At 36.5% G+C, this 63,094-nt stretch overlaps 2 protein-coding genes and 1 long non-coding RNA gene across 4 annotated transcripts; all 3 read right to left on the bottom strand.

The window, feature by feature from the left end:
- Positions 1 to 3,423: 3,423 nt before the first annotated feature.
- Positions 3,424 to 34,903, bottom strand: snx27b (sorting nexin 27b). 2 transcript variants are annotated; one of them, XM_087285386.1, is made up of 13 exons: positions 34,476 to 34,903; positions 24,831 to 25,062; positions 24,550 to 24,742; positions 24,396 to 24,460; positions 16,545 to 16,649; positions 16,375 to 16,453; positions 15,345 to 15,508; positions 14,647 to 14,736; positions 11,363 to 11,512; positions 10,794 to 10,922; positions 7,314 to 7,373; positions 7,181 to 7,243; positions 3,424 to 7,088 (listed from the first exon to the last, which is right to left on the bottom strand). In XM_087285386.1, exons 1-13 carry the CDS (start codon positions 34,799 to 34,801, stop codon positions 7,044 to 7,046), a joined length of 1,701 nt encoding a protein of 566 aa, XP_087141512.1. In that variant the 5' UTR covers positions 34,802 to 34,903; the 3' UTR covers positions 3,424 to 7,043.
- A 928-nt stretch (positions 34,904 to 35,831) lies between these two features.
- Positions 35,832 to 38,582, bottom strand: LOC147840273 (uncharacterized). The gene is made up of 4 exons (XR_015511366.1): positions 38,528 to 38,582; positions 37,188 to 37,289; positions 36,953 to 37,060; positions 35,832 to 36,779 (listed from the first exon to the last, which is right to left on the bottom strand). It is a non-coding gene; the product is annotated as an uncharacterized LOC147840273 (long non-coding RNA).
- A 3,387-nt stretch (positions 38,583 to 41,969) lies between these two features.
- Positions 41,970 to 46,004, bottom strand: icn2 (ictacalcin 2). Its single transcript, NM_001082957.2, has 3 exons — positions 45,922 to 46,004; positions 42,392 to 42,522; positions 41,970 to 42,194 (listed from the first exon to the last, which is right to left on the bottom strand). The coding sequence occupies exons 1-3, from the start codon at positions 45,938 to 45,940 to the stop codon at positions 42,051 to 42,053; spliced, it is 294 nt and encodes a 97-aa protein (NP_001076426.1). The 5' UTR covers positions 45,941 to 46,004; the 3' UTR covers positions 41,970 to 42,050.
- Positions 46,005 to 63,094: the final 17,090 nt, after the last annotated feature.

Genomic DNA, 63,094 nt, shown 5'->3' with positions numbered 1-63,094 from the left:
ATTCACTAATCATAACTTTAAATACAACATGAGTCGCATGAGTTCATATTTGAATAATGGCTACTTTAGTTGTTTGTACATGTTGTTAATGAATTTATTATTTAACATTTAAGTTTAAGCTAAATTTAACCAATATGATCTCATGAGCTGTTAATGTATAATTGTGTCATGACTTTACTTGAATGGGTACATTATCATTAACTCATCCTTAATTACTCATGAACTCCTGTATTTAAACTGTTCGTGTTGATGTTGACAGAATGCTTTTCTATTGTTATTCAGGGTAAACACACTAGACAGATAAGCATAGGGAGTTTATGAGTAGTTAAGAATGGGTTAATGATGATGTGCCCCTTCAAGTAAAGTCATGATATAATTATACATCAATATCATGAGTTCATGACGGCTAAATTAAGCTTACATGAAAGTGTAATTAATATGTTAATTAAACAATCGTAAACTAACAAGTAATTAAGGTAGCCGTTATTTACACATGAATTCTTGTGACTCATGTAGTTAAAGTTAGCTCATGATAAGTGCACGCATTAACTCATCATTAGTTCATAATAAAGTAATGTTTAGCTAACATATTAACACAGCATTATTCATGACTACTGTAAAGTGTTATCCAAATAATAATGCTAATAAAGCTGAAAAGGTGTGTTTTTATAAAGTAAACAAACCTTTGTTTGGACAAACACATCTTGACTGAATAAAATTATAATTTTGAACACATTTTTACAATAAATAAATAATTTATTAGACCTAAATAGATTTTTTTAAGTGTAAAAGTGTAATATATAGCATTATTTTCAATAAATAAATAAAAAATTAAGATAATCTGTACAATGAAGAATGCAAATTACATGTTAACAATTATGTCTTAAATGCATAGAAATTTACACTCAAACCTACAATTTTCAGTTACTAACAAGCATTTGCTCAACCAGTTGTCATAATTTCAAAACTCTAAACACAATTAGCACAGTATTGCTCTTTTGTGGCCAAACAATTCACACATTTCATGTAATTTTCACCCAATCTGCAGTGAGTGAACACATTTCCACAATGCTTACATTTTCTTAACAGACAAGCAATATTTTCCAACAAAATGATGGATTGTTTTTGTAGTATTGACGAATGTTAACATACAACATCCCACAATAGCAAAAACAATATTCCAAACCTTATAAAAACAATATCAATATCAAAAATGTATTTCAGCTGATAAGCAAACAATTGAATAATAGACACACAGCTGATTTTGATCTGATCTTTGTTTAGATCTTCTCTTATTATTCTGACCTTTGACTGAATATTTTCATTTTGAGTCAGATTTCCCGTGTTTTAGTAAAGTTAGTGTGTGCAGAGAAAGTTGTGTTCTGTTTTGAAATAAACAGTTAGTATATATTTAACTGAATGTATTCACGATAAGAAAGTTATTCATTTGGCCAATTTCGTTTTGTAGGTGTGTTAAGAGTTTAGAAAAAAAGAATCTTGAAAGCGTTTGAAAAAGTAATTGACAGCAATCGAAAAAAACTCAAATAAACATGATTCTAATATGTGTGGTCTATTTATTTTTCTATTTAAATAAAAAAAAACATATTTGACTAATTATTAGACCACACTTTAGTGTTTAAAAAAAACTATCTTTTACAAATGACACTGTAGGCTACACATATTCATAATATAGATCTTTTCAGACGAAAAAGGTCTTTATGCAAAACCTAATACCTGCATTTAATGTTTTAGAATGAGTAACAGCTATAGGCCTACACTGTAAAAGCTTCGGCAACTTAGCTTTACTCAATATTTTAAGTCAATTTAATTGACGCAAGTTGAGATAATTAGAAAAGTTCATTGATTCATCTAAAAAATTGAAGGCAGCAATAACTTTTTTACAGGTTTACTTGTGTCCAGACAGCACACGGCTGCCTTGTTTTGTCTGATTTTGTCAGGTGAGGTGTACATGACAGACTGTATGACTGCTCGACAGACTCGTATCAGTGGCCTGAACTTCCTGAATTAAGCCGGCAGAGCCAATTGTCCGCTGAAGTGACTCTCGTCGCCTCGGGTTTCAGGCCCCATTTGTTCTTTAATTGTTAAGTGGCTGATAAAATCTCTGGGGTGAAGGTCAGTGACTCGACCCACAGACAGCAACACTACTGTTACTGATCCCATTCACTATTCAGACGACTGATCAATTATTTCTGCGTTGGCACCTCGTGCCCACATCTTTTTCATGTACTTGAATTATTCCCCTGCACCTCTGATGTATCGTGACACTGGTGCAGAAAAGCTCAATCAAGAGCTGGATATTAACACTCCACACAAAGTTAAAAAACAAAATAACGTTGGATAGTTTAGGAAACAATCTTATAAATGCTAACAATGGTAAAGAATTAGCACGATTATCAAGTTGCAGAAACCGCCTTCTAGTTGAATGTAATTAAAATATCTTCCTTCAGTATTAGTTTTATTAGTTTGTAACAAACTTACTGTTTGTTACAAGTTTAATAATACTAATAGGTTACTGCTTCTGCTGCCAATAATGATAATACTTCAATGGCAATAATTAATTAAAATTTAGGCAGTTCTGTAGTGTACCAGTGACATTTTTCTCTATAGAGCTTAATTTTAAGAGCATAAACACTTAATATAATAACAATAAGAATTTTAGTAAATAGTATAACAAAACTATGGAGCCAGATCAGTCTCAAAAATATAATGTTTACAAAATAATATTCATACATGCACAGCACAATTCACATTTACAAAATCCAATTTGTCAATTCAAAACACAATTCATAAATTCAACAAGTTGTGAATTAAAAAGTAAAAAGAATATTTTCAGCAAATGAATTAGATTTGTGTATTTATGAATTGTGTTTTGAATTTATTAACTGGATTTGTGTATTTATGAATCGTGTTTTGAATTTATTAACTGGATTTGTGTATTTATGAATCATGTTTTGAATTTATGAATTGGATTTGTGTATTCAGGAATCGCATTTTCAATTTACGAATTAGATTTGTGTGTTTATGAATCGCGTTTTGAATTTTTTAACTGGATTAGTGTATTTACGAATCCTGTTTTGAATTTTTCAATTGGACTTGTGTATTTATGAATTGCGTTAAAATTTACGAATTGGATTTTTTAAATGTGAATTGTGTTGTCGATGTATGAATTATATTTTGTAAATGTATAACTTTGAGACTGATCTGGCTCCATACAAAACCTACTAATACATTTGTATTATTAGTAGCTCACCTTTATACAAATAAAGGAAAATGTTTTAAATGAATAATATTACACAAACTTTAAAGCTTGTGTTAAAGACTAGTAAAATGCCAGGTCTGGTAAAACGGTCAGAATCTCAGCGGCAGAGCACAAACGTTAAAAAGTTCACACAAACACAACCCTTGAGTCAATAAATCAATTTATTTAAAAGAATATGATACATTTTTATTATAATGCTATGACCAAACATTACCAAACATTTTGCTTTTACATTTTATCAAGTCAGCTTGAGATTTCCATTGCAAAATCCCCTCCAGATAGTTTTTTTTTTTGTCTTGTTTTATTTGAAGTACATGTACTTTCATCAGTTTATACTACACTTTAGTCACTTTGTGCCTTATTTTTTGAAAAGATACCCCAAAAATGCACACCGCTGCTGAAAATACTGTACACAGATATTTATGTTGAATTCCATATTCAAATAAATTAAAGTTTCAGTCAATAGAGAAAGAGGACCAGAGCAAGAGAATGAGAGAGGGAAGCTGAAAGTCTCATCTTAAAGTCTCAGAGAAGCCGTTTGAGAAGAAAAAGAGAAAGATTTGAAGCATATGCTTATGAGAGGCTTTGCAGGAATCTGTGAAAGCTCCTGATAACCAGCAGAACTCTTATATAAGACAGCTGTGCTAATCCAACACAACACAAATCCACTGATCATAATCACTCACGCACTGTATGTTAGAGGAATATTCCAGGTTCAACACTACTTAAAGCATTCTTATGCTATATGCTATATATATAGAGAGAGAGAAAGAGAGAATAATGGATAATAAGAGATAATAATTAAAACTAATTATTTAAACGTAAAGCTGCTTTTCTTACAGAAAGCTTTAGGATGTTGTCATTGCGATACACTTGTAAAACTTAAAGTTGAACTATTTGAAAAAATCCCATTAATTGTCATCTTGTTTCTGATTTTCATTTACTTCAACGTGCTTTACTTAATTATCACAGAACAATAAAAAGTAAAATTGTACACAAACTAAAACTTCAATACAAATAATAATAATAGTTTGATTCATTTTATTTCAAATAGTTGCAGACGACATATTAAGACATAATTCTTATTTTGATTTAGTTTACCCCGATTTAAATGACTAAACAAAAAAAAAACAAAAAACAAAATCAGCTGATAAGAACTAGACATAATAAAAAAAAAAAATCAAGACAAAATGTTTACAAAATCTAAAGTAAAAAAATCAATACATTTAAACTTGAACTACACTGTAACAAATTCTAGATGCCACACAATTCATTAATGTTGACCCAACACAAATCAATTAAGTCAACTATTTTAACAAATATATGTGGATTGAACATAAAAAAATTAAGTTGTCCCAATGAAATCTCAAGAGTTTTGTTGTTTCAGCTCATTTAAAATAGTAGTTTGAACAACCAAAAAGATTTTTTTTTTTGTAGTGTACATTGGTATCTCAAAAACAGTAAAAGACTGAATACATTTCAGTATTTTAAGGTTTACAGACTCGACCAGTTCTTTTTTTTTTCTTTTTTCTTTTTGGGACAGTTATAAACATTATGGACTGTAGAAATGCTGCATTCCACACAATTCCCATACAAGTCCATTAAGTGTAATCACTTTTCCTATTTTTGTATATTAAACATAAACCAATTAATGTGTCCCAAAAACACTTAAGAACTGTGTTGTATCAGTGAATCTTAAATAAGTATTTCTAACAAGCAACACAATTCATTTTTTGAGAGTCCCACTCTGAATGTTTGGGCAACTTGTATTGAACCTGGAATATTTCTCTGAAGTATGAAGTAGTGAATGACACAAATGTTATGGAAAGATACAGGACAGAAAACGACTTGCTGTCAGACACACACACACACACACCATTTTAAAAGTGCAAAACATGTCCAGACAGCTCTGGGAGTGACAACTTTGTATGCGCCTGCGCTACAATAAGAAAGACGGTAAAGAAAATAAACTGATGTGCGTTCAGAGCCCCCTGCTGCTGAATGAAGGCATGACATCCTTAAAGTCAAAAACATGAATAAAAAAAAACTAACACTGGTGGCTTTCCAAATCAGTGCTTCACATTTATAACACTGTTAATACAACTCAATCAGAGATGATTTGATAAAACTCTCTAACACACACACACAGACACACACAAAGCCAGACCCACACACAATAACTGAACACAAAGCATTTTGTTCCGACTTTAAAGTTCTCTCTTTTGGGTCGATGACATGCAAGAATCTCCATGAGGGAAGAATTTTTTCATATTAACTCCAGATAGCTTTGGTAAAAGTTGTAGCAGTGCATAAGCCACTGTGGGACCACAGGATGACTTAAATCTTTCAATTATGATTACAGTAAAATAAAAAAACAACAACAAAAGATTTGTATTTATCCTTCACAATTACCGTTTTATTAAGGTGGTTCTAGAAAATTCTGAAATGACAAAATTGTGGTTATTCCCCCAGTTTCTCTATAATATACATACATACATACATATTAATATGTATATAGGTCATGAGTAGCCTCTGAAATGATATTTGTCAACTGGGGAATTCTGGGAGAGAATTCTGAAACCCAACATTCACCATAAAGTTTACAGTTCAGAGAACGACTGCTGAACCAACAGTTTTCTTTACTATATTCAACAATGACAAGACGACTACATCCTGTCAAAACGTAGCGCCCTTAAAGCATATTTGCGGTTTAATAAACATTGAAGTGATCGCATACATAATCAAAATTCCACAATGATCAGCACATTGACTGTCCAATGAGGTTGGTGTTTATATAGTCGTCAATCAACGCTGCACAAATTCCGACAGCAAAGATCTTGAATATGACAAGCATCGTAATCAAGACTTCATACTATAAAAGGATGTTATGATTTTTAATAGCACATAAAGGCAGAATAATATGGTCGAACTTGATGTTTCATCATCATAAAGGGCTGTATTAAATGTGAGTCCATATGAACTGCATTTTTAACATATTTAAAATAAATAATAATAATAAAAAAAGGAGTGTCATGTTATTGACCCACACATTTCACAGGGACAAATGTCCATTTAGTTCTACACAGAAACTGCATCTGGGCCTGGCGGTTGCTAATATAATCAAATACTGCTTTGGAGAATAAGAGAAGGATGAGATCATCCCCAAAAAACAAAACCAAAATTAAATTAAAAACCTCAGTTCAGCTAAAGGGCTGAAAAATCTGTACAAACCTACCACCAACACAGTGGCAATAGTGAGGTAAGAGACAAACTAGTGCGAAGAAAAAAGCATGGAAAGAATTGATCTCGTTTCTACTGGCTCTTCTTCTCTTTCCCTCTCTCACTCTGATTGTCCGCGTGGAAAATGTAGCAATGCTTTATGCTTTTTTTTTCTTCTTCGCATGTTCATTTTTTTTTTCCTTTTTTTGTAAATGGATACATTCTGAGAGAGCATATGGACCCTCACAGGCGCACATGTCTGGGCAGCTTCTCAGTTTTCTGCATCTGAAGACCGGTCACATGACAGGTGATGTTCACGTCAGGCGCCTTTCCTGTCCAGTCCAATGAAATCAAACAATGGCGCAAGTCTATAAAAGTCTCATGTAGTTTCTTATGTTCGTGGTTGTCATTTCCTGCTTCATATTTCAGTATGTGTGTGTATAAGTGTATGGGACTGAAATGTTTTCCTGAAATGTCTCTGCGTGTTGCGTTTAGTGTTCGTGTGCATGTACTTGAGAAAATCAGGAGGAGATGATCTCTTCGTTCATGTGCCTCCATCCCTTCTGTGTCTCAACAGCTGGAAGATATTCTGTCAAAAAGAGACGGCTTTTTTTTAAAGAGCACACATTATGGTCTGGCATTAATGTTTGTGATTGGAGATGGAGGCAGGCAGAGCCTTACCTTACCGCACATACCATCTTTACTGCAGTTCTTGTTGTCCTTGTCTGTGGCCTCCTCTTCAACCTGGAAAATAAAGCAATCATGTAATAATGCAGAAGAGCAAGCAGAGCCTTAATAGAACTGAAGTGCTCACCTCTTTTCTCCATTTAAGCTCGCAGAAAACTCTCTCGAAGCACTCGTGCATGTAGTTGAACTAGGAATGAAAAGACATCCTCAGTGCACACGAATCAGAGTGTGTTTACAGGACAATAATGAAATCAAAATTAGGGCTGTGAAATTTGGTTAAAAATGCATTGTAATACATTTGCTTCTATGTTTTTAGATTAGGGCTGGGCTGATAAAACGGTATTGGTATATATTGAGTGAACACCATCGTCAATAACGAAAAAAAAAGTTCAGTATGAAGCGCTATGGTTTTAAAAAAAAGTGTTGAGCGTTCGCCTTAGAAGGAATGCCAATAAGATTAGGGTTATTTCTAATCGAGGCGCATGACTTGCGTGCCAAATAAGGAGTATCACATCACAGCCATATCACCCTGCAGCCCAAGAATGGATACTCATTTAGGGTAACCAGGGCAGAGCCTGGTCAGTACCTGGATGGGAGACCACATGGGAAAATTAGGTTGCTGTTGGAAGTGCTGTTAGTGAGGCCAGCAGGAGGCGCTCAACCTGCGGTCTGTGTGAGCCCTAATGCCCCAGTATAGTGAAGGGGACACTATACTGTCAGTAGGCATCATCCAGGTGGATGCTGCACACTGGTGGTGGTGTGGAGAGACCCCCCTCATGATTGTGAAGAGCTTTGGGTGTATGGCCATACACAATAAATGCGATTTATAAATACACACATTACATTTAAATTACATTACATTACATGATGTGCTTGTGGCCCATGTGGCATACTCACATTTTCCAGGCACATCCAGTTGAATGCCACGGACGCACTGCAATTCGTGCAAGTAGAACTAAACGATCTGCTTCACAATTTTTATGGAATATACACATTTCAGGAATAACGGTGAACTAATTACCTCAACATTGTACTGCGCTCAAATTACCACCCAAACACTGCAGTGCCTTTTGATTTTCTCCATAAAAAAAGCTTGTATTGAAACTGCAGCAATGGTTTGTCCGTTTGTGATCTTCTGAAAAAATGGCTGATGGACGCCTAGTTATACAGACGCTAGGGGAGCGCGAGAGCAAAGTGCTTTGAAAATAGTGAAGGAGTCGCTATGCACTTTTCACATGCTTTTAGATGGGACATGTGAACGGATTCTGGTTGGGTTGCGTCATCACCACCTCAGGTAATAACAACAACACAGTGCCGTGACAAGCAGCAGAGGAGATTGTAAATAAAAAAAAGGATGTAAGGATGTCACCAGAATGGCTTTTTAGTTTCTTTTCTTGTGCATCCCAGCAACTAACAGCCCATCTTAATTTTTTTTTTAGGATAAGGGGTATTGTCATTCAGCTTAACAATTTGTAATGTTGATGTATTTGAATAATGTTGGCTGGTTCCTTTACTTGAAAGCTCAGATTTGATTATAATAATTTGTTTTGTTTAGAGTTTGAGTTTTTCACTGGATAATTATTTATTTACATCTTACAGATGTTGACTTACCTTAAAGTTTGCTTTGATTGTTCAGCATTTACACTTTACCATTGCACACACTTTGTAACATTTTATTTATCAAGGTTAAGTCTCTTATGTCTCTTATTATATCTTAACATGTTTATTTTATTATAAAACATTTTTTTTCTTTTGTAAATTTTTTGTTTTTGACAAAACTATTTGCCTTGGTAATGTTGGTAAATTTAAAATAAAGTGGTTAAAAAATAAATCGTAATATTCCTAAATGGGTTGTAATTAATATTCAATAATTATCAATAATGAATGATGTAAAACATTATATCTTGATAATTAAAAAAAAAATTAGATTATAAAAAACAAATCAGCATTTTCTTGTTTTTACATCACAGTTGACAAATAATTTGCACTTTTTGTTCAATGACATTAAAAACTACAGCTGTGGCGAAAATCTTTGAGAAATCAATTCCTCATCAATCATGAGAAAAAATTCCAAATTTCATCGTTTTTCTCTCTTAAATAGCTTCTGAGCTCAGTTTTTAACAGCAGACAGCACTCTAGGCTAGTTTTTTTAACAGCAGATGACCATATAGGCTAGTTTTTAACTTTACATTTAAATGCTGCTGAGAAAGAGCGCTTGTGTGTTTGGCTGAATCATGCCAATTTATATCTCAAATATATATCATTTATTCTTTTTTTATCAGCATCAAATGTTTGGATAATTTGTCTACAATTTGTAAAGTATATTTCCTCATTTCCTTTAGTTGATGTATTTTTTGATAAGAGTCCTACCACAGCTTTGTTTGTCAAACAATCAGAATGGATTTTTTTGCCAAGTGTGCTTCACACACACAAGGAATTTGTTTTGGCTACAGAAGTTTCCAGTGTAAATAAAGTGACAACCCAAAATAAATATGAGAAAATACGACAAATGTTAAACAAAGATGCAATTAGACAAAAGCTCTGGATGTTCAATTGTATGCGCAGATTTGTTATTAATATACAAGTTATAAGGTGATGTGTACAAATGTGTATGAGAAAGTGTTGCATTATATATTGTTATAAGGTACTGTGTACAACTGCATATGAGGAAAGTATAACACGTTTATTGCATTGTAGGGGAATATTTAACTGTTCATGAGGTAGATGGCCTAAGGAAAGAAACTCATGTTCATTTTCTAACGTTTATGTTTATGTTCCAAGTTGTTCAAAATGATTGATTTCACATTTTTAAACCTTAAATACAATTTGTTTGTTAATATTTCAGCTCCTACCCACTGAAAATAATTCAGCAGAAATCAGTTTTTTGTTTTACAAAAGTCTTAAAAAAATAACATTAAAGTCTAACAAACTAACAAAGGATGACTGTATTTTCATTAACTACTTTAAAAAGGAATAAATACTGTAATAAATTTACTGGTCATTGTTTGGTCATCCTGGTAAATAAGGTGACTAACAGTAATGTATTGTATTGTAACTCAAGTCCTAATTATAATAATACTAAATGCACTAAGTATTTAAAAATAAAGTTTATATTAAAATAAAGTGTAACTGCAGATATTGCTAAATACAAGCACAGTGCAAGTACGATGTATGTACATGCATAGTTTCAAATAATTCAATGTTAGTACACAGTTGTTTTTTTTGAATGCCACATGTGAATTCATGCTGAATGTGAGAGATGAGTGTATCCGTCTAATTTTTCGTGTGCCACTACTATATTGAAAATAAATTCATTCAGACGTGATGTTTACAACAAATCAATACTGTCAATACAGTTTCTGTTATATACTTTTATTTATAAGACACGAGAACTTGAAAAAAAAAAAGATTTCCTGTAAAGTGTGAGGACTTTATATAAAATGTAAGTTACACTTACACAGAAACGCTACTTTGACCTGATAAAACCTACCTTACCTGGCTTATTAAATGTAAGAAAAGGCAAGAGAAAATATGGTAGCAATAATAACAACCTGACAAAAATAAAAGCAGGATGCAAAATTACACTGACTGGACATACGGCACTTACATATGGAGTAAAGATTTTGACCCAGCGTGGCTTCTTCTCTCCTCTCGCATACTCAAAACAAAAAGCCATTCCTTCTTCATCCGTGTCCCATCTCTGCATCTCAGACCAATCGAATGCAATCACCTGATTCTGAACAACAAATGATTAAGAAACATATTAGGCTAAACTTGGCCATTAATAACAAAATATCTTAAGGCTAAAAGTAGCTCCTAACTTGCCAATTTAAAAAAAAATAAATAAATAAAAAATCGTAAAAAAATAATAGGCGTATCAGTTATCAATTTAAGACTCTTCTGCTTTGATGTCGTGTTCACACCAAACACAAAGAGTTCAGCCAATCAACTGTGTGCATAGTTAATAAGCATTATGACATTTCCACAGCAACAAGGTCCACCCCAGCTTAAGACTTTGCCCTATACGCAAGTAAAAGTTTGTCTTGGCAGCTTTGTGACTAGCTTTTAAGAAAAAACTCTTAGCTCAAAACCTTTACTGCCATTTAGGAGTGCCAAGATCAATTGTATTGTAAATACAACAGTTTTTACTTTCACTCCTTCCAAGCACATGCTTACCTCCAGAGTGCCGTCTTCTGTGCAGGCATGGAGTTTAAAGTGGCGGATGCTTATCGCTGTGATCACATGACCTTTTCTGCGAGAGTCACAGGAGCAGTGTGGGAAAGTGATCTCATTGTAGCCTTCACAGGTCCTCAGAATACTTAAATACTGCAGAGGAAGAAAGCACAGAAAGAACTTGCATTGTGATTATGTCATTTTTTTAGTTTGGGATGCATTAAAGAGCCCCTATTATGGGGTTTTGAAAATGACCTTTCATGCAGTGTGCAACATAGCACAAATTAAAACATTGAGTTGAGGTTTAAATCTGAAAGTGCGCCCTGTTGAAAATATGGATTTTTTTAAAATAAAAGATTCTGCTCAGAGGCCCACATGTGACTGACTCAGGTAATGACAGTGTGAACAGTCCAAACCGCATGGAATCTGATTTTTTCAGTTCAGATGTGCCACTTTCATATGTAGTATTAAATCAGACACAGATCTGATGTTTTGCAATGCAATCGCAGTGTGAACGGTTATGTCGGATTTCATGTGACTGTTACAAAATCTTTGAGTGACATGCGTCATCATTCTGTGCTGCAAACATCAACTCCTCCTCAGCAGCATAGTAGAATGGCACACAGAGCAAATACTTTACCACAGAAAGTGGGTTGTTCATGTTGAAAAAGATTTTGAAGGCAAAACTGGTGCTTGTTAACCAATCTGGTTGAAGATTGAGGCATGGGTTGATTGCGAAGCTGAAGAGCGTCGTGGGTGTTACAGATAGGGGAACCATGTGCATAGGAGGGGGAACTTTCTCTCCGAGAGAAAAAAGGGCAGGTACTCAAGCACCAAAACCCTCCTTCTGCACGTGCCTGTTGTTTATAACGAAGTAAAATTAAATAACTCTGCAAACTGAGATAAACTAACTTCGCCTTCACAGTTCAGTCTGCGGCTGCTCATTAACCCTTGATTAGTTCACTACACCGGTGGTCAGAGCGTCATGCACTGCGCTTGTCATAAATCACAAATGATCAGTGCTTTCAATCATAAGTGACATATTTTAGGTCTCAAATGGTGAAATACACATTAGTAGTAGCAGAACAACCCTTTACAGTTGATGAAATGCACCACGGTTGTCTGTGAAAAGGGTAATAATCATATAAGCATGATCTGACAATCTGTTTAAATTGTAACATATGAGCCACAGCTGAACAAAGGGAGTCCCTTTTCTTCAGCCCATATTTTATTCTGGCTTAAAAGTTTGCCCATTGGCTCTAGAAAGTCTGGAGCAAAGGTCGCTGTGCATGACACCCTGAGATGCTTATTACACTATTGAAAAGAACTATTAGAATTCAAAAACCAACTCTAAATTATATGTAATGCGTGTTTGTAATCTATATGCTCTGCCCTATAGCAAAAGTAGTTAAACTAGTATATGCATGCACTAATGAAGTCCTTCTTAAGTCTTATATAGTCTAGAAATGGTTAAATGCTAGCTAATGTGTTTAGAGTGTCGTGTTAAGTATCGTTACGTTTCTCCTGCTATTTTACAACACATGATGCTGAGTGCATGATAATAACTTGTACAGTTTGCATTATTTAATGCTCATAGTTAAGGTCAATCTGTGTGTTGAGGGAGGTCCCTCATTATGCATACGAGCGGTCCAGAGACTAAGAAAATCTCCCGCTCAAACTTTGCCATAACCCATAGGTCAGTCAGTAGAAGATGTGTGTGACTTGACCCACAGTTAAAACCGATCTATGCCCAAAGCTCTGGGCAGAAAGATCTCTGAAAGGTCTCTAGAGGTGCCCCCTTGAGGGGGCAGACCGCATTTCTGTATCCGGGTGACACGTCTGAGTCCACATTTTCTTATTTTTCCAGCAAAGTAAACTCAGTTTAAAGTTTGCCTCTCGCGTATCCTCCGATCTGCATCGCAAGCTCCACGCATCAAGGAAGGACATCTTAAAGAACTACATCCTCCATGCATCAGAGAAACTCGCACAAAGAGAGCCTGAGAAAGAACAACTAAATCCAGGTATTTAGTTTAGCATTAATATCAATGTCGACACAAAACACCAAATACAAACTTCTCATTTCAGCCAGAATCGTGTAGCTCTATAATAAGTGTTTTTTGACCTTGCATGCATATCAGCTTTTGTTGGAGACCCCAAAAAGCAAAATATGATGCACAATAATACATAATGCACAATAGAGGCTCTTCAAGATTACAATTCTGCTCATATATAATACAACATGACATGTTATAAGGGTAAGTAACCAATGCATTTGATTACACAAATGTTTAAAAGTTAGGTAAAATGTTTTTGAAAGTTTCTCATGCTCAAAGTATAAAAAAATGTAATTATGCGACATATTAATGGATATTATAATATTGTTTTTCTATCAAACTGTATTATAAAACAATTTATTGTTCTGAAAGCAAAGCTGAATTGTCAGCATCATTACGCCTGTCTCGATCTATAAAGTTTTTTTCTAATATTTTAATTTTCTGCACAAATTTGAATAATTTATCATCGGTATCAATTTGGTTCAATAATCAAATATTAAAAATGTATTATTGAAATAAAATGCTAATAAACATGTTTAATTTAATGAGTTCATGCTGCATAAATATTGTCTAATCAAATGTAAACATGCATATGAGCAATTCCAGTGTTATGAATGTGACAATTGCAATAAAAATTTGACACAAATTCACAGATAATGTATATTTACAGTATATTGAAACATGGGCTCATATTTTTTTAAAATGTCTAACCACAAAGTTGAGAAATCAGAAAAAATATCAATCTGTAAACGCATTATATATCTTAAATGAAAGAAATAAACATGGTTTACGGATGTGACCAAAAAAGTATGCGAGTTCACAGTATACAACATACTTCGCACAATCCAAAAGAAATAATACTAAGCGAAAGAAAAAAAGTTGGCGTTCAACAGAAGAAAGTTGTTCATTTTATTTTATATCCATGAGGAAAAAGCTTTATGGATGAGACATCTCTCAGTTATGAATGTAATGTCAAACTGGCACTGATTTTGGTAAATCAAATCAAATAGTTTGATAACGAACCATTTTTGAATTGTTATAAGGTACTGTAAAATACAAGCCTACACAATCAACATACAAACAAATTTTGGTAAAAACTTTATAGCAAGAGTGGCATTCGCATGGAATTGCTCATAATATACAGCAAGTGTTAAATCAATAGAAATGTAATATAACGGAAATGACTATAAACTACTTCCACTAACTGTAAATCTGTATTGTCTGAAGACTCACCATGGTCATTTTCCTCTGTTCAGTGAGCTTTTGGAGCTGATATGACTTCTCTCCCACTTTGATGAATCCCTTTTTTACATCATCCAGAGCCTTACAGGGAAGACATGTGTAAACATACTAAGGCTGCACGATATTGCAAAAAATGAATATTGCGATTTTCAAAGAAGTTGTATGGTATTCAGACACAAAACATAATTAATAAAATGCAAAATATCACTGTATGGCCTTTAGCGAATATATCATAAAAATAATAATAATAATAATGATAATAATACAAATAATTAAATATAAATAATCTTTGTGATCCAAAGCTGCAAATATTAGAATTTTTGTGCTTTAAAGCTCTCTTGAAATGCTTAATAATCATCACAGGTCTAAAAACAAGCAAATGATCAACTTTCCATACATTATGGACAAACTTTGCAATGACAAATTATTGTGCCTGCTATGATTTGTGATATCGATGCTGAAACTATGTATTGTGCAGCCATAAAACATACATCAAAACTAAACTAAAAATGCAAACCCACAACTCTACATTAGCTTAAACACACACACACACACACACACACACACACACACACACACACACACACACACACACACACACACACACACACACAAACACACACAAACACACAAACACACACACACACACACACACACACACACACAAACACAAACACACAAAGACAGACCTGATGAAAGCAGTAGTTGATGGCCAGCTCATTGTCGTTGAGCAGAATCTCTTCTTCTGTGGTGAAGAGCCACTTGCGGAGTGTTAGACAGGTGCCTGGGACAGCAGACGTGTAGTTCTGCACATACAGCTTATGGGGAAACTCATTTGGAGCCAGTTTGCGTGCTGAAAGATCAAGAGTCAGAGTATTTCAAGAATTATATAAGGAAGTTTAATATATTCTTACATTGTAACGCATAGATCTACCCCTTATGTCACTTCAATTCAAAAGTAAATATGTTTTATAGATGAATAAAAGCTTCAACTAAATTTGCTTCTAATTTAAGAGTGACTAAGTATTTTCAGAAGACTGATATTACACCACTTGATTCTATTAGATCTCTTTATCGCAATTTTAGGCTGGCTAGTGATAGAAAACCCTCAGAATTTATTAGAAACATCTTTACTAGTGTTTTAAATCTGAATAAATTTTTGGAATTTGGAATGGCATGCAGGGTGAGTAAATGAAGACAGTCTTTTGTTGCGTGGCAATCTAACCTTATTCCTAACCTTTTAACACACACCTTTAAACACCAACACAATGGATTTAAAATTAAACAAGCAAGATATGCTTTAACTGCAGACTGTCAGCTTTAATTTGAGGGTGTTTACATCCAAATCAGGTGAACGCTGTAGTAATTAAATGGTTTGCATATGTGCCTCCCACTTGTTAATGGACCAAAAAAAATAATCAAATCAAACATGGTTGCAAATTCTTCGCAGTCAGTTACAGGATTTGATGGGTTTGTTTTGTTTGATTTTTTTTCGTTTTTTGTTTTGTTTTTTCAGACCCCCCCCCCCCCATTTATTTTTTTCCCCAATTTCTGTTTAACGGGGAGAAGATTTTAAAGATTTAGATTAAATACTGATATCCTACTCAGCATTGAAACAAAACAGGGTAAGTAATAATTACTACAAAAATACTACTACAAAATAGTCCAAATACTTCTGTTAAAACTGTCAAACAGGACAAAACAAAGATAAACTCTTACCAAAAGTGTGATTAATGACTTCAAACAGAGCAAAATAACTTGCAGTAATGCTGTCCATCCCAATCTTTGTTACTACGGCCTGAAAAAAGAAACAGTGAGGAAGAATAAAATGTGTGGATTTGGAAACTGAAGCATTTGCTGTAAAGTGTCACATGTTGTAAACCTGGTACCTGGTAGACCTGGTCTGTTGTGCAATTCTTCCGTACTCGGACTGTAACTGTAGTTTTGTCTGGCATGGCTATCCTTAGCTCCACATCAGAAACGCCATTATAGTTCTAGGAAAATTGAGAGAGGCAGAGACCTAAAAATACAGTCAGAGCAGCACTGTAGGCCACTTGTACACTGTGTGCCGACAAGGTACAGAATCACACTCACAACCACGAGACCAAACATGCAAATGTGTGCACAAATAACAATATGACCACAAATGCTGCCTTTCATCAAATAAATATAACTTCAGCACATATTTCAGGGCTCAGTGTTCTTGTAATTTCCATATTTCACATTTGCAATGACCTGCTTTTGATCTGATAATTTTTTTTTACATTTTTATTTATTAGGTAGTTGCTTTTATGCAATCCAATTAGGGCTAAACAATATATCATTAGAACATCGAGATCGCTATGTGTGTATCTGTAAAAGTACCATCACAGGTTTTGAATATTTATTAAAGAATAAAGAATATTATTGAAGTTGATTGTTTTTTTAAAAATATTTATACAATGATGACCAAGCTATTTGATGTTTGATTGTTTATTTTCGGCACTTGAATTCTGTTGAAAACCTTAAAAACATAAAGAACTATTTATTTCATTTACAATATTACTTTTTGCTTGTAATTTATTATAAATTATGCAATGTACTGCGTAGAAAAAGACTTGATCGTCTCAGTCGATCTGAATGAATGAAATCTTTCCAAATAGAGCAATTCAAATAATCTGAGCTATTGAATCGTTAAATTAATTAAATTACTATTATTATTACCTGATTATATTTATAATCGCAGCAAAACAAAATATCACAATTGTAGATTTTTCCAATATCTTGCAGCCCTAAATCCAATACAATGCATTTAGGCTTCAAAATTTGTGACACAAATTGATTTCAATAGTGTAGTACATTATCATGTTAAACAAATTGTAGAAGACTATAAACTGATGATGCAGGCTGATGTCTTATATTTAAAAAAAACGTTAAAAATAAATTAAATATTTCTATTAGGTTTTTATCATTGAAAGTGGGGTGATGCTTATTTCTGGGCTAGCATACAAAAAAAAAAAAAAAAACATCACCACTGTAGAGATCCACGTGCTAGTCAGTTACAGAATAAACGGAATGGAATAAAACGGGGACACAAAACATTTTTACCATCCTAAGATGCTTAAAATCAGTCCTGGTGTCCCAGCCCCAGAGGACAAACCCTGCATGTTCAGACAGAGTGGTCATGTGATTAATGAGGATGAACGGCTGTAGTCACTAAGGACTTTGAGCAAGCAGCTGCTGATGGAACAGCAACGGCATTCTGCTATTGAACATGCGAGATGTTTCATGATGCTGTACTGTTACCGTTTATTGCAGGCGAACAGCTCAATGACTAACACTGATTTATGATATGAGGTTTTTGGTTACAGTAAACCACCATTAAATGGCAAGAGTTTCTAGGCACAAGTAGACTATCTGCCACAACTCTGTGAGTTGCACAATTATTTAACTTGTGTTCATAACACAAACATGAAAAAAGAGTTTTAAAATGTTTCCAAGCTTTCAAAACATTTTACCTTGTTTGTGTTATTTTACTACCTTCACAATTATTTAAAATATAAAACATTGCTATTTACAACATGAAGGGTGGTTTTTAATCCCTTACTTCCCCACCAAGAAAAAAAAAATGCTTGGATTGCATTTCTTAACACCTAATGTCGCTAGTTAACACACTCAATGCAGTTGTTTTTCAACACATCCCATAATTTCTAAAATATCAGCCTCTACCAAATGGTTGATATGTCGGTTTATGGTAAAAGTACCAGACAAAAACCTGAAAATATGAAGTGTAAGAACAATTTATTTAAAACATAATCAAAATAAATAAATAAATAAATAAATAAATATATAAATATATATATATATATATATATATATATATATATATATATATATATATATATATATATATATATATATATATATATATATATATATAAGTACGATATTTTAGATTCTCATTTAACAAGTTTTCTTGTTTTGTGTTTTTTTTAAATAAAACCCTAAACCAAATGTAGAAGTGCAACAGGATTATGTTTGTTTGATTTTTTTGTTAACCAATACTGTTGTGTGTGTAAACCATTATTTAAAACAGTCATTCTTTAAATGACTTCAACAGTCATTATTTAAAACAGTAAAAACATGGCCAACGGTTTGGTAGAGGGGCAGTCAAAGGGTTAATCATGTTTTAGGAGGGACAACTCTCAGATACTATACTAGTGTTTTCGGAACCACACTACAGCAATCTTTATTATATTTGATATATTATAGTATTTACAAAGGATGCTACATCATAATGTAGCCAGTATTAAATATTGTGAACTGATAAACTGTAACAAATACAGTAGTAACTTAGAGATGCAGACATTGAATAAAAGAGTCAACACTACGAATCCCTTTGATCACAACACCAAATAGCCCAAAACTCCAGGAGGCAGAAGCCCCAGGGCCATGAAGTCACCACAGAATCTACAAATATGACATATCACCTTTATTGCTGTTCAGTGTATCAGTTCACACGTGATAATGGTATCAGTAAAAAATATCAGTGATTAAATATTTGGAGGACTACAGCAGGCAACTATTTCAGTAATCTTTGTGATTTAATCAACACATTTTCCTTAAAGTCTCCACTGCCCAAGGGTGTAGTTTCATCCCATTTTTCTTTTTTTTTTTTAACTCACCAAACGAGCGACACCAAATCCATACACTGTAATGTAAAGTAGGGACAAACTCAAGGCAGTAGCGATTTTGGAATACTGCACTATTGAAAAGTCAACCACCAAGGAATGAAAGCAACTTGACCTGTAATAGTAATTGTTTCTAATGCAATGCATTTCTTTTTCACACTTAATAATTGTGCACTGAATGTTAAATATTAATGCATGCAAAAGTGTTTTGAATGTGATTTTTCCCCCATCCAACTGTTTGTATTCGGTGTTTGAGGCAATGACAGACTCTTGTCCCAAAACCAAAAGTTACATCACCAGTTTGGCAAAATTTCAACTTTCAACTGAGCGAAAAGCCAATATAGATGAGCCAATATACAAAATAAAAGGTCCCTGTGACACACAGCAATACATCAGATCTGAGGTCTGCATGCAGCCATTGAAGCGCAGCTGCCCAACTAACAAGCAAATCATAGAGCAACCTCAAAAAGGACAACTGAGGCCGGTACTAGCCAACAGTCAGGAGTAGGTAAAGTCTGAAGCCTTAGCAAAATCTGTCAAACACAGCTGTGATAGTGATAAAAAAAGCCTTTTGGCCTCTGTTATGCTGTCTATCTAGTGAAGGAAATCTGGCAAAAGAACAATCCGCACCTATCAATTTTATGTACACTACAAGCAGTGTAGCCAAAGTCATTTCAATTTAAAATTATATTAAAATTACAAAAATTAATATACTATCAATTGTATTTATCATTTAATAGACAAAAAATATTTTAAAAAGTAGGCTAGACAGTTATTTTTCATTTATTTAGAGAGAAAAAAAAAAGACTATAAAAAGATATTTTTATATTCTGGGAAAGGCATAAGACTAAAAAAAATTTCATCCAATTAAAAACTACCTCTGTATTCCTGCAACTGCAATATTTACACAAATACTTCTTATTCAAATCTTCAGCAACGCTATTTAACTCGTAAATTTTTTTTACATTTATTTACACCTTAACCGATTTTTGTATGTTTTACTTGGCCATTAAAAATACAATGTTCCTTAACCAGATGGTTTTTCAAGTTACTTTTAAAGAGAATGTTACTTCAGTCATGTTGTTGTAATGTTTTGAGAAGACTAGTAACACAATTTTAAAAAAATCGAAATCGGTCAAACTTAATAAAAAAACCTAGATTTTTTTTTTGCCAAATCGCCCAGCCCTAAGTTGAATCCTTACTCGTTCACCGTCATAACTCTCATCAAACTTCTTGTGTGTATGTGCGTTTGTATGTTATATGTAGATTAGTTTGTTGTGTTTTAGAGTACCAATAAACTTGCGTTTCGTTTTTAAGACCCGTGTTGATGTGTTGTGTGCTTTATAAGTTAATGCCTCAGCTTCAGATATAGCTACCTTACTCAAATAATAAAATACTGTGTTTATATTGTTATTGTTAGCCACGTGATAATATAAAACAGGATTGCTTTACACTTACCGTTTTATTTGCATGACAAATATGTAGGTTAAGCATAAGCTTTGAATAATTCTATGTGAATCACATTCGAATCTTTGGATTTGAATCCCCAAAGTTTATATTTATTTAGTGGGGGAAAAAGAAACACATGTTCATTAGACGCTGGATTCGAACCGAGTTAATGATCGACTGCCTCAAAACATGGCGATGGAGAGAAGCACTTGACTAGCTTGTTCCAACAAGGTGCACTATTTGCACTTCGCCTAAAAAGACACTCCGAAATTGGCATTCTAAACAGTTAAACTATATAGTATAAGATAATACACACTGATGCCTAAAGAATGCCGTTTTCACACAGTTTACAGGTAGCTTACGTGCTCAATTTACTGTATCATTTCAGTATGCTCACCATGTTACATAACTGCCCCCTGCTGGCAATTTATTTCTTGTGTTAGACCATGTTGTGCTTTGACGCACTTTACTGCGGAAATGTGCGATTGCTTTTTAAATCAACTGTGCTTTTTCAGTAGCCATATCTTTACCAAAGAGCTGATTCTCACAATCTAATGCACATTTAATGGCTAGGCTATTCAATTATTTATCTGTTTATTATTTATATAAACACATATATGCATATACTAGGCCTATTACTTTATTATAATAATAATAATAATAATAATAATAATAATAATAATAATAAATTGAAACAAACTGAAAATGAAAATCTAAAATTTATGTAGGCTATTCAAATAATTCACTTTCTTGTCGGCTTAGTCCCTTTATTAATCCGGGGTCGCCACAGCGGAATGAACCGCCAACTTATCCAGCAAGTTTTTTATGCAGCGGATGCCCTTCAAGCCGCAACTCATCTTTGGGAAACATCCACACACACATTCACACACTACGGACAATTTAGCCTACCCAATTCACCTGTACCTTTATATGAGGGGATATTTGGTGGTAATACTGTATAAATCACGCTATTGAATCATCCAAATATATCACAACAGAAATGTTGTCACCAAGACAACCCTATACTTACTATATTGAATGTATAGGATTGAAATTACTTCGCAAACATTTAACGAAAAATAAAAAAATAACTCTCTGAATAAAATCAGCACATATTACATGCCCTGTTGTCACTGTCTTACTGCATCAGCTGCTTCACTGCCTTTCATAAGTCCTCTCCTGTGGCCTGATGGGCTAGTGTGTGGTCGTGAGAACATCACTGAAAGTTGCAGGTCATCTGGGAACTTTCGGTCACTTGTTTCACGAATACTATGAATTCTGATATCATTCTCAGCTCACGTACTGTTTTTCACTTAATTCATGAATGCAAGTAGGAATATTCAGACGCAGGAAGGTCGTTTAGACACCTCCGTCTGTAAACATTCCATTTAGCAGCAAGCTCTTTTTGTACACTTTCATAATGCGGACACAAAATTGCTTGTGTGCTCACAATATTTGTTTTTTTAAATGGGTTTCAGCCTCCAAACAAACAGCATCTGCATATCGATGAAGTTAGTGCTACAGACGGTTATCAGGGTAGTTTTTGCAGAGGGTGCAGATTAGGTCCAGGACACACTTAGCCGATGGTTGGCCATTGGGCTTCACCTGTCCAGCTAGTTTATTTGGTGTGTTCCACACTTTGCCTCTTATCAGGTCAACAGTGGAGCTCATTGGCCGGATTCGATGTGTAGAATTGGCATCAGGCCGAAGAGAGCACTCTGACTGGTTGTTCAGCAACAAATCAGAGCATAAGCAAGTAAACAATTCAAGCCAAGTAGGGTCACAAAGAGGCCAGCAGTAATTTAGCAACTTTTCTTAAAAAGCACCAATGATGAAAATCAACTGTTGGAAGCTGTTTTACAGAACTGTCTGTAGGTATGGTATGTCCACTTTCATTTTGGAGTCATATAAACCTAACATGTCTCTTTTTAAAAAATTCCTGATGTTAAAATAGGACACAAATCCAAGTAATTTTGAGGCCCACCGCAACATGGTTTCCACACCCACCGAATTGATTCTATAGTCAAATTGAATGTTTCTATAATAACATGTATACACATCTACAGAACATGACTTTTGCAAATAAACTGGAATTAATATGTTACAACTCTCTGTGATTTTTATAAGTTTTATAAGTTTAAAACGCTTTTAAAACAGAGCATGTTAGTAACAAAGACAGTAAAATCGATATGTAATTCTTAACCGCTATAATCACCACAGCTGCATGTTGTAAATAAACGCTAATATGTGTATGTGTGTGTGTGTGTGCACTGCAAACAGCATTTGTGTGTGACTCATTTCAGAAAGGCTTGAATAAACTCCATCACAAATACATCAAATAAATTTAATTGGTATTTTTGACTAATGAGCTGTAATTTAGCTTCAGCCAAGTCTGTCTGTCACTGTGCTGTTTATCTGACGTAACACACAAGCAGACACGCATATGGGGGTGGGGAGAAGCAGCTCGTTTGGATTTAAAACCACAGGCTACAAAAACAGCTACAGAGTATTCAGACACCAAAATGGGCAGAATCTTAGGCTATAATAAATGATCTGATGCGTACTTTGAGCTGAAACTTTACAGACACATTCCGGTAGACACCAATTGCTTATCTTACATCTTGTAAAAAGGGTAAAACAGGTGCCCTTTAAATATTTGCAAACGATGTGGATAATTAAATTATGAGACATTTTTGGACGAGCTAATCCCTTTTTGGTGAGGGACAATTACTGTGACAATAATACTAAAAGCTACTTTGTATACGCTTTGTCTGTGTGTCTGAATTTCGATTTCCCTTTGCAGAATGAGAAAACAGACTACTGCCCTCCGCGGAGCAGAAAGACAGTTTTTTAGAGCCGCTCTCGTTTCAGTCAGCTTTTATCCATTTGGTGTGTTCATGCACAGCTTTTTGGTCTATACGTGAGCTAGTCAACAACACAGTTGGGTATCATTAGTGCTAGTTGTTTGGAGTCAGCTTGGTATGACCCAGCCCTTAAAGGTAAAAGTGTTGTAAACAATGTTAATTTTCCTGAAAAGACTGACTGATGTTTTACTTCATAAGATGGCAATGTACTTTATAATAAAAAGCCTGGGTATAATTTTTGTTCAATTGAATTTTATTAATCACCAAGAATAGTTTTAACTAAACTTTTTTTTAATCCTGTACCAAAGAAACAAATAAACAAATAAATAAATAAAAATTATTAAAAAGTCAGCAATACCCTAGATCAGGGGTGTCAAACTTCCTGGAGGGCCGCATCCTTGTACAGTTTAGTTCCAACCCTGCTTCAATATACTTACCTGGAGGTTTAAAACAACAAGCCTGAAGAACTCTTAGTTTGATCAGGTGTGTTTAATTAGGGTTAAAGCTAAACTGTGCAGAGCTGTGGCCCTCCCGGAGTTTGACGCCTCTGCCTTAGATGGCCTGAGGATTTTTGACTGATCTCTTTAAAAATTGAATTAAACTCATCTTTATTTCTATAGAGCTTTTTACTAAGTAGATTATTTTAAAGCAGCTTAACATTAATGAAGTTGTGGTCAATTAAAACCACTTTGTTTAAGTTATCACAGTTCAGTGTAGTTTTCAGTTCAGTTTACTTTTACTGCACAAAATGGCTTACCTCATCAGACTCCGACAGAAACTCCTGCATGATGTCGCTCTCCCCGATTACCCGAACAGAGCATACTGGTGAAATGAAGATGTTGGAAACATTCGTTAACAATTATATTCCACACTTTCATCTTAAAACCCCTTTCTGTGCCATCTTCTCCTACCTTTCTCCAAGTACTCCTCCAGGCCTCGCCTGCGAGCGTCTAGCTGTTGCTCAGACAAGGAGAAAGGCCATTTCCCTGGCAGCTTGGGAAATGCAAAGTTGGCAAATTCTCTCTTTAGATTCTGATGCAAGATGGCAAACTCCCGATAGCGCTTTGAGCATAACTGCCTGCCTGCCATGTACACGTTGTAGACCTGACACACACAATGAAGGAAAATAATTCTGAAATTATCAGGGATAACATCAGACTTAATTGTGGCATAAAAAAGGCACAGCACTCACAACAAACTTCTCCCCACTCTGCTCCACGTGTTTGTAAGTGGGCACAGAGATGGGCACGGCCTGCTTGTCACTGTAGTCATAGCAGGACTGTGAGGAGCCGTCGTCTCCAGGATCAAGACTGTCTGTTTCTGGCTGCGGAACCGACAGGACGGCCAGGACCAACTCCTTCTCTCCTGCTCGAATTAGATCCACAACCTGCTTATGAGTGGCCCCTTCCACATTCACCCCGTTTCTGTGGACCAAAAGAAGGATCTGGTTACAGAATTAAGCTTATGCTCTTAGCCAACACCTTCTATGAATGTGATATCAAATGGTTAATGCTAGAAATCCTGGCTTTCTGGGAGCTTTTAGAGAGTTAAGTTCAGATCAGATGTCTCCTAAATCTTAACTACTACTAGGGTGAGGTTCCTAGGTCTCCTTTTTCCTGGTCTAATCTTTTCAGGGCTCAATAATAAATATGGCAAGCTGGGCTTCTGCCAGCATGAGAGTTTCAGGAGAGTTGAAATAACTGCTACCCACTCTTTTAGTCCTGTGCTGTGATTCCACAGAAATTTTTGTTTTATAACATTTTTTTAAAGAAAACTTAGAAATGTAACCTTGAAAGCAGGACTAAGAGTTATAAATTACTAGACAAATTTGTATCAAACGCCCTTTTCATAAAAAAATTAAAAATTAATTAATAAGGAGTTAGCTATAATAATATATGGATAATTAGCTATAATTTCCAACTTGTTTTCTTTTTTTCTAAAAAATGACAGATTATAACTAATATAAACAAATGAAAAAAAGAACGCATTTAGAAAAAAAACGCTGATGCACTTGCATTGTTTACAAAATTAAAATTTACAGAAAAAATTAAGCAGCACATCCATTGTCCAACATTGATGAAAAAGTTTAATTCTTGAGTGCCAAAACTATGTTACATTATTTGTAATAATGAAAAGTAAAGGGTGCTAAAAATTCAGCTTTGCCATCACATGATCATGAAAAAAAATTAATAAATAAAATTAATAAATAATAATATTAATAATAATAATCGTCATCTTAAATATTATATCATGTTTTAATTTTAAATTAAAGTGCTTGTTTTAAAAAAAATAACTGATTTTATTCCACACAAACTAAAATAATTCATACTTTCTCCTGAAGAAAACTTTTTTTAGGAAATATTATATGAACACTAAAATTTATTTTCTTTTGTCTGTCTAAAACATTTATAGTAGGTCAAAATTATTATTAGCCATCTTGTGAAATTTCTATTCTTTTTCAAATATTTCCCAAGTAATGTTCCTTATTTGACAGACCAGTATTCCTTTAAATCCTTTTTTTCCAGGTTATCAGGGCAGATGACTTTGATTAAGACCTTCTCAGTCATCTCATGAGAACATCTTAATTAATTAATTTAAATATATTCATTTATTTATTCATTTTCTTTTCTGCTTAGTCCCTTTATTAATCTGGGGTCACACCACAGCGGAAAGAACCGCAAACTAATCCAGTATATGTTTTATGCAGCAGATGCCCATCACTGGGATACATCCACACACACATACATATGGGCAATTTAGTTTACCTAATTCACCTATATCGTATGTCTTTGGACTAGAGGGGAAAATCAGAGCACCTGGAGGAAACCCATGCAAACATAGGGAGAACATACAAACTCCACAAGGATATGCCAACTGACCCAGCCGAGGCTCGAACCAGCAACCTCCTTGCTTTGAGGCGATCGTGCTACCCACTGCAACTTAATATTTTTAAAGAGACCAGTCAGAAATCTGATTCTCATCCCAGCCTTGTTCTCTTTAAAAATTAAATTTGACTCATCTTTATTTCTATAGAGCTTTTTACAATGTAGATTGTGTCAAAGCAGCTTAACAGAAAAACTGAATGAATGAATGAATATATATTACACATATTCATCTTCTTTTTTATTATTTACTTCTGCTTAAAATCAGGTTTCATTACTGCCAAAGTTCTCTGAGAAGGACTTAATCAAAAGTCTTCTACCCTGATGACCTAAGAAGTACCTCAAAAGCAAACATGCTGTCCAAAAAAAGTTTCCAGCAAATACAATGTAAGATCAATGGTACAAACAAAGTGTTCAAGAATTACTCAACCGCAATCATCAGTGCATTAACATGCAATCTTCTGTTTCTCACAGACACTCAAAGATTTTTTCGATCAGCCACTCTCAGAAAGGCTGAACCAACCGCATCCTCACTCTTTCCCTTTACTGTGAATAAAAGAGCAAGTGAACCATTTTATTTGTTGCCCATGGAGGCATTTCAACTATGTCTCTAACCCAGCCTACGTTCTTCTTCTCTTTGACAGTTCATGAAATACAGGAGAGCAGGATAAACTGCTCCCAAACTGCCTCAGTCCAAAAGCACTTCCACATCTGAAAGCTGAACAATATATCATTTCAGCATCAATATGGCAATGTGCAAATCTGCAAGTCACATGGCAAGTGAATTTGAATCATTTGGACACAAAAAATTTTAAAATTGGCACTATTCAAGGTGATTTAATTATTTACACGAAGAACACAACACCATGTTATTTTATCTTTAATTTAATGAAATCCTGTATCATAATACTGTTAGACTCCACCAAAAACCATAATGCCCTGATTATTTCATTTTTATCTTTGTTCTAATCCTTTTTATCTTATTGTTTCTTTTATGCTTGGTTATGTAAAACACTATATATATATATATATATATATATATATATATATATATATATATATATATATATATATATATATGTAAATGTAAATGTATATATATATATATATATATATTATATATATATATATATATTATATATATATATATATATATATATATATATATATATATATATATATATATATATATATATATATATATTTATTATATATATATATATATATATAATATATATATATATATATATATATATATATATATATATATATATATATTTTTTTTTTTTTTTTTTTTTTTTACATTTTATGCAGGTGCACTTCCCTACAAAATCATCCCAAACAATGTAAAATTCTAAATTATTTCCACAGAGTCATCTTGTGCAATTATATTCATATTGCAATATATAATCGCAGAAAACCAAAATATTGCAATGTCAGATTTATCCAATATTGTGTAGCCCTATTTGACATAACATTCAAGTTTAAACGTGCATGTTTATAACATAAACACAGTAATATTCCAGCATCAATATCAGTGCACATTTGCTTTAGTCACATCACAGGATGTCCAATGTTGAGTGCTATTAAGGTTTAGCAGGAACCACAGTTCAGAACACATTAGATTTGTGGAGTATTGCAGAGATCAACCATAATAGAGTAAAAGCTTATTGTCTGCGTGTCTTTTCATAGCCTGTGGCCGTGTGAGCATTTAAAGAAAGTATTAAAAGTATTTATCTAATAAAGGCTATTATAAAGTGCTATTTTACATTGAATTATTCAATTTCTGTACCTGAATACTGTTTAACTTCCCAGAAAACCATAAAGCACTGTTTATTTCACCGCACTACTCCATTTACCCGTGCTTGCAATTTCTTTATTAAATTTTGTGTATGGTTCACTCCCTTACAGAAGCACCCCGATCAACCTAACTGAATGAGTTCTTTCCAAATAGAGCTATTTCAGTCATCTGGCGAAAATGTGCTTTGTTATTCACAGATGATGCTGTTCTGTTGGCCTCATCGGACATGAACTTTCAACATGCACTAGGGCGGGTTGTTGCCGAGTGTTAGAATGAGGCTGAGATGAGAATCAGCATCTCCAAGTTCTAGACTATGGTGCTTCACCGGAAAAAGGTGGCTTGCTATCTCCAGGTTGAAGGAAAGTCCTTGCCCCAGTTGGATCTTGTGGTTTTGTTCAGAAGTGAGGGAAGGATAGAATTTGAGTAATGTGTGGATACGGGCCGTTGTGGTAAAGAAGGAGCTGAGCCGAATGGCAAATCTCTCAATTTACTGATCTATCTAGGTTCCTACTCTCACCTATGGTCATGAGCTTTGGGTCATGGCTGAAAGCACAAGATCTTCGATACAAGCCACCAAAATGTGCATTAGTGAAACAGTGACAGTTAGTGTGGGAAAACATAGCTGCTCAAGTTAATGTGTAATTTTACATATAAAGTATTTAAATGTTTAAGTATAATAAAATAAGTAATGTAATGTGTGACGTTTATAAAATTTTTACAAGAAAAAGTGGGGAATTGGCAGTAATTTTTAAGCTTTTTCAGATGTAATTGTATTAAATAACATAAAATACGCTACCAAATATCAACAGTAAAAACAGAATTTGCTGCGGTAAAGAAAGCTGCATGAATCTTTTCTTTATTTAATAAACGTACAATGCTGACACACAATGAACACGTGATGGCATTAAACGTACAATGCTGACACACATTGAACACGTGATGGCATTTAAAGACGCAGAGAACAGATGCTCTTGACACGCTCCAGACGCTCTGGAGGTCATTAATAATATAATAACATTAATCCTAAAATGGTAAAGGCGTTTTAGAATGACCAAAACAACATTTCAGATGTTTTACGGTGCGCTCAGCCAGCTGGTTTGTCCATTCACACACATTTTCATCATCATATGATCACTTATAACAAACCTTTTTTAATGTGCATATGGAATTTGCTCAGTAAGAGTTTGCATTGCAGTTTATACGCATCTTATCGTATCGCATAAAAGTTTATCCTACTTAGTTATGTGCATGTTTTTTATGCCTATTTTTAAAAGTTATGTCCATCATGACGTTTTTATAATTTTTTTTATGCGCATATCCAAAATGAGCATTTTAAATTGGTGGGTGGAAATGTAAGGCTAAGACGAGAAATACCGTTTCGTCTTTAAAAAAAATCGGAGGAGACCAATAGAAACTCAGAGAATAAAACCTGCTCCTGAACAGGTTAGGTTCACAGAGTAAGTTACCACGGTAACTGACTTAGAGTTAAAGTTAACTATTTCAGAAACAAGCTTGACTTACCCTGCCTTCTCGGGTTTGACAACCCTGCTATTTTGAAACTGAAAACCCAGAGTTTCTCTCATTTCAGGGTTAAAATACTCTGAGGGTGCTTTCACACTTGCACTTTTGGTCCGCACCCGGATTCGTTTGACGTCATAGTACGATATGTTTATCTAGTGTGAACGTGTCTTCTGAACTCGGGTGCGCACCCGTGAACCTTACCGAGTCCGCCTGAAAGAGTTGGTCTGGGGTACTGTTCATGCGAACTCTGGTACGGTTCAACTGTACAATATACAATATTGCCAACTGTACAATAAACTATCATTTACATAACATTCGTTCGTGTTTGTGTGTGTGTGTGTCACGTATCGTACCTTGGTGACACGCGCGGGACTGAGCCAGGGCAAACACAGTGATACACAGTGATGTCTGCTTGTCTCCCCCAAAAACAGCTTCTGCAGACATTGTGTGATGTTCTGAATGTTTATAATATGTATGCGGCAGATGGATGGGAGTCGCTTTCTGTATGTCCGAAACCAAAAGCTTCAATTAAAGCAGAATGACCGCGATGTGCAGAAGTCTTTCCATTTCGGCGCTTCCTTTTAAGACGCCACCAAGCAACGGCCGTAAACAAAACAGCAGCTCGATGACGCAATCGTACCGGGGTTCAGAAGGAAAAAAAGACAGCGTGAACTCAAACCAACCCAGGAGGTGGCAAGGGGAGACAATCGAACTTGGGTACGGTCCAGGCAAATGAACTAAGTGTGAAAGCACCCTGAGTTTTCAACTAACCTCCTTTCTGAAACAGGCCCCAGATGTAAGCTTTTATTTTGTGTTTACCTTATGATTAAAGTTGTTGCACGTTTGCTGGTTCCCACCTCTGAATGAGCGAGTTTTAGCTACTGGTAGAACATTCAGAAAAACATAATACCCACGAAGAAACTATACACAGAAACATAAAAACCTAGTTACAGCTTGCGTTTCGGAAGTGTTATTGCACAGCAATAAACACAGCAAGCAAAAGTATAAATGCACAGCACCCACAAGGCAGGCGCCGTGGATCATGCTGATCACTCAATGCAGAAGTAGAAATCAGTCCTTAGATTCATTCAGTTACTGTATATACAGCGCTAAAGGGATGACATCCAAACCCAGAAACAAAGCCACAGTCACACTTTTTTTGTTCCATTGACTTCCATTCATACAAATGTAAATGCATCAGAGCAGAAATGCAAGCCTGTGCAAAGAAATTTAAAAATTTAACTAGGGCTGGGTGATTATTTGAAAAGTAATGTAGTTTGATATTCAGAATCTATAATCGATAAAATTTTTTAGGTAATTTTTTTCAATTACTTTTGCTAGTAGTGTTGGGCCGATAGACATTGCCATCGTCCATCGTTGATGTCCGACAGACACCACGATGCTGAGCCGGCATCGCGATCCTCTGCTCCACCCCCGTTGCAGATCCACTCGCGAAAAATACACACTCAGGCCCTGTTTACACTAATAGGTCTTAGTTTTTAAACGGCATTAGAACAAAAACGATCCACATCCACCCTGGCATTTAGCATTTCTGAGTAGCCCTCCTTCCACACTACCGCTCAAAATGCACATCAAGCAACCACACACACAAGCACAGACAAAGACACAGACGCACACACACTGTCATGCGCTCGAGACAGCGGGTCCAGGCAGTCAGCGGGTCAGTAGACTGCTTCAATCTTTCACTTTTACACTTGTACTTAGTAATTTTAGCGAACACCTCAGATACTGTTGGTTGGTTCCTGTTGGTTGTGCACCTTTTTTACCAACTAAGTTTGTTGACGCCATTATAACGACTCAGATCACACTGCCTATTCACGAGTCCCGCGGAAAAAGTGATTGACGGGTGGTAATTATGTGTGCAACTTATCTTTATTCATTTACTGTATGATTTGTTTATGGGTCAAACAAAGACTATGCAGGTCAGGTAGTTAAAACAGTAGGCTATAAGTAATAAATTTGTTATGAATTAATTAATTATTCATAATTATTTACCGCCGCCTATGACGACAATGCCATTGTCCATCACGATGTTTCATATTAGACACCGTACAATGCCAAATTGGTCGTCATCGTCTAATCCCATTTCCTAGTTCTTTTTTGACTGTTTTTTAGGCAATGTGTGTTTTAATTACAGTTGTTCAATGTTGATGTTCAATAAATAATTACAGATAGTAGATAGTGTGTGTTCCCTCAAATTATTTTAAAATCAAGTAATCTACTTTATATTTAAAAATCTCTCACTTGTAATTCATTCATTCATTCATATTCTTTTCGGCTTAGTATCTTTATTAATCTGGGGTCACCACAGCAGAATGAACAGCTAACTTATCCAACACGTTTTACGCAGCAGATGCCCTTCCAGCCGCAACCCATCTATGGGAAACAACCATACACACTCATTCACACACATACACTATGGACAATTTAGCCTATCCAATTCACCTGTATCGCATGTCTTTGGACTTTAGGGGAAAACCACTGTGGGGCTCGAACCAGCGACCTTCTTGCTGTGAGGCGACAGCACTACTGTGCCACTGCGTCGCCCTCTCACTTGTAATATGTTAGCATATTTACTGTACGAAACTTGTCAGTGAACTGTGAAGACAAAAACATAAAATAAATAAATAAAATAATCGTTCATTAATCATAATTGAGTTAAAATGTCCAGTTGATCGAGATTTAGATTTTAGGCCAAATCGGCCAGCCCTAATTTCAACATTGGTGAACTCTGACCTGCGAATTTACATCATGTGATCAATAAGTGAGACCAATAGAAGATCAAAATGTAACCTCCTCTCTAAAAAAATTTAAAACATGGAGGCATTACTCATCACATGCTTGTGTTTCATATAAATAAAGTCTGAGGTAAACATAACATGATGTGATGCTTTAACATTTTGCTCTACAATGCAAAGTGCACTCACACCTTAACTTTTCTTACAGAGTGACTTAGAAGAACAACAAAAAATAACTACTAAAGAGGATTAAAATAACAAAAAAAAAAAAAAGTTGAATCAAAGTTTAAACTTAAGAAGTTGACAAAGTATATTATTATTAGTCATAATAATTAAAATGTTCATGAAAATACTATTTGGCCCTGCCTTTGATTAATTATGTGTATTTTAACCATTAAAAAGTAAGTCTAGAAAGTGTGAAAAACTTTAAATGAAAGAAATACACACTGTTCTGCTGATATTAAATGTAAAAAGTTCTTGTTTCTGTGGGTGCTTTGCAAAACCTTTTCAGAATGTTTTGTTTCAAATGTGCATGGAGACTTTTTTTGTTTAGGTATGATATTAAAACATTCATAAACAGAAGACAGAAAGAGTTAATGAGCAGTGCTTTGCCCCCGTCTCTGTCCTGAGTTTACACTGACTGATGCTGATGCTGAGCTCTGTCGCCTTTAACGCCACAGAAACCACTTGTCACCATGGCAACCAATGCCAGCATCAATGAGGTGCCTTGTGAATATTAACATGCATCCGGAACCATTCCAGTGCAGAATGGAGACGCAACAGCATCCACAAACAATAAATCACAACCAAACAGAACAACTCAGACGCTCCACCTAATAGACATGGTCTAATGTAGTCCGCAGACAACAAGACTGCAGTTACATAATCGTGCTGCAAATGTTTGAGTTCACCACGGTCATAAGCATGTGCCAGTCACTGAAAATGAGTGTGTGAATAAAAGCCTCCTCTTGTCTAATTGTCCAGTGTGGTTTATTTCTTGCGGATTTTGACCCAGTATCGCTCCAAACGCTACACAGTCAGCTACAGCGAGATGAGAAGGAATGAGAGAGCTTGTCTGTTCACGGTGCTGTATGTGACCTGAATCTACAATGAAGACAAACGCGTCCAAACACAAACCTCCTTTATCTGGTGGAAATGAAGCAGCCATTCACGCAGAGACATACACACGATGCATATGACAGGCAGAGACACAGTGCGCAAAGGGAGAGTTCAGGCTCAAACCAAAAGTGTGTCATCATTTACTCGCCCTCATGTTGTTTCAAACCCACATGATTTACTTTCCTTCGAGAAACATGATAATAAAAGACGTGAGAGACAACATTTACTTTCAGTGCATCTTTTCCATTCAATTAAAAGGAAATAAGTCTTGTACGTGATGTAAACGTTGGAGGACTGCATTGAAAACAAACAAAGCCAATTCTGTCTGGAAGCAGGTGACTATGACAATATTTGGCTAAATGTAAAGCATACAGCATGGTACATTTGAAAGGTGTAGAGCCTGGACGTTTTCATGGAGGGTCAAACACATTTGTATGCCTCATAAAAACACTGTATTTTGTACACACTGCATGTTTAAAGACCGAGGAGATGAAATATAGTGCTGCAGTGACATGGCTGGCTAACTTTCAGCCGCTCACTCCAATTTACATCAACCCACTTATTAGCCACGTTAGCAGTTGTACTGGATTACAGCGATATTTCTCTTTCCCGAAGCGTTGCAGTGTCTCAGAAACAATGTTGGCTTTCACTTAAGGTGTTCGGGAACACATTTGGCCCCTGTCTGTCTAACACGGGATGGTGGTGGATGTGGACAGCGCGTCTCCACAGATTATTTACGTTACATATAAACTTACACTTCAAGAATACGATCGCCCTTTGAGATCCCGGCTCGGTCTGCTGCGCCGCCAGGTAACACGGCGCTAACGTGCTGCAACGGGGCGTAAAGTTCGCCGTTGATGCTCCTCAGTTGCCCTCCTTCACTGACTTGCCCGCGGACGTTGAATCCGTAGCCCGAGTCCGACTTAACGATGCGGACCAGCCGCGGCCCGGAGGTGACCGTCGTCGCGACGAGGCCCCCGGCGCAAGTCCCCGCGCTCATGCCAGATCCGTTGCGAGCCGCTGAATGAATAGCGGAAGGGGCAGCGGAGCGAGTGCCGTCTCCTTCGACAACATCTGCCATTTTTATTTGAAGAAATCCTGCCTCCACAACGGGCACGGGTGCCGAAGTGCTACATGAGCTTATTGGCTGGCGGAGTGCGTCAGACTCCAGACGGGAAAGACTGACGCCAAGCCGCCCCCATCACGAGACGCTGCTGCATTTGCGTGCCTTGAAAGTTACTTCTATCACGTAACAACAAACCAGTGCACCATGGGACATGTAGTGCGGAAGGCTATCTAAAACAGAACATAAAGCGAATCCAAAACGAAATAAGACGACAATAACTTTAGGTAGAAATCACTGTAACGTGTAAATCGTTGTTGTAGTTTACTTTAATGCAGATGTAGAGGAGTAAGTTGAATATTTTTCAAAATGACGTAAATAAATACAAAGGTGCTAACATTGTCTAAACACGCTCTGTTTAAAAGTTTAGGCTTTTATCACCATCCTAGTTGATTATAGTGAAGATTTTTTATTATCATTATTATATTTATATATAACTTAGCTTCAAGTGGAATATTTTTATATATATTTTTTAGTCTGCCTTTATATTGTTACAACAAAAAGAAAACCTCTGCAACTTTCTCAAACAAAAAATCTACAGAAGGCTTTCACAGCCCAGATAGCAAAATACACTCGGGCCAGTTCCGGCTAGATTGTCGCCTGCCGGAGACTTACCCCTCGGCCCAACTTCGGCTGCCGGACTCGGGCCGGATGCCTGTGGACTCACTGCCCGATTCCGGCCCGAATCAAGCGGGCCAGATGCGGCGGCCGTAAGCGAGCCGACGCTGCGCATCCGCGCCGGAATCGGCGCGAGGGTAATGAGCGCTGCGGCCCGGAGCTGGCGCGACTCCGTATTTATACACCTTATAAAACCTTTGGTATTACGTTGGTACTTGATATATGGTATTACAACCATTTGAATTTATATAACAGCAAACACAGGCTATAATGTAAACACAAAGTGTAAGCACTGCGTTTAACCTTTGAATAAAGTGCAAACTGCATACATATTCTGTAACGAAAATAATCAGACAAATGACAAAATAAATAAATGTTAAACGTTTATTGATAGCAAGAAAACAAATAGTACTAAAATTTTATAAATAATTTTGTAGTGCACAAGAATATCAATATAAAAACAACAATAAAACAACACAAAGACACACAGAAAGATTTAAACAAAAAATCTAAAAATTACACACAAACACAGATGTTTTTAAAACAACCCTGTTTTCCCAATAGACTTGAATTAAAAATTTGTAAAAAACAGCTAAATTTTATATAAACCTAAATATAGAAACCAATTTAAGATATAGCAAGAAACAACTTAAAAATACCAATGACAATCCGTAAAATATCCAAGTCAAACTTGTAAAAAGTACTGCAGAATTCTGAAGAAACATCGTGAAACATTTTTTTAATAAAACATTAAAATAATAATAAACAAACAAGTCAAACTTATTTTTAAATAAACTTGGACAAAATCAATTGCACAAACAGCAAGACATGAGTGAGATGATTATACATTTCATATATATACACGTCTTGTGCAATTTTATATTTATAATTTTATTTGTATTACGTTTATTAAAAATGTATCAAGATGTTTCTTCAGAATTTGGCGCACACACATACATACATACATACATACATACATACCATACATATATACACACACACACACATATATATATATATATACACATATACATATATATATATATATATATATATATATATATATATATATATATATATATATATATATATATATAATGCAAATGAAAGAAACAAATTGTTCAAGTATCAGGGAACATCTTAATACACTTAAAATGTTGTTTAAAAAATAAAACAAAATAGTGATGTAGACATTTGACACATTAGCTTTCTCTTCTTTCTTCCTCCATCCCTGTCAGGGGCAAGTTGTAGCTACCTTGTAATGCATTTTTCCACTTCCTTATCAGTGGCGTGGTATGGACATTTGTCCTCACTCCATCTGTGATTAAAAGATAAACAGATAATTAGTAGTGAGCAAGTACTAATGTAAAAAAAAGAAAAAAATAGGAAAAAAGTAGGCTACCTACGAAGCAAAAAAAAAAAAAAAAAAAAAACAATAAAAAAAACAAATAAACTTAAAACACTTTGAAATTAGCAAGAGCTTGAACTTACCAGTTTCTTCATTTGTTCAGGCTGCTCCTTTAGTTGATTTTCAAGCTTTTCCAACTCAAATTGGCCAAAGGAAGGTCAAATGTGTTTACATCTGGAATTTCATCACGTCTGTTTAATCAGATACATTTACAAAACAAAACATCACTTTAGTATAGTGCCAGGGCAAAACTCACAGGTTGTAATAGATCAATGACATAATGTTGACAGTATGTGTTTAAAATAATTGCAAACAAACCTGTTCTGTCTTTAGATGTATGACAGTCATCGTCCTCATCTGTCTACCAGTCAGAAATCACAGTTGCGTGTGGATGTTTGAGTCGAGCTTCCTCATATGCATCTATAATAAAACATCACATTGTTGTTAACCTCCCGTAAAGAAAAGTTCAAATCCTGAAATACTATCAAAGTTAATTAATGCATATAATACCTATAGTGTAAGTAATCAGTACACAGAAGGTTGCACAAGATTTATTCGGAGATTCATGCAGAGTGACAGCCTTATGAATCTGAGACATAGATTTGTAAGATGGTCAAGCACATGCATTATTCTGTACCCATGAAGATTAACCTACCATTGTGAAAAATGTTTGATGATGATAGCCAATAACAATAAACCATTTCAGCTGTTTGTGAAGCAATTAGTAATGTAATGTCTGAAAAGCTCAATCTATGTTGAAAATATATCAGCAGTTTACAGCTTATAATGGACTTTTAGCACACAACTATAACATGCCTATTCACATGTTCATAAGAGTGTGCCATTGACTTCTTTGGTCGTGATGTGCTGCAAAATGATCTCACTAACCTTTGTTAAACAAGAACAACAAGACTTAACCAACAAATATTGTTACTCATTCATTTAAATCAGAATTTATCACTGTCAATAACATAAAAAACATCAAAATCTGCTTTAAGACGTTCAGTTTTACATTAACTGACCATTACAGCTTGAACAAAAGATATAATTGATTCACATAGGCTAACACATATGAATTAAAGTGCATAGTAATATATTTCTCTTGGATAATTTAAAGAGAATAGTAAACAGTCGAGTTTTGATCATTTTCGTGACTAACTGCATAAACAAGATAAACAATAATATTTTATTAATCCAAAACGATTAGTTTTTATTTACACAATCACAGAATTAATACTGTTGGATAAGTATACGCCTGTAAAATGATTTTTTTCAACATCCACGGTACTTAATAATGTTAAATCAGGAAAAAAAACACGTTTTGCCAAGTTAGTTAATGGATTCGTCTACAGAAACTTTCTTTAACGCAAAGTTAGCATACACACAAATTCGTTTCATGTTTCTTTAAAATAATTAAAATAGTTTTGAGTTACTACACACGTTACAATCTAACATTGTGTAAAAGGAAAAGGAACTTTCAGACGTGTTTGTAACTGTTAGCGTTAGCATACATTAGCTCCAGTCGTGTTTCTTAAAGCAAGTTACATTTCGTATCAAACTGTTTTAAATTACTAAACACTGTTACAACCAAACACCGTGGAAATGTTTTAAGCTCTAAATTCGCTAATTATACAGAACACAAGCAGTAAAAAGCTTACCTTTCTGACCGGAATCCAAATGAAATTTTTGAAAAACCAAACTTTTTCTTCTTGTGATCTTCGTGCCATGGTGGTTGACAACCAGCTTTTTGGAGCATTACCGCCACCGTCTGGATTGGAGTTTGGATCAGGAATTTAGTAACGCATGTGTTTATTATGAAACCAACTTCTGCTTAAAAAAAAACAGTCAGCACAGGAGCGTGCTATCTCAAAAATACGCGAATTTTACAGTTTTTCTCTAGATGACATGTATAATCTATTTATAAATAATATTGTTTTGTTTGCGTCTAAACATTGCGACCATCCACACTAAATATTCTTTTTTTTTTTTTTGCTATCGTACCATGAATATTTTCTCAAATTATCATTAAACGTGGAGCTAACAGATTACTAGATAAAATAAGAACTTAATCGGTTGCCATCAGCCGAGTCCTTGCAAGAAGCGGCCAGGATATGGTTGACCGGAATCGGGCCAGTGCTTTACAGCCGCATCACAACCGCATGTGCGCGAGCGAGCTGCGGGCCGCACTCGGCCCGGATAACACTCGCCGATGCCGAGTCGGAGCCGGAGGCGCCGGGGGGCAGCCGAGCTCGGGCCGATTACTGCCTGCTATCTGGGAGAATTTTCTTATTTAGATCCAACAAATGTAAACCAAACCAACAGTAATAAACAAATAAGAAGTGGGGAAAAAATGAATTGGCAACCTGAACACAAATCGGCATGCAAAAGTGATGGAAACTACTCTAAGATTTTGAATGATGCCTATGTAATCAACAAAATAATAATAATTTTTTAATGGATCAATATGTTTTTGTGAATCAGAGTTTATTTTTAAAAAAAGACTGTTGTCTTTTCAAGAACTGCTACTCTTTCAGATTCTCTTAAAGTTACAAAAAACGGCAATGTGAGGATGTTGTTTGAAAACATTCCCAGATTGTTCTTATTTTGGTTATTTAAAAAAATAAAAATAATCAAATGGTGGATTCTATCTGAAACGTACAACATGTCTCTGAAATAAAAAGATAAATACAGTAAATAAAAAGTATTTCATTCTAACAATTTCTAAAATGTACTGATGGTTGATTTCTGTGAGTTGCTCTGTAAAGGAAAATGTCATTCATTTGGTTCTCAGATTTTTTTTCTTCTTCATTAAAAACACATTACAAATGTACAAACCCTGTTATTGTTTTTGTCCTCAGCCCAATTGAGCCTACAGCTTAAATGGTTTTGTTTTAATAACAGTTTTTGTATCATTCACATCAATTTATTAGAAACATAAAATGAACTATAAAATCTACAAATATATATATATATATATATATATATATATATATATATATATATATATATATATATATATATATATATATACTACAAATACTTTTACAATTGTCCCCATGTTTCTGTCAGTCCTGTCATATTTGTATTAAATTTAACATAAAATGCGTGCAATACACCTTTAAGACTATGACTCGGAAATGACATCATTTGATTGTGGAGAAGCTGACAGTGATCAAGTATGCATTCTATCATTGAATTGTATGATTTCATGTTTGTTTTTTATGATTTCTCGAGGAAGACAAGCTTAAAGGTCAGGCCCTGTCACATTTTAATAAGTGAAAATGTAAGTTTCTGGCAGAATGTCCCAAATGAAAACCAAATGGCCATATTAAGATTGTTTGGGAAACATTATATGCTTGAATGCAACATTGCAGTTATACTCTCAGTAAGTCAAGAAATTACTAAAAGGAACTAATATTAATCTATGTGGGAATGGTTTGCATGCAGGTATTTGTTGTATATGTTAATTTGTATATTTTTATATTTGTATAAACTTATTTGTATATGTTTTTAGATTCTTTTAATCAGAAGCAATTTCTTCGACATGTTGAGTAATTAGTACTATGTTGCCGTCACTGTGTAATATTTTATTAGATTTTTTTTGTCTCATAAATAATGTACTGATTTTACTCTATTAGCAAAAACTAGTTTGGGGGGCTGCTATTTAATATACTAACCTTTTTATAGTTTATTTATCAGTATTAATAAAATTCTTTAAATTGATATAGGAATTTGATCATATCTTAATACCCATATAAAAATCCAAATGGTCCAATGGTCAAATCAGTTGAGAACCAGTAGATTAAATGGTGTATAATGTAAATGAGGACCAAAATGTACACCTAATTATTGTGTCTTTGGGAGGTGATCTTCACTGACTGGTGGCTTCTCCTCTGCCTTATAGAATTTGAATTCTTGTTTTCATTTTCACCCAATGAACAGCTGACCTGTCATTAGTTGTTTGTTTATAGGTGTTTGTAAGGCTTATGAAATATATTAAGTGTTTAAAGCTGTTTTAAAAATGTATTGCAAAATCTTCTATAATGACTGAGAGAAACATGGAAAATGTTACCCTCCTTACAAAGTTTAACTAGTTTTTAGGCAACTGTGCAAACTAAGAATGTTTTTTAAAACTGAGTTGGGATTCTGTTTAGTTTAAACAAGTGCACAAATACATTGAGTGACATGTATATCAAATGGATAAAACATATGAATGTTCTAAATTGATTAAATTCATTCACTGTTACATATTTCAATGAGATAAAGTTTAGTCTTTATGACTAAAGTATCAGTTTAACAATAAAGGCGACCACAAGATGGAGACATTTACTTGGATTGTCAGAATACCTAAGATTGCGAGCATGTCTGGGACTGTGTCTCCGTGTGCATATGCAAGTCTGCGTCCAGATACTATTGTTTTATCATGTTGATTAAAAATACATTTTTTGTCCGATATTCAGACAAAAATTTATGAATATTTCTTATATAAACACAAAAGTGTTTCTATAGCATTTTTATCATGACAATAACATAAGACAAGCTTCTTCAAGAGTTGATTGTGTAAAGAATTAACAGTTGGAATAATGCACTTATTAACATTAGGCAGAATAAATAGCAAAAATCAGTCCAAGGCACTTGAAAGATGTGGAAAAAATATATTAAAAAGGCATTAGGCATGAGTCTTAGCTTAACACTTAAGCTGCATTTGAAATGCTGGTTAAAATACATCAAATACAGGTGTGTGTGTGTGTGTGTGTGAGAGAGAGAGAGAGCATTGAGTGGGGGTTTCTAATTTAAATTTCTAATGTCATTTTTTTCTATCTTGATATTGTGTCAATGTTATAGTGTGTTACAGTATGTGATCTGTATTGTATTCTGCTGCACATGGGCTGAGCTTTAGGAAAGCTGAATGTTTCATATGTCTGACTTCTCATAACGGCTCATATAACGAATATTTATTTCTCTTGCTAACAGCTGTGAGGCTGCTTAAGGCTTGGTGTGATATATATATATATATATATATATATATATATATATATATATATATATATATATATATATATATATATATATATATATATATTAATCAGTGCACATTAAATTTTAATTCACAATTTATTATGTGTACCTTTATTCTTTTTTCAGTACAATAATATTACAGACACAACCATAAGAACACACTTATTTTCCTTTTTGGAAAAACTCATTGCAAAGCATTGTGATACAGGCGATCAATGTGATGTACTCCTGAAAGTCCACCGAGCCATCAGCATTTGCATCCAGATCCTTGAATATGTTGTCCAAAGATGCCTTGTCTGTAGTTTTCTTTATCAAACACAACACAAAAAAAGTGTAGTTAGTACAATGATGTGCTAAAATATTAGTTTTAGTTCACAGTTTATTTATTATCAGATTTAGTTAATAAAAGAACATTAAATTAAGAATTTTAAATAAAATGTCAATGGCATAAAAAATTTTTTTCAGCTGGTCAGTCTATGACAAAAAATTGTGCAGTCTCTCACCCCAAAGACATCGCTCATCTCTGCAGTGAGCAGCTCCTTAAGCTCACCCTTAGAAAGGGTCAACTTGTCACCCTCCTTTCCTGAGTATTTGTGGAAGGTTGCAATGAGCATAGCCATTGCTTTCTGGGTATCTGCAAAATGAGTGTGAAACTAATTGAGTATGTTATAATGAATAATAATCAAACAATTTGGTCACATTTTAAAGAGGACCTATATGCAAAAATCTTAATGACAGTTGTGTGGCAACAGTGTGTGAATAGCCAGCCTTTAATAATATATATATATATATTTGACCTATGTCCTGCTATGTCATCATAAATAGTTAAAATATCCCATCGAAAAAGGTTGTAAGACCAAGCAGAACCCTCTGTTGGCTGTGGCTTCAGTGTGACTTCGGCTAATCAGTTGTGACCAATGCTAATATCCAGCTGTGTAAGAAAACATACAATCTATAGAGAAAAACAGTTTACTTCTATTCTAAATCTTGGACTTTACTCTTTACTCTTAAAAAATAAAAATGATCAATAAAAAGGGGTGAAGCACCAAAAGTGGCCTATTTTAAAATTAATTTGAACACTAATTTGGCTATTGTTGTTACCCATTATTTATGTATGTAATATGTATGTATTATGTAGGGCTTGACATTAACTTTTTTGATCACCAGCCACTGTTGCTAGTAGATTTCCAACATTACTAGCCACTCACCATTTTCACTAGCCACACTTTTCTTGTTGGGAAAATATATTTTATATGCATAAATTTTACTTTGACATGCTAAAATGACTTTGATTTGTTGTGTTATGTGTTATGTGTCCACATGCCGCCTCTTTCATTTAACTTCTTGAGAATATTGTATGTATTAGCTTGCTCAGTGTGCATGAGCAAATAGGTTGTCGCAATGCAATCAGTTTATATTTCACAACTTTTCAAGGCTCTAAATTAAGAATTTACCAAACTTATCTCTGACCACACCAAATAAGTATTTCTTAGCCACTATTTTTAATGTGTCAAAACAAAAAAAATATAGCTTTGTAGGTGCACTTTTTAATTCAACTAAACTTTTCTTTAAAAAACATATATATCTATTAAAAAATATATCTATTGTCCTATTTCTAAAATACGCACAGTAGTCTGTCCTGGCTATAAGTCCCAGATCACCAGTGAACTACACATAAACAGGGAGTAATCTCCAATTAAAGCAATGTAATTGTAAAATATACATATATATTTTTCAAGACACTTCTATACAGCTTAAACTGACATTTAAAGGGTTAACTAAGTTAATAAGGTGAACTAGGCAGGTTAGGGTAATTAGGCAAGTTATTGTATAACGATGGTTTGTTCTGTAGATTATCAGAAAAAAAAAATTAGCTTAAGGTGGCTAATAATTTTGTCCCAAAAATATATTTTTTTAAATTAATAACTGCTTTTATTCTAGCTGAAATAAATCAAATAAGACTTTCTCCAGAAGAAAAAATATTATCAGACATACTGTGAAAATTTCCTTGCTCTGTATTTGTTTTTATCTTATCTTGTTTTATTTATGTGTTTTTAGCTGAGACTTCACATGTGTATTGTAGGGACAGCGAACACTTAATTTACATCTTGTGTTGGGGCATAACAGGTGCCTGAGGACTTTTAGCTCATTAAACTACAGTGCTCAGCATAACTGAGTACAACCCAATTTGAAAATTATTATTTTTATCCATTTCTCAGTGAATATAGGCAACGTATTTTGGTGCATTTAAACGAAACATATTTATTAAACAGATATATTTATCAAAATAATATTTTAGTCACCAAACATATCTAGAAATTGAAAGAAAATACAATTAATTTTAAGCAAAATATTGCAACAACCTACAAATTTTCTCTTGATTTTTCCTCTTTTTAAAATTTGTATTTACAATTTTTCTATAACATAAATTTGGGTGTATTAGTTTTTGGACTGTTATCATAAGTTATTTTGTTAGATGAGCTCCAGATTTGGCTTCAGTACTGACTAATCTAATGTATATGCACAAATATAATATTGTATAGCTTCCTATTAAAAATATAATTTTAAAAGATAGATCTGTTAGCGGTGTCCTTATATAGGCTGAGCACTGTGCTAATTTGCTGATTATTAATAGTTTGTATGGTAGCAGTTTTAGGTATTGGGCATGATGTAAAATAACATCATACTTAAGTAAGTGCTAATAAACTGTTAATATTTTAATAATAGGCAGGTAATAAGCCAGTGGTATGAATTGTTACAAAAACTAAAGTGATACCGTCGATTCTTATTGTTTACAATATACTAAATTAAAAATAGTGGAAATGTCAAAGGTGCACATATATGGAATATCACACCGAGCAACTGCATAAAACATGGACAAAGTTACAGCAAGAGGCGAAATAAAGGAGAGAAGATGTGGACCTTAACTGACGGAAGAGTGGAAGTTTTCAGAAAAGGAGGGATGGCCAACACAACAAACAATTAGGACAGAAAGAGAGAGACCTACTCAGTTTTATCATCAGTCATTTACAGTATTTAAGTAAATGCATAAACATCTACATTAAATATATTTTTGGTTACTTTATTCTTTGACTGAGTATGAAACATATAAGCAGTGTTTACTTTCTATTTAACTACATTCTGATTGAGATTTGGCACAGCATGGCACTTTATTTCTGCTTTAGAAACATAAATGTCACCTAAAGTGCCACAAATTTACTATATTTCTGTCTTTCTACATTCTACTCTGATACATAAACCAAACCAGGCAACTGGGCTTTGTGAGTATATTATTAGAGATGGCAGGGCTGCAGACTATAACAAGGCTTAAACCAGCACATTCAGTGCAAGCGGTTACATTTTTCTGTATATCCATCATAGTCCATTAAAAATAACCTTTTGGACCTTTCTGGTGTTGAGGACTAGTGTATTTTTTAGCCTATTTTATACTAGTTAAAGGGATTGTTCACTTAAAATTGAAAATTCTGTCATCTTTTACTCACATTTCATGTTCTAAACCTGTTTGATTTTCTTCTATTGAGCACAGAAAAATATATTGTAAAAAACAAAAAAATAAACAACTGGTAAACAATGATTCCACAGTATTTGTTTTTTTGTATTATGGAATGATCAATGCTTACTGGATTTCAGCTCTCTTCATAATGTTGTCTTTTGTGTTCCAGAATAATGAAAGTAATAGAAGTTTGAAACCACTTCAGGGGAGTAAATAAATAGTGAGTGCATTGTCACTTTTGCGTGAAGTGTTTCTTTAAATGCCTACTGTTAAAATCAAACACTCCAAGATACTCCAGTACTCCAAGATTTTATTGAAGTGACATTCAAATTGGCAAAGTCATTTTCACAAATGACAAATTGGCCATAAAATCAGATTTGAAAAGTGAAAGCTGCAAGTGTGTAAGAAATTTAAACTCCTAAAATGCACTAGTAGTGCTGCAGCAGCATGATGTGTTCACTCATTTTAAACAAACAGGAAAACAGACCAATGATTAATATATATATATATATATCTTACCTGACATTTTGCCACTCATGTTTCTGGCTGTAAAAAAAAGACCAAGTAAGTAAAGAGTAAGAGAACAGGTTGAGTGAACAGATTGAGAGAGGTTGAGGGTTTTATTAAGTAAAACAGCCGCACCCACAAATTCCTCCACCCCAAACATTCTCAACTTTTAACAAACAAACAAACACACCTACATTTATTTCAACCATACAAACTCTTGGTTACGTCATTATTTCTTTTGCACAAAAAGAACTGGTGGTTGGCATCTCTTTCCTTATTAAAATAAAAAGTATTATTTTAAGTTGCATTTTTACTAGTTTTATTCATTCCATCATAATGTAGGTTTACTGTAATTTTTTTTCATTTCTATATAGGAAGCTGATATATGGCATGATATATGGCATATGCAAATTACAATTGGATTCCACATACTGTATATAATAATATATATCATAATAGTCAATAATGCGTGTGTGTGTGTGTGTGTGTGTGTGTGTGTGTGTGTGTGTGTGTGTGTGTGTGTGTGCGCTTGCGTGCGTGCGTGCTTGTGTGTGTGTGTGTCCGTGCGTGTGAATGAGAGAGTGTGCTTTTCCAGTGCTGGGTTGCATCTGCTGCATAATATCAGCCAACGCATAATTAGTGACAAGTCAAGAACTTAAATGCCCTTTTAAGTATATTTCTAAGATGTACTGTACTTGTAGTACATTTTAGAGTAGTATTAGACTGAAAATATACTTTCTTATTGTTTACTAATAGTACTGTGGAATAAGTGTATTTTTCATGAGAATTGTCCTTGTAAAGTCTCTTACTCAGCTGGTTAAACCAGCTCTAACCGCACACAAACAGACAAAAATTTAGACCTTAGCCTTTGGCCAAATCCATTGTGAACGCCTACACCAACCGTCAATGTGAGCTGGGTGTTTTTGAGAACTATTTTAGATAAATACCAATTTAAAGTTTACATGACACTGATTTGAACTAAAAACGGAATATTATGAGTTTTGGCAGTTCGTTTACATGACAACTAACAATGGAAACATTTTAAACATGAGTTTCAAAGGCTACAAAAAGCATGGGCATTTTTTTAAGCAGGATGTCTGCAGGTTGCAATCTCTTCAAGTGCATGGCTGGAGACCCCATGGTTTATAGGGATGAGTGAATAAAATAACTAATTCAAAAGATTGTGGAACAGTATATACAGTATGTGCACAGTCAGGTACAGTTTCTTTGCATTTACATCACCAACTACAATTTTAGTACGTTGTACATTCCATTATGCTGCAAAACAGATCTCTTAACTTGTCGATTAATATCTAGTTAGGCAGACTATTCCTTAAGACCAGATATTAACATATCTTATATGCAAATGTTTTATGATTTTTCACTTTGCTACAGCAGTTTTAACCTACCCTGCTTGTCCATATTAAAAGACAATAATACCAAAAGACCTGTGTCATGCATACCTGACATCTTTTGTATTTTTGAAATGGTTCTGTGAACAGATAACAATGTTGTAAAATTTGTCTCTGTTCACATCGATCCACAAAAACATTTAAAGCAGTGTGGTTTGCATGCCAGGCAAGTATGGGAATTGTCATTTTGAAGCACTACATGCCTGCACAAACATGCATTCATTTAGTTGTTTTGGTTGTGAAGTGTTTTCATATTACTGATTGAACACATAATACATAATGCAATGCAAAAGAATTTCACCACTTTTCATGCCTCAAAACAGTTTTTATGTAAATTAATGCCAAATGATTTTGCCAAACCTCAAACAAGTTTTTTTAATGGTTTCATATATGTTCTTATTAAGATACAGATGAAGCAGTAAATGTAGAAGAAAAAAAACAGGGCGAGAAAGTATGCCAAACCAACTGGGTGAGAGGAGAACTAGTATTTTAAGTGTAGTAGTGACAGAGTTAAAGACAGAGCTGGAAAATTACAGAGCTCCGGTAGGATGAAAGAGAAAAAAGAGGCAGAGAAGATGGCTAGCCTCATTTAACCTCTCACTTTATGCAATACATTCCAATAAGCTTTGCTGATGCACCTGTGACTTTTAAAATACACAATTCAACAATTAAAGGGCTATGAAACCCCCCTCTTTCAGTTCAAGTCTACCTCAAAATAAAAACAAATGCTTCATGGTGGGTGTGGCGCGCTACGAGCAGATGGAAGAGTGGGCATGGCCGGCAGAGCAAGGGAAAAAGAGGGGAGAAAACAACTGTTGTCAGTTGGCTCACAAAATAAGACACAAATCATGAGGAGACCCATGATTAAATAAGATTCATTTAAATTCACATAACCTCAATTTGTTATAATATCAGAATGTCATCCAGGTAGACATAAATGAACTAATCTATCATATCTCTCAACACGTCATTGACGAGTGCTTGAAACACTGCTGGGGCATTGGAAAGCCCAAAGGGGAAAACACAATATTCAAAATGTCCCCTGAGGGTTTTAGAAGCAGTTTTCCATTTTTCCCCCTGTCTTATACAAATGATAAGCTTTGCGGGGATCTAATTTTGTGAAGAAGGTAGCCCCTTGCAGACTCTCAAAGGTCAAAGTCATCAACGTCAAGAGGTATATATTCCTTACCGTAAAGGCTGATTTATACTTCTACATCAAGTGCACACGTGGATGCATAGCCCTCACCGTGGCTATTGCCGTCGCTGCACGCACCTCTCAAAAACTGTAGCTACACGTCACAACGACGCATAACGCAAGCTCTGTGATTGGTTGGCTTGGTAGCGCTGACGACTGTGGGTGACGATTGTTTACAAGTGTGGAATCCCGTGAAGGAGCTCCGGATGGAAAGTTTTGTTTTGTCATTACCTCATAACTGAAGTTGTTGCACGTCCGCTGGTTCCTGCCTCAAAATGAAATAGTTTGAACCACTTGTACATTAAGGAAGCATTCAGAAAAAACACAGCATTGCATGCGCTGTGGTTCACGCTGATCACTCGACACAGAAGTATAAACCAGGCTTAAAGGGCCGTGACACCCCCCACTTTTGGTTAAAGTCTACTTCTGAATTTTTCAAGAGATGCATGATTAATGGGCGTGGAGCTCTGCGAGCATCGGGCAGGAGTGGGCGTGGCCTGCAGGGGAGAAGGGGAGCGAATAACTGTTGTTGACAGTTAGCTCACAAACTGAGACACAAACCGTGAGGAGATGCATGAGTTTATAGTTCACAAAGTTAAAATGCAAAGAAATAAACAGTAATTTAATGCCCTGCAACATTTGTTATTCGTAATTTCATATACACATAACCACAATTTATATCATTATAAAGATAAGTGTGTTTATGTAAACACTATAACTAAATGAGGATTCTCCCTCGATCCCCGTGTCTAAATTATAGATCTTGAATGCAGACTCAGTGCAGCAGGTCTCCGGACGTGCCAATTTTAACCATTAGCCCTGCTGGTAACATACAGGATTTAGGCAAACACAGCAGCACGGCGATGTGTCTGAATGTGAACGAACTCCTGATAAAAGTCAACGTCCGCCATTCTTCAATTCTCGCACTGCTCTCCCGACAAAAAATGCTTGCAGCACACACACAGCTTTGCTGTATGATCGGCCCTGACAGGATCGCGGGGAAAAAACATGCAACAAACCCCGTGGATCATGGAAACAAACACATATGAGCCTTCATGAACGGCTACATGAATATTTAAGCAGCCGGCTCTTCTCATAGGATAAGAAAACTCCGCTATGAATAATAATGAGAAACCGACGCGTCATCATTGCACTTGTAGTTCTGCGCTACGTCGCCGATTTTGATCCCGCCCCAAAAATCATTTTAAACCTGGAAGCTGAAATTAGATGACAAAAGCTCAAAATTATCCAGTTTTCCCCACAATTAAAGCTGACAGGTGCTAACATTGTCTTAACCGATGCTCAACACACACACATCTGTTAATATAAAAAAAAAGTTCTCCAGGGTGTCCTGAACCTTTAATGCTATTCAGCCCTCAATAGTCAATACATGGTTGAAGAAAACCATATCTCCTTCACAAAAAAGAACCCGGCTATGGAAAACAAATGAATGCCAAAAATAATCGGAGATGCTTGCGCATGAGGAGAAATGAACAGCAAGAAGATTACAGGCCTACACGAGAGATAACTACAACTCAAGCGCGCATAGGGGATCTTAACGCGCATGCTTAACTGATCCACTGTGAGGAAATGGGTGCTTGTGAACTCTTCGTAAACCCTTGTGCGCACATATTAGGGTGAGCAGTATATCGGGTTCTGGGGATATATCGATATGATTCCCCAACGTGATGCGGTATTATCCAATATCGTTCATATCGATATGAGCCACACGTGCGCCTTCTGCGCGAAACAAATTACTCAAGGTAGCACGCAAGCTCCACAAATGTGTGCATGCGCAAATGAATGATTCACTCCACGAGTCATACAAAAGATTTGTTCAAAATGAATGAATCGTTCAAGAACAACCCATCACTGACGCAACATGGATGGAACCCCTATGTTAGAATTATATTTTGCTCACAATATATAAATATATTGTATACCGTCATTCCTCCTAAAAATACCAGAATATGATATTTTGCTCATACACCCAGCACTAGCGAATATCATCATCTGTGCGCATGATGTACGCTCTTACGAACGAGGTCATGCCTACAGCGCAATCGCTCGCGATCAGTTTTCTCCACTCATTCGCTGGCTCTTCTCTCTGCTCGCACAAAACTTTTTGGATTTTTGTCAGTCTTGGGGAGGTACTTGGTTTACTTGTTATCTCTAACGCTATTGGTTACTCCCAATAATGCACGTGATAAACGCACGTGATTAATTTGACAAGTGATTAATTTTAAATATTTAACGCTTAAAAAAACACGCGAATAACGCATTTGTTTTGTTTTTTTTCTGTTGTGGCCAATGTGTGTTCAGGGACAACGCGTGCATAGAGGTAACGTAGGTGGCCGCCTTGGGCAGCAGAATAGTGAGTGAATCCCCTGGTCCTCAGTTTCATCCGCTACATCCACCCCTTCCCTCACGGTCCTTAATTTCATCTGTTAACCGATCACTTTCGGGGTTGAGGGCGGCATGATTGTCGTTTGCCTAGAGCACCGGCTCAGCTTGCTCTGGCCCCGCATGTGTTGAACGTGCAAAGAAATTCGGATAAGACCAAGAATGTGCTTTTAGAAGTAAAGTTTCAGTATAAAACATTTAATGTAGCATCACCAGGCTATCCTGCGTTTCCTCCAGAGTTTCATGCAATTTTGGGTGTTTAATTTTTAATCTTTAGACTTTACTGCAATTCAGCAGTTCACTCTCTTTCAGCATATTTTCATTTAGGATGTTTTAATGGAATTTGATACCGCATGGCGAACGGAAAGAAAAACCTCTGCATTTCGGGACTTGCGTGATCCTTTAAGGTAATAAAAAAATCGCTGCTTACATGGTAAACTCTTAATCAGTATTATCTTAATCATAGAAGCGGAGTATTGGTGTTTATGTAAATGTACTCAGCAAAAGTGGCAGATGAAGTCGCAAGCTGTCAAAGACAGCCCTATTCTCTGCCTTCAAGCTGCTTCCATGAGCCCTCACATTTCATAATTTTGACGTGTTTCCCCCTACACACAACTTTTGTAAAGTGTCTGCTTCATGCTGCTGTGTCAGAATTCTTGCTTGTAAAATACAGCCATACTTTAGAATGATTAGTTTTAGCAAACTTGATGAATGCGATCATGCGTTGATGAATCTGAAGGGATCCCTCGGTCATCGTGTGAATGAAAGATAGAGGAAACGAGCAATAAGGGCCGCGATAGGACACAAAGACAGGAAAGGGAAAGAGAAAACTAGCTCTCACGACTACAAAAACCAGCATATGAACTGTGACAATCCACATGTTGCATCATCAAAATTAATGAAAGAGAATGTTATTATGACAGATCAGCAGCTTCAGCTCATAGCATTAAATACACACTGTCAACAAAAATAACATTCTACAATGTAACAAATAGTTTTTCCATCAGTAAATACAACAAATGATTAAAATTAAACTTAAATATTTATTTGTGTGTGTTAATTATGACCAGTGCCAAGTTCAATATGGAACAGGAACATGCCTCCTTAGTTCAAGGTAAAGGTGGTAAAGACCGCTCAAACAATAGTGCAACGTTTGGCTGCTTGGACTATACCACCTTGACATTAACCCAAAGAGGGAGAAGAGGTGAAACCACTGTTGCTTTGCAGACTCTTTTTACATTCTTTTTAAGCAGGAGGAAAATATTGTGAAATCAATATGCCTGAAATAATCCTGTTACACATGCATGTATAGCCTATTTTGTGTACTGCTGTCCATCCAATTTATTCTGGCTTATGTTATTCTGGCTTATGAAGCAGTTAGAAGAGCCAGCAAGCAAACGAAGAAAACTGATCGCGAGCGCACTGTAGGCATGATTAAGCACACAGATGATGATGTGTTCGAGCAAGGGTTTACGACGAGCTCACAAGTGCCCATTTCTTCGCGGTGGATCAGTTCAGCGTGCTTGTGAAGATCCTTGCGCGTAAACATCACTGTCATACTGCGCCCCTGCCGGTGAAGAAGAGGGACGAATGATCTTGGGCACTAGAGAATCAGAAATATATTTCTCCATGGCCTCCCTCCCTCCCTTTGCCTTCAGGTGGAGACATACCTAGCAATAAGACAATTGCATAGGGACAATGAGGAGGCAGAGAAGCAGCTTGAGACTTACTGAACACTTTCTTTAGGTCAAGGTACTCACTGGGCACGTTTGACAGGTTCACATGCTCCTTTGGAAACACAGAACAAGACACAGAAGTACGAGCAGACGAAAGACAAGATAAATGACACTCGCCCCAAATAATATAGAGTCTGTGAAGAACCAACCACATATGTCCACGAAAAACAGGCATACTAGAAGTGTCTGTTAGAAAAAAGATATTAGTTCGGAATGATTGCCGGATGTAATCAGTCTGATGGGAACTGTGGAGTGAGTAATAGAGGGGAGGGAAAGCCCACAAAAGGCGTGCACGGCAAAGGGTAAGAGTCAGAGGAATCACTGAAAGCTTTAACTTAAAAGCAAAACTAGTGTCAATAAAATTTCCCTCTGCCCCAGAATCTACCAGTATCTGACAATTCATTGTCTCATCTGTCCAACCCAAAATAACAGCAATTAAAGTGACAGCCACAGAGGATTCTTTGAGATTAATCCCACCCGTCAGTAACCTCATACCTACTGACGAGCAAGTCCTTTTAAAGGACATGATGCCACAATGTGTACCGCTCCTCCGCAATGAAAACAAAAACCTTGTGATGTTATCCGCCTATGACATCGGTTCCTCCTAGTTAGTCGGTTGTCAATCCGAACGGCCAAATCGATGAGACCATCCAAAGTCTTGGGAAGGTCTAACGCAAATACATCATCCTGATGTGCTCTGAGAGGCCATGTAAAACACATGTCACTGAGCCTCAGCGTTCCATCCACACTCAGCAGCCAAGGTACGGAACTCAAGGGCATAGTCTGCCACTGACGTAACTCGGCCAAAAGTCATGCCGCCTCTCTCCCCATGCTGCCTTTTTGCCCTGTCAAAGGCTTTCTTAAGCTTTTCCGTAACTACATTGAAGTGTGTACTACACACATTGCATTACATCGCTGTAATGCAATGTAGAAAGTAGGCTTGGTGATAAAAGGTCAGCATATCAGAGGTTTCCTGGGGTATTAGGTAGGTGAAGGAAAATAAAGCTCAGATGAAGGATGTGCCGGTGCCAGAAATCCAAGTTGGAGCAGGCGTGTCTCTTGATGCGAGGAACTTTCCTATGAGCTGATCGACTTGAGAGTTAAGAGCAGTTTCTTGTGTAACAAGAGCCTGAACAGCTTGATTAGTTGCAGTCATTATTTTCTCCTGATGCTCAGTCCGGGCATTACTGTGTGAATGAAATTCTGTGACTTGCGTGACATTTGCTGGGTCCATGTCATGGTCAGTTCATTCTGTCACGTTAAGATAATGAATGAAAGTCAAAAGGATCCAAATGTAAGTGAGAGTTTATTATAATGATAAAGAGTCCAACGAAAAAGCCAACAGTGTGCGATAGCAGCGTGGACAAAAGTCTTAGGCACTGAAATCAACAGGAACATCTAGGAGGCCAGCCCAAACCGATCCTGACAAAACACAGACACTTATATATAGGTGAGCTAAGTGCCATCAGCTGAAACCACTGATAGTCCCGCTGATCATGTCATGTAAACAAAACACATATGACAACAACAATCATGAATAGGCAGAGCGCATGCACCTGAGAACCATGGCAATCCCTGCTGGTAATTGAGAGGATTTTAAACATAGACAAACACTGCAGCACGGATATAGGCAATGTGTCTGAATGGTAACGAACTCAACTGATAAAAAAACAAAGTTTGCAATTCTCCAACTCTTTTTCAACTCTTCCAACAAGAATGCTTCTTGCAAACCAAAAGCTTTGCTGTATCGGCCCTTACAGCATTGCGAGGAAAAAACATGCAACAAACCCTATGGATCAGGGAAAAAAACACATAAGACCCCTTGTGAACAATTAAATACTGCATTCCGTTCGCGACCGTGGTCTCACAGTTTGTCAAGTCTGTCATTGGAAAGCACGTGCTCTTATGAATAATTAAGAAGCAGGGTCTTCTCATATAATGAGAAAGCTCAGCTAAGAATAATAATGAGAAACTGACACGTCATCACTGCCCAGGCAGATCTGCGCTACGTCACCGATTTTGATCCCACCCCAAAAATTATTTTAAACTCGGAACATGAAATTAACTGACAAAAGCTTAAAATTACCCAGTTTTCCCCACAAATAAAGCTAACATGGGCTAACGTTGTCTTAATTAATGCTCAACACACACAAATCAGTTTTTTTTTAAGTACTCAAGGCTTTCTTGAACCTTTAATTCAAAAGTAGTTTATCTACACTCTCACTTTCCATCAGCTTAGTCCATTGATTTATCAGGGGTCGCCACAGCGGGATGAACCACCAATTGCACTTTTATTTGAAAAAAGTCCTGGTATATAAAAAATGTGCAATAACACAAGCATGTAATGAATTTACACAGGCATATACTTAAAAAATACCAAGTACTGTTGAAGTTGTTTTAAAATTGAGTACATGAAAATACACTAAAAGCTATACATTATATAATAATTTTAGGCAAAATAAAATATACTAAGCAAAAAATTAATTAATTCAAAATATTACACTTCAAGTTGACTATTCATTAACACATTTTACTGGAGTAAGCTGTAGTTAGAGTATTTAAAGAGCTTTTATAACAATTTGAGAAACACATATTGGTGTGCACCTTGAGACAAATCAATGACACTGATATATTTTAAAATAAATCACTGCAAGTTATTTTTTTTATTAATGACAGTTCAAACATGCAGTTTAGTTTACTTACCCCAAGCCTTGTGTCTGACTGGAGGATTATTTAATCTTATGTGATTTTTTATTTTAGAATTTTTTTTTTTTAACTGGACACTTAGTAATAATAATAAAAAAGAGTTAAAACAAGCTAAACAAACTTAGCTACATATACTTTGAATGAGTAATTATGCATTTAGGCACATGTCAATGAACAAGTTTAGGCCAAATTTAATAAGACTTTTCTGTCAGTAATTTTAAGTATATTTCTAAGATTTGAGCAAATCCTAAAATATGGCCATATATGAACCCATATATAAAATTTATATAACTTAAGGGATATACATATATAAATATAATAAGGGAATGTTTCACTTATGTTTATTATTCATTCTTACTTTGCAATGGATAGCTTCAGCTACACTTCAACTGCCACTTTCAGCAAACCTCCTAACAGGTGCAGCACAATGACTTTTATGAAAATGTATGTGTCAAAATCAGTGGATCTGGACACTACACACCATTTTTTGCCTTGTATATGTTAGTTCCTGACAGAAGTCAAGACCAAAGACAAAACCATGAGGAACAATGACCCACTTCACCACATTGTTGACGAACTTCTTTGCCACCTTTGTTACTAGTCCCATAGACGACCACATGCTACTTTGACTTGGAGGTGGACTTCTTCCTCTGGGTGAGAATTGTCATTTAGATACTTGCAAATCTTGGCTAAAACCCTTACTTGACTTTACAATGCATGGCATCAGTAAATAAAGAAGGATTTAATCCTTGCCATAGGTGGTGATTTTTTGGTGAAGTTTTGAGAAAGTATGAATTTAAACATTACAACTGGTCTGCCTTTCAACCTGGTTATTTTAAATGTAGCAGTTGAAATTGACACTTTGTCATAATTACATAATTTTTGTTTTTATCTTTACGTCTGTGATAGCATACTTACACACACACTGGAGAGGTTCTCCTTCACAGACCACCTCGTTAGGGTCACATTGCTGCTGGCAGACAGGTTTAAGCATTATCCAGTAGCATTTCCAGAAGATGCACTTAGCAGGACTCATCCAGTGCTCGACGGAAGTAAGCTAAAGACAGAGCTTAGTCACATCTACTTCAAGGATCAGTTCAGAGCCTGTTGTGGTGCTTTACCTACTCCAGCTGTTTATGGAGAACAATATTGAAGAAGTCTTTTCATAGACTGTAACTCTCTTAAAGCTTATTGAAACTACGCCTATGACCACAGCAGAAGCTGAGAGGTGCTTTTCAACCTTGAAAAGAATCTAGTTTTTTCTGAGAAACAGCATGACCCAAGAGAGGCTGAATGCATTGGACATGCTGTCAATAGAGAAGAGACTGGTGACTGAGATGACTGACTTTAACCAAAAGGTCATTGAGAAATTTGCAAGCCAGAAAGAAAGGAGAGCAAAATGTATTTTCAAGTACTTCTTGCCAGTTATTAGGCAACATTTATGTGTGTGTGCGTGTGTGTGTGTGTGTGTGTGTGTGTTTATTCTTTATCTTGATTACTTCATTACTGATAATAAACCCAAACTGAACTAAAATTAACTGATTTGTGATGCATTTATTGTATGCTTTAGTCGTATTTTTGTTTTTTAATACATCATCTGAAAATGGCTTTTACACTCTTGCTTTACCAACAGTTAGATTTTTTTTTTCTGGTGTTTGCCCTAGAAATGCCCTTCATCCTAGGAATTAATCAGTGCACATTCAATTTTAATTCACAATTTATTATGTATACCTTTATTCCTTTTTCAGTACAATAATATTACAGACACAAACATGCTGTAAGGACACACTTTTTTTCCCTTTTAGAAAAACTAACTGCAAAGTATAGTAATACAGGCAACTAACGTGATGTACTTCTGAAAGTCCACAGTGCCATCAGCATTTGGATCCAGATCCTTAAATATCTTCTCCAAAGCTGCTTTGTCTGTAGTTCCCCTTCGGATGGGGAACTCCAATGCTATTAGTGGATTTAATTATAATCCACGAATGAGAGATTTCGTTTCAGAAAGCCAATTGTCTGAAAGAGTATACAACGGGCCAATGAAATGCCAATGAATTGGCAGCGTAAGCTTGCGCACGTGTGCCTTATTGCCAATTTTCTCTGCATATAAGCACAGGTGAAGCAAGCACACGCCATCCTTTTCGCTTCAGAGACTTCACAGCCTTCTGATTGAGTCGATGAGGGTTCCTCCTGCTTTCTACAGCATTTCGAGCGAACGAGAATTCTCCCAGTCCAGAGTGGGTACACGCGGCGGCAGACGGTCGAGCTGGGATTCTCCCTTGCCTGGCGTTCTTTGGGTCCGGTCCTCCAGAGTGGTGCGTAAAAGTTGCTTATTTTCTAAAAGAGCAACACAGTCGTGCAGCACGTCCTTATCAGGATGGCGCTCCGACTGTGCGTTTCTGGATGCGGTGGTTTCCTGTCTCTGGATGATGGGCACGATCACTGCTTTGCATGTTTGGGGGTCCAACATGTTAATGCGGTGCTTGCGGGCAGTCCATGTCGTCATTGAGATGTTATGACCGTTGCGCAATTAAGATCGCGGCTAGCTCTTGCAAAGGGGCGAACCACCCCAGCTGTTTCCTGCTCTGCAGCCAGCACTCGGGCAGATCTGAGGGTTTCAGCTCGAGATAATCCATCGCCCATGGGCTCGCGGACATCCCGCTCCTCCAAGCGCTCCATCCAAGCTTCGGGTGGGGGAAGCAATCCATCTAACCAGATGGTAGCCCTCACGCTCGCTGACACCGGAGACCAGACGTCCACCGCGGCATCAGAGGGTGGGCTTTCATTGTCCGACGATGATCCAGACCCGCTCGCCCCCTCCAGGCAGGTGAGTGAGTGCCGTCAAAACGGATCCTGAAACGGACATGTTAGCCATGCTTTCCCGGGCTGCTTCGGCCGTGGGGTTGGAGATAGTTCATCCCCCAGCTCTGCGGCCGGACCGACTAGATGGGTGCTACGTAGAGGACCAGAGGGCGAAGCCTTCAAAGCCTCTCGTCCCCTTCTTCCCGGAGGTGCACAGTAGCCTCACGCAGTCTTGGAGGGCACCTTTCTCTGCCCGTGCTGCATGTCTCTCCGCCCTCACCACTCTTGACGGTGGAGCGGCCAGGGGGTATAAAGAGATCCCGCCGGTTGAGTACGCCATTACGGTCAATCTTTGTCCGCATGGTGCCTCTTCTTGGCGGGGTCCGCCTCGTCTCCCGTCCAAAGCCTGTAGGTTATCTGCCTCCCTCGGAGATAGAGCTTACAAGGCTGAGGGTCAGGCTGCTTCCGCCTTGCACGTAATGGCCACCTACCAGCCCTACCAAGCACAGGCGCTGGCCGAGCTGCACGAGGGTGGGTCCAACCCAGGCTTGTTACACGAGCTCTGCACCACGACCGACTAGGCTCTTCGGACCACTAAGTCTGCCGCGTGTGCGTTGGGGAGGACGATGTCCACACTAGTGGTCCAGGAACGCCACCTCTGGCTTAACCTGGCTGATATGCGCGAAGTCAACAAAGTTTGCTTTCTTGACTCACGCATAACCCAGGCTCGCCTGTTCAGCAACACCGTTGGTGAATTCACCCAGGAATTCAAGGCGGTGAGAAAGCAGTCGGATGCGATGGGCAATGTCATCTCTCCTCCAGCTCTTCCGTGGGACCCTCGCGCTTTCCGGATCAACACACCCACTACTCCGCACTGCCCCACTGCTGGTGCGTCAGCGATTTTAGCGATGAGTCCATTGGCGAGAGCTCTGTCTGACTGGTTAGCGCGAGCCAGCCCCCCCGCATAGACTCGGCTATGCGATCCAGTTCACGAAACGGCCCTCCAAGTTCACGGGTGTGTATTTCACCAGGGTCAGCCCCCTGTCCGCCCCTGTCTTGCGAGAGGAGATTGCTGTCCTCCTGGCAAAGGATGCAATCGAGCCAGTCCCTCCAGCTGAGATGGAGATTGGGTTTTACAGCCCGTACTTCATCTTACCCAAAAAGCAGGCATCGCAGGCATCCGCATACTCAATTATCTCGACGACTGGCTGATTTTAGCCCACTCACAGGAGCAATTGATTATGCACAGAGACAAAGTGCTCCAGCACCTCCATCTGTTGGTGCTTCAGGTCAACCGAGAAAAGAGCAAACTCGCCCCCGTGCAGAGGATCTCTTTTCTCAGTTTGGAGCTGGACTCGGTCACCATGACAGCGCGCCTCTCCGGAGAGCGATGCTGAACTGTCTGAGAGAGCTCGACAGCAAAATAGTGGTCCCACTGAAATTATTTCAGAGGCTCCTGGGGCATATGGCATCCGCAGCCGCTGTCACGCCGCTTGGATTACTTCATATGAGACCACTCCAGCACTGGCTTCACGATCGAGTCCCTAGACGCGCATGCCATGCATGCAGTCTCTGTTACGCATGCAGTCTCTGTTACTGCGCTGTGTCGCCGCGCCCTCAGCCCTTGGAACGACCCCTCGTTTCTACAGGCCGGTGTGCCTCTAGGACAGGCGTCCAGTCATCGTGTTGTCTCAACAGATGCTTCCAACAGTCCTCCCCTGGCAAATCCCTTTGAGAGAGGACCTACTCTCTCAGGGACAGGGCACCATCTGGCACCCTCGCAAAGGTCTTTAGAACCTCCACGTGTGGTCCTTAGACGCGAGGAAGATTTAGGTAACCTACCAATTGCGGTGGTTAATACCATCACTCAGGCTAGAGCCCCCTCCACGAGGCGCGCCTACGACCTGAAGTGGAGTCTATTCACTGAATGGTGCGTCTCTCGCAGAGAAGACCCCCGAAATTGCCAGATCAATGTTGTGCTTTCTTTCCTTCAGGAGAAGCTGGAGAGCAGGCTGTCGCCCTCCACACTCAATGTTTACGTGGCTGCCATCTCCACTCATCATGATGCGGTAGCTGGCAGCACCATGGGAAAGCATAACCTCATCATCCGGTTCCTCAGAAGCACTAGGCGAATTAATCCACCCCGCCCTCCTCTCAAGCCCTCTTGGGATCTCGCCCTCGTTCTCACGAGCCTGCGTTCAGATCCCTTTGAGCCACTCGAATCAGTATCTTTAAGATTTCTGTCCCTGAAGACAGCTCTGCTGGTCGTGTTCCACTCGGAGCATCGCATCCTCTTGGACACGTGCACGCGGCGCCTCTCTAACAGACATCTGTAGAGCTGTGGGCTGTGCGACACCCAACTCATTTGCAAGGTTTTACAATCTGCAAGTGGAGCCGGTTTCCTCAAGGGTATTAGGTAACCCTTGGTGATTGAGGAAACAATTTGGTTAAGGTGTTGAAACACGCTTGCTGCGCCATTCTCCCTAACACGGAGATACGTGCGCCTTATTATCTGTCAGTAAAGTTACCCTTAGGTGAGCCCTGCAGATTCCTCAGAGGTCCCCAGCACTGACTCAGCGTAGGAGTCAAGGAAAAGCAAAACAGCAGTGAAGACCCTTTTCTGAATGTACAAGTGGCTCAAACTCGCTCATTTTGTAGCAGGAACCGGCGGACATGCAACAACTTTAACTATGAGGTAAACACAAAACAAAACTTTCCATCTGGAGCTCCTTCAAGGGACTTCACACTTGTAAACAATCGCTCGCACCATTCGCGCGGCTCTCTGTCCCGCCCAGACTCGTCAGCGCTACCAAGCCGACCAATTACAGAGCTTGCGCTACGCGTCGTTGCGATGTGTAGTTACAATTTTTGAGAGGTGCAGGGCTATGCATTAGCGCCGTAGCATACGCCGGCGTTTGACGGAGAAGTATAAATCAGCCTTAAGTCTCTTTATTAATCAGGGTTTGCCACAGCAGAATGAACTGCCAACTTATTCAGCACGTTTTACGCAGCAAATGTCCTTCCAGCCGAAACCCAACACTAGGAAACACCCACTCATTATTGCACACACTCACATAGACTACGGCCAGTTTAGCTTTTTCAATTTACCTGTATCGCATGTCTTTAGACTTTAGGGGAAATCGGAGCACTTAGAGGAAACCCACGTGAACACGATGAAAACATGCAAACTTCACACAGAAATGGCAACTGACCCAGCCAGGGCTCCAAACAGCAACCTTCTCGCTGTGAGGTGATCATGCTACCCACTGCGCCATCAAGATACCCAAAACAACTACTATGCATGTCAACGGTTACAGGTTTTTATCTACTCAAATCTAATCAAAGTTTATCTATTTCTATAGTTACAGAGAGTAAATCTTCAGTTTTGGGTTTTCTCATGCTTGTAATTGTGCTGTTTTTGTTATTACAAATACAATTCATATTTACATATTTTGTTAGTGACACAGCACTTGTTTTTTAATATTATGGAATGGTCAATGCTTCCTGTATTTTAGCTCTCTTTATAATATTTTCTTTTGTGTTTAACATAAAAATGAAAGTCATACAGATTTAGAACCACTTGAGGGAGAGTAAATAAATAGTGAGTAAATTGTCCTTTTTGGGTAAACTGTTCCTTTAAACACCTACTCTTAAAATCAAACACTCCAAGATCCAGTACTCCAAGATTGTTTTTGAAGTGGCATTCAAATTGGAGGAGTCATTTTCACAAATGACAAGTCGGCCATCAAATCAGATTTGAAAAGTGAAAGCTGCAATTGTGTAAGAAATTTAAACTCCTAAAATGCACTAGTAGTGCTGCAGCAGCGTGTTCACTCATTTTAAACACACATGATCTGGCTGGAAAAAAGACCAAGCAAGTGAATAGCAAGTTGAAACGTAAGAGAACAGGTTGAGTAAACAGGTTGAGAGAGGTTGAGATTTTTATAAAGTAAAACAGCCACACCCACAAATTCCTTCACCCAAATAGTATAGTAGTATGCTTATAAATGCAGTGTGGAATACCATTTGAAAGTAAATTTGTTCATTTCATATTTAAAAGTACTATTAATGTGTGCTATGAGTGTAACAGTACGCTTGTAGGAAAAAATGAATTTTATTTTATTACTTTTGTGTCGTTATTTTTATTAGAAAAATGTTTAAACTAACAACATATTAATATATATATACATGTTGACCTGACACACTTCCTCTTGTTTACTGTGCTGCTTACTTTTAGAGGAACTGCTGACCAGAGGAAATACAATAAAGAATAAATTCAGGGTTGTTCCAGACTCCTATCTAGACATGTCACAAGTTGTCATGATGCTTGTAGAAGGTGTGAAATATATTAAAGATGCACGTAATTGTTCAGTTCTGGTAATAATAATAATAATAATAAACTTTATTTGTATAGCACTTTTCCAACATACATGCAACTCAAAGTGCCTCACAAACAACAATAAAAGCATTAAAATAGACCACAAAAACTTATCACATATACTGAAATAAAAGCATTCATGTACACAAAATGTAAGTATATGTCCACATGATCACACACACAATAGTCCTTACATATGCAGGCACACACCATACATTACATACATAAACCTACAACAAAACAGATAAAATGCGTACAGCTAACAAACTTGTTTAATCATACGCAATTTTAAAAAGATGTGTCTTAACATGCTTTTTAAAAACATGAATACTTGGGGATTCTTTCACTTCAAGGGGGAGACAGTTCCAAATTTTTGGAGCATAATGGCTAAAAGAAGTGCCGCCAGATCCAGGTATGCAGAGAAGGGTTGCAAAAAGAGGAAGTATGTCTTGGGTACAAGAGCCAAAGGACTGCAGAATGACTGAAACCCACGCAAACATGGTGAGAACATGCAAACTTCACACAGAAATGGCAAATGACCCAACCAGGGCTC

This window comes from Danio rerio, chromosome 16 (assembly GCF_052040795.2).
Source record: "Danio rerio strain M-AB ecotype USA chromosome 16, GRCz13ab, whole genome shotgun sequence".
NCBI classification, from domain to species: domain Eukaryota; kingdom Metazoa; phylum Chordata; class Actinopteri; order Cypriniformes; family Danionidae; genus Danio; species Danio rerio.
The sequence above is the reverse complement of the archived record's forward strand: the minus strand, read 5'-3'. Positions and strand labels throughout refer to the sequence as shown.

What these genes read in the sequence shown, in the direction of transcription:
- snx27b (XM_087285386.1), bottom strand. Translation starts at nt 34,801, where the DNA reads ATGGCAGATGTTGTCGAAGGAGACGGCACTCGCTCCGCTGCCCCTTCC. An exon ending in GGAGGAGTACTTGGAGAAAG is followed by an intron (nt 24,461 to 24,549) that starts GTAGGAGAAGAT and finishes TCATTTCACCAG; the next exon opens with TATGCTCTGTTCGGGTAATC. An exon ending in AAGATGGTATGTGCGGTAAG is followed by an intron (nt 7,089 to 7,180) that starts GTAAGGCTCTGC and finishes TCTTTTTGACAG; the next exon opens with AATATCTTCCAGCTGTTGAG.
- icn2 (NM_001082957.2), bottom strand. An exon ending in AGATGAGCGATGTCTTTGGG is followed by an intron (nt 42,195 to 42,391) that starts GTGAGAGACTGC and finishes TGTTTGATAAAG; the next exon opens with AAAACTACAGACAAGGCATC.